This window comes from Oncorhynchus nerka, linkage group LG9b, assembly GCF_034236695.1.
Source record: "Oncorhynchus nerka isolate Pitt River linkage group LG9b, Oner_Uvic_2.0, whole genome shotgun sequence".
Taxonomy (NCBI): Eukaryota; Metazoa; Chordata; class Actinopteri; order Salmoniformes; family Salmonidae; genus Oncorhynchus; species Oncorhynchus nerka.
In genome coordinates, this window is record NC_088424.1 from 22,394,016 (window position 1) to 22,466,104 (window position 72,089).

General features: G+C 41.2%; 1 protein-coding gene across 1 annotated transcript; it reads left to right on the forward strand.

Moving 5' to 3' along the window:
• Positions 1-9,716: 9,716 nt before the first annotated feature.
• On the forward strand, positions 9,717-43,018 carry LOC115113951 (cadherin-12-like). The gene is made up of 12 exons (XM_029641886.2): positions 9,717-9,874; positions 20,356-20,769; positions 23,922-24,216; positions 27,993-28,112; positions 28,781-28,948; positions 29,320-29,507; positions 32,295-32,548; positions 35,064-35,200; positions 38,158-38,279; positions 38,474-38,588; positions 40,798-41,049; positions 41,933-43,018. Exons 2-12 carry the CDS (start codon positions 20,527-20,529, stop codon positions 42,457-42,459), a joined length of 2,421 nt encoding a protein of 806 aa, XP_029497746.1. The 5' UTR covers positions 9,717-9,874; positions 20,356-20,526; the 3' UTR covers positions 42,460-43,018.
• Positions 43,019-72,089: the final 29,071 nt, after the last annotated feature.

Consider the following 72,089-nt stretch of genomic DNA (forward strand, 5'->3'; position numbering starts at 1 on the left):
TTTCCATTTTGATGTCAGACTGGATGAGAAAATAATACATTGCATGTATAGGAAATGCTTCTAAGCCCTTAAGAATATGCGTAAATTCTTAAATATGAGAAAATTACAAGTTTACACACATTTCATTGTAATTACATTAGGGAAGATACCTTCTGCTTCATTGAGCACACCAGGGCTTGATTTGTTTCCACCCTATCATGGTAGGATTAGCCACCTTGTTAGAGAGGGTGCTACTCTACTTAGTCATGAACCTGTTGTGACTGACCTTGCCAGGGGCTAGACCCTGCTAGGTCTCCCTATCCTGTGTTAGCTGAGAACAGGCTTCGTTAGTGTGCAGCCCTAAAAAATCCACTATCCAGACTGTGATAAGGATGAATAAGGATTATACTGTCACTAACCACTTTATACAGTGAACTATAAATTATATAAATCGGGCTGGTAAACTTGACTAAAATACTTTGCATTAAAGATTAGAAATCATATTGTTTTCTGTATGAGTAAAATACAATTCTAAAATTAGAAATAGCAAAAATAATCTTGTCAAATGTAATTGTCAAATAAAGCAACCGTGTGCTTGGAGGCCAGTTAATTAGCTAGTTCATTATGCCTGTTCATAACATATATTTCAGTCATTTGCTGACCTGGTTATAGGTACTGTAGTCCGTAAAAAAAAAAACATTTTTAAGGATATTATTGTCACAATGATTAATCATTCCATGACAATGTTGCAATGGGAAGGATAACCAAATCAGTTTGTAGCCTATTCTCTGAGACCTCATTACATCATTACACTGTCTTTTTTCTCCTATGGAAGTGCGAGACGGGACAAATTAAATGTGTGTGGCTGACCATGATTTAATTTGATAGCCATTGCAGAATGCCTCTCAGTATCTGATATGTCGCCCTCATTTGTGGTCAGCCAGAGGCACAGGGACTATGAATAGAATCTGTTGGTTAGAACACGGACAGACCTGTATGAATCTAAGCCTCTGCTGTATAATATCATGCACACTCTAAAAACAGATTCTTGCGCACTATTCTCCTCTCATATTTTCAGTTGGATTCTAGGGGGACATGTTCAATCACTGTACAGAACCTCAGTAGCTCCACAGAGCACTGGAGACCCTTTGGTTTACAATGAAACACTGATGGAAGGGTCCAAGGGGACCAACATTCAAATCTTATATTCTAAGGGGTTGGAGAGAAATGAGGTCAGGAAAAATCATCTTCCCCCTCAAGGACCATCCTCTTCCCCCTCAAGGACCATCTCTAACTCATTTGACCTCAGAGGGAGGTAGTGACTAGACTACGTGTCATCTGTGCCCAAGTAATGTGTGTAAATAAAGGTTGGTAAAACCAAGAAAAAATATAAACGATTATTGGGGAATCAGCAGAACAAGCAGAATCAGCATTTTACAAGTGTATTTCCATTCAGGGATGCACTACGGTACAGCCTTCTGCTGCCTGGTAAACAATAGTGATGAGTGAAAGCTTGTATTGATCTACATTATAGCTTGTATTGATCCGTTATATTGTCCAGAAGGACAGTGTTGCCATCTTAGGTCAAGGAGAAGATGAACACGAGGAGAAAATGGTAGCAATGGGAGCAGTTACTCTCCCAGGAAAAGCATAAAGGCATACAAAAACAGAATTACTCTTCACCAGGTAGGGCTGCATAAAGCGTTTTTGGAAGCTAACAGTTAATGAGTTTGGAAACAACAGACTAATGGGCCAGTGCTCTCAGACCTCACTGTTTGCCAGAGGCATGGTAACTGTACAATTCAATTTGACCTTTCACTAAGCCCCGCCCCAGGATTTGGGGCAACCAATCGCAGTGCTCCAATTGATAGCAACTGTCCAACACCTTGGACAAGCTCACATTTCAAACACATGAAAGCCAGGGTAATGGCAAAAACTAAGAGTTTTCTTTTTTTCTTTTTTCAAAATAATATAATATAATAATTAACTTAACAGTGTACCAAGGGTACTTGCTACTGGGATTCCTGAAATGCATAGCCTGTATTTTTAGAATCCAAAATTATACTTTTGTTACATTGTTTGCTAGCTCAGCTGGTTAGCTAGCTCTGTCTCACTGACCACCAAACGTTGCTAGTGCTAGTTAGCTATGCTCTGGAACTTTGGAGACTAGTAAGTTTTTTTAAACCTACCGCTTTGAGCTGGATGTGTCAATGTGTAGTTCAAACATGCATAATCTATGAGCAGAAATACTGTTTAACCTCAATTAGCCACCAAATCCCTAGTTTGAAAGTGACTGTTTAATGGAAGTAAGGTGTCCCAGAGTGTGTGAAAGTACGCTTTGGTGATGAAGTTTCACTTGATTATGTTAGAAAATACATTTTACCAAGACAAATATGATTATTAATGTTCTGAATTGTTCTGTGGGGTCTAACATATCATTGACATTATATCCAAAAAGTCAGATTTCATAACCTTATACAACTGATAATAAGCACCAACCTCTGGTGACATAGAGGTGCAGGTTTCTTGTAACAATTTTTGAGGATTTTACATTTTGCTGTGGTCACCTTCAAAGTTTTCAGAGGGTCGCAAAAAGCTAAATTAGTATGACACGAGCTGAATTAAATATAAAAGTGCTTCGTTGACCTTTCACAGAGAGACACTTTTTTTGTGAGACATTTTCGAAAAAGAACAGGAATTTCAAATAAATATGACAAAAATATGAATTTACTACTGTACATGTCATGTCTCAAAATGGATATATATCTAACCTCTACACTGAGTATACAAAACATTAAGAATACCTGCTCTTTCCATGACAAACTGACCAGGTGAATCCAGGTGACAGCTATGATCCCTTATTGTCACTTGTTAAATCCACCTTAATCAATATAGATGAAGGGGAGGAGACAGGTTAAAGAAGGATTTTTAAGCCTTGAGACAATTGAGACATAGATTGTGTATGTGTGCCATTCAGAGATTCAATGTGCAAGACAAAAAATGGAAGTGCCTTTGTAGTAGATGCCAAGCGCACCGGTTTGTGTCAAGAACTGCAACGCTGCTAGGTTTTTAAAGCTCAACAGTGGGAAGGTGTTGCTAATGTTTGGTATACTCACTGTATATTGGTTTATGTCCTGTGGATTCGAGAAGATGACAAGCTCAACAGGAAAGTGAGCCTGTCAGGTAGCCAGTAGCCTTAATTCTTGCACAGAATCCAGACTAGTTGACCTGATGCAATGTTTCTGATTTTTGACCACTTTTTTTCTCTTGCCTCTATTGATTTATTCACCCTAACTCTGGCCATCTTACAAGGGTAAACACTCCAATAATGTTATAACAGATTATGATAGAGACATGCGGTTTGGACCATTGGTTTGTTAGAGGATTATCCACACAATTAACATATTATTTTAGTCATTGGTCAAAATATGCTATTTTTGTTTGGACACACTACTGGAAGCTGTGCAGCGCCCTTTCCCTTACATATTCCCCCACGTGGGCCAGCCTCCTAGCAATTCATGTTCTAGCCAATGACCTTCTGCCCCTTTCCATTTGAGTGAAAGCTAGCAACACAGCAGAGCGAGAAAGAGAGCAATGACATGACACACACAGCAGAGCGAGAAAGAGAGCAATGACATGACGCACACAGCAGAGCGAGAAAGAGAGCAATGACATGACACACACAGCAGAGCGAGAAAGAGAGCAATGACATGACACACACAGCAGAGCGAGAAAGAGAGCAATGACATGGCACACACAGCAGAGCGAGAAAGAGAGCAATGACATGACGCACACAGCAGAGCGAGAAAGAGAGCAATGACATGACACACACAGCAGAGCGAGAAAGAGAGCAATGACATGACGCACACAGCAGAGCGAGAAAGAGAGCAATGACATGACACACACAGCAGAGCGAGAAAGAGAGCAATGACATGACACACACAGCAGAGCGAGAAAGAGAGCAATGACATGGCACACACAGCAGAGCGAGAAAGAGAGCAATGACATGGCACACACAGCAGAGCGAGAAAGAGAGCAATGACATGGCACACACAGCAGAGCGAGAAAGAGAGCAATGACATGACACGCACAGCAGAGCGAGAAAGAGAGCAATGACATGACACACACAGTGGTGGGAAAAGTAGCCAATTGTTATACTTATGTAAAAGTAAAGAAATCTTTATAAAAAATGACTCAAGTAAAAGTGAATGCCACCCAGTACTATTTTAACAGTCTACAAGTATTTGGTTTTAAATATACTTAAATATCAAACGTAAAGGTCATTGCTAAAATATACTTAAGTATCAAAAGTACAAGTATAAATCATTCCAAATTCCTTATATTAAGCAACAATTAAGCAGATGTCACCATTTTCTTGTTTTTGAATTTACAGACAACACTCAGATATAATTTACAAGTGAAGCATTTGTGTTTAGTGAGTACACCATTTGTGTTTAGTGAGTACACCAGATCAGAGGCAGTAGGGATGACTAGGGATGTTCTCTTGATAAGTGCGTGAAATTGACCATGTTAATGTCCTGCTAAGCATTCAAAATGTATCGAGTACATTTGGGTGTCAGGGAGTAAATGGAGTAAAAACGACATCATTTTCTTTAGGAATGTAGTGACGTAAAAGTAAAAGTTATCAATAGTAATGTACACATACCCCCAAAAATGACTTAAGTAGAACTAAAAAGTTACTTATACTATTATAATCAGCCCCATTGACCCCAAAACACGTGGAGTGTTATACAGTGCTGGAAAGAGGATAATGTTAGCTTTCTAATGAGACCAAAATCATCTCTCTGCTCCAAATATCAAGTGAGTGTCACCAAACCATGTTTTCGCGAAAAACACAGTCAAACTTTGCAGTTACTTTTAAGACATGTATTTAATAATGAATAACAACCATTTATTTCATACAAAACACAATACATGAAATCCATTGACATGAGTGCGTGTTCTTCTTTCACTCACACTCACACTCACACTCAGTGTCTGTCTGCATCTTTGTCGCACACACGTACACGTATGCATACACATGCACATGTATGCGTGCACACATTTGTACACATGTTTGTACACATAAAAGTGTGCCCATTCACATGTACAGTACACACATACATGTACATTCATACTGTATGTATGAAAGACAAGCACTCTCACACTGCACATGTTCATGCCATGATACTGTATGTACGAGGACTACTGTACATGCAGTGTGCATGTGTATTCACACGTGCACATGCATACATGTGCACATACACATACACATGCACACAAACATGTCCAGAACCCATATAGTCCTTGCACATATTATGGTTGTGGCCCTTAGTTTCTCTATGTCAGATTACATTCAGCGATAAGGATAAATAATGAATAAATGTCCACGCTAAATAGCATCTCTGAGAAATACATGTCACAGAGAATGTGTATAGGCTATAGTCAAACACATCTGACATGTCCCTGGGTACAGCACACAACATATGCAGATGTGACCAAGAAACCCTCTCACAAACCCAGGACCTGCATTTTTATGACAGTCACACAGAGTAAAGGGCATCTGAAAAGAGCTAAAACAGGGAAGGGGGTGGAGGGGGTGAGAGCTAAAAGGGTCAGAGTAAGCTCTGGTCTCTCTAAGCAGCAACTCAAATTAGAAATGTTAAAGAAAATATGACCGTCCTGGGAGCGGCATTGCGTGGACATCGGTGAAGTTGTTGACATAGTGGACGATTCGCTTAATGTCCTTGTAGAACAGCACCCGTTTGCAGGCGAGACAGCCTTGGAGCCACACCATGTTCCTTGTAGAACTCTATCACTGCAGTCAGTTTATCTGTAGAAATTATGAAACCAGAAAATAAACGATTTAAAACATGCCTTTTTAATATGTGCTGAAAAGCACAATGTATACGCAGCTCTTTTATCCAAATGATGACACAGCCTACAACTCATTCTTTCTTAAATACCTCATGAACTTAAAAATGTTATTTATACTCTGAATTTGGCCATAAAACATAATACAGATTATAAAAGAAATGAGATTGTTTTGTTGAAACTGGATGAAACCCCAAAACAGCGAAAAATCTAAATTTGGCCAAAACCACAATTTTTATACAAATTAGCCATTGCGACTTCCGACTGGTTATTATAGAGCGAGTCACGTATGTGACGTAGTATGCCATTTTTGGTGAGCACTACTTTCAGAACTACTGGCTAAAAAATATACAAAAGTACCGGACAATCTCTTTAATATAACTTGTTGTCTCTAAATATATGTGAGCTAGCTAAGTTAGCCAAGTTATGAATACAACTATCATGTGCTTTTGACATCAGGATATGATTTACGAGTACTTGTTAGCTTCAAAAGTAGCTTTGACTGCTTGCTGACAGTGCATTCAGAGCCAATCAGTGCCTGGCCACATGACAAACATAATTTGACCAGGTTCCTGTGAACCAATTGTCATGACAGTCAACCACAACATACCAGAGCCTCCTGATTAGCAAGGAGTAGTCTGTGTTTAATTGAATTGCGTATTAAAAACATTTCACCACTGGTATGAGTGGTGAATTGGGCTTCCGGGGAAAATGTTGTCTGAGGATGCAACAGTAACCAAGGGGGACAGGGCTTAGCGAAGTGTCAATTCACTTGTGATTTCATAGAATCTCATAGCATCTCTGGACAATTCTTTTGTATTGCATTGGATTATCTTCACTTTGTGACAGCCAACCCCCATCAGATAGCATACAAATCCACAATGGGTAATGTAGGGGGCATACAGTATGCAGTTTCCATTTCTATCCTTTTTTGCCTCTAAGCTTCATAATTTCCATAAGGAAAAGCAAGCCTCTAGAGCTACTTTAATCTGTAATGTTATGCCACTATTCTTTGTTCGGACTGCAAAGTTTAACATGACAAAAGGGAATAGATGAGCTGCATCATATGGTCAGTGTTAAATTACAGCCTTGTTCGAAAACGGATTCAATATTTTTTCCACTTGTCAATCTACACACAATTCCCAAAGATGTCAAAGCAAAATCCGTTTTTTCAAAATTTTTGCAAATGTATAAAATAAAATAAACGCAAATATGACATTTGCATAAGTATTCAGATACTTTACTCATTACTTTGTTGAAGCACCTTTGGCAGCGATTACAGCCTCAAATATTCTGGGGTATGACGCTACAAGCTTGGATTGGGAGTTTCTCCCATTCTTCTCTGCAGATCCTCTCAAGCTCTGTGACATCAGGTTGGATGTGGAGCTATTTTCAGCTCTCTCAAGAGATCTTCAACCGAGTTCAAGTCCAGGTTATGGCTGGGCCACTTAAGGACATTCAGAGACTTGTCCCGAAGCCACTCCTGCACTGTCTTGACTGTGTGCTTAGGGTCGTTGTCCTGTTGGAAGGTGAACCTTCACCCCAGTCTGAGGTCCTGAGCGCTCTGGAGCAGGTTTTCATCAATGATCTCTGTGTACTTTGCTCCGTTCATCTTTCCCTCGATCCTGACTAGTCTCCCAGTGCGTACCTCTGAAAAACATCCCCACAGCATGATGCTGCCACCACCATGCTTCACCGTAGGGATGGTTTTGGCCAGGTGATGAGAGGTGCCTGGTTTCCTCCAGACGTGACGCTTGGCATCCAGGCCAAAGAGATCAATCTTGGTTTCATCAGACCAGAGAATCTTTTTTCTAGTGGTTTGAGAGTCCTTTAGATGCCTTTTAGAAAACTCCAAGCGGGCTGTCATGTGCCTTTTAGTGAGGAGTGATTTTCATCTGGCCACTCTACTATAAAGGCCTGATTAGGGGAGTGCTGCAGAGATGTTTGTCCTTCTGGAAGGTTCTCCCATCTCCACAGAGGAACTCTGGAGCTCTGACAGAGTGACCATCGGGTTCTCGGTCACCTCCCTGACCAAGGCCCTTCTCCCTCGATTGCTCCGTTTGCCGGACGGCCAGTTCTAGGAAGTCTTGGTGGTTCCAAACTACTTCCATTTAAGACTAATGGAGGCCACTGTGTTCTTGGGGACCTTCAATGCTGCAGACATGTTTTTGTACCCTTCTCCAGATCTGTGCCTCGACACAACCCTGTCTCGGAGCTCTACGGATAATTCCTTCAACCTCATGGCTTGGTCTTTGCTCTGACATGCACTGTCAACTGCGGGACCTTATATAGACAGGTGTGTGCCTTTCCAAATCATGTCCAATCAGTTGAATTTGCCACAGGAGAACTCCAATCAAGTTGTAGAAATATCTCAAGGATGATCTATGGAAACAACATGCACCTGAGCTTAATTTCGAGTCTCATAGCAAATTGTCTGAATACTTACGTAAATAAGGTATTTCCATTTTTTATTATTTATTTTGTATTTCTAAAAACCTGTTTTCGTGTTGTCATTATGGGTGTATTGTCTGTAAATTGATCATTAAAACATTCATTCAATACATTTTACATGTCTGAATACTTTCAGAATGCACTGTATGCATACACACACACACACACACACACACACACACACACACACACACACACACACACACACACACACACACACACACACACACATGCTTACACACAAACACACACTGAGCTTGACTCAGCACACCATGTGTTCAGAGGATTAAATAGTGTTTTTCACGGGACATGCTATGCCATCTGGACAGGGGTTGATCAGAGCAGGCAGGGGATTCACATTACTCCATGAACTACAATCAAATTAAGATCACGTTAGGAGAAAAGGCAGAGGTTCAGACTCACAGACACAAATGCTATCATGGAATGTCAACATGATAGCGTGCTACACACCACTACTACCAGGTGTTGTGGCTTAGCCTTTGGGTAGTTTTTAATTTGGCTTTGACAATGGACAAGATCGTGTATTCCACTAATGCTTCTGAGAGAGCAAAGAAAAAAAGAATACCTTAGTATATCTGCGATGACATAAAGTACACAGATACCATGCCACTGGGAAAGGCATCTTGAGCCCTTCTGGGTTCCTCCTGAGTGGCACAGTGGTCTAAGGCACTGCATCTCAGTGCTAGAGGAATCACTACAGACCCTGGTTCGATCCTGGGCTGTATCACAACCGGCCGTGGTTGGGAGTTTCATAGGGCGGCGCACAATTGGCCCAGAGTTGTTCGGGCTAGTGTTTGGCCGGGATAGGCCATCATTGTACATAAGAATTTGTTCTTAACTGACTTGCTTAGTTAAATAAAGGTTAAATAAATAAAAAATAAAACCCTATGAAACAACAATTGTATCAGTAATTGCATTAGCAATAAATCATGGTGAGGCTCTTTACAATCAAAGTCTCAGGGCACAAGTAAACTCCTCAGATGACCACATCAGAGCACATCACTGGTTCCTCCCCTCTACTTATCCAGGAATTTAGAGGTGGGAGGAGGATTCCAGACCAGCATGGGGACCTTAAGGGATCGAGACTCTCTTGACACTCACCTCAAATATATTCACAACACGGCACAGGAGCCCATCAGAGTGCTGGGCTTGCAACTTGGCTTTACGCTATGTGCACTGCTGAGCACTCCTGCATACAATACTACTACATACAGCTTATACTCTATCTCTCCTTTTTCATCTCTCCTCTGCACTCGCCTGCTGAGAGAAGAGTGAGAACAAAGTGTATTGGAGAACCTTGGAAAGAGAGGGAGAATGAAAGAGAGAGGGAAGGAGAGAGGGGTAGAGTGAAAAAGAGAGGTTGAGGGAAAGAGAGAGAGCAGGACAGAGAGAGCGGGAGAGATAGAGACAGGGAGAGAATGTGTTTGAAGGGCTGTAAGTCTGAGTGTGTTCTTTGCTCGCAAGGGAGTTTCATCGCTTTTACCATCAGATGTTGGGATTAATTTGGTCTAATTCCACCAGCCTGGGAGCCTGACGAGAGACAGTTAAGGTTTGTTTCACTGTTAAGGTCCTTAGTTGTTTTGTTTGTTTTGTGAGGATGAAATGCTACAATTACATAACAGAGATGTGGAGTAGTTATACCCACTGGGTTAATTTCACTGTTTCATTAAAATAATAATTGAACTGAATATTTTATCTTTACAAAGATAAGATAGATAATGAAAAGACAGTAAAGTGTGACAGTAACGAAATAAGAAATTACTGGTACAGTAGCAAACCAAATCTGTCTATATCACCACCCGAAAACATCCTACTAACATGACTCCAAACTCGATTAAGCCCCCATGGAGTATGCCGACATGGATTAAAAGATTGTTTTTATTGCATTCGAAGTGATAACATGCAGCAAGCAGCCCAGTCAGTCGTCTTTTGCTCAGTGATCTGTTCTGGATGATATTGATGCAAGTGGTGCAGGTATTCAAATTCCATATAAAGAATTGCACAGAATTCCATATAAAGCTCCATGGTTTTGTTTCTGTGTCTAGGTAAACACAAATACATGCAAGGAAGACAACGGCCTCGGTTTTCTTTCCTTTGACTTGCTGTTTTTATCTTTCCTTTCTAAATCCGGGTGAAGGCACCGTGTGCCCAAGTGCCGCTTTTTGCCTTCACTGCTGGTTTTTGCCTTCTGCATTAATAAAATATGAGAGTAGGCTACAATAGAATGTGTGACTCTCCACTTTCTTTAAAATCACTTAAAAACAAAACATGATTTTATTGCAAAGGCCGGGTTTTAGCACAGATATTGCTGACACGTGGTTTGTGCATTTATCTTTTACTTGCCTCAGCTCTACACATACAGTCAGGGCCGGCCCTAGCCTTTTGGGATGCGAATTTGGCTAGGGGATCCCCCCACTTTTTAGTTGACCCCATCTTTGGGGCGGAGAGAAAAAAAATATTACAGTGTTAAGTTATGTCCTGCAATTCTACACATCATGCCATGGTGATACAGAACATTTAGTTTTAAAGCAAATTTTCTGCAATTCTACACATTTGTGATCGGCCTCCTTGATCCGATCTTATGTAGAAACATAACTGTATTTTTTACATTGGATAAATGTAGAGACTCGGAGCTAGTATGGTATATCATACACTGCAGTTGAGGAACACCGGGAAAGTAATTCTGCTTTGAGACTTGTAACCCCACTTTTGAAAAAAAGGCCCTTGATTGTTTTGGGACACTTACTGGAGAGTTCTTCATTGTCTTCGTCGCCATTCAACATAGTTCACCCTTAGCCCCACCCATCTCTTTAAGGATTCACATGTAAGGCCATGTGCTAAACAGTGAGTATGGAAGTGTACAACCAAAGATCATGACTAAAGGCAGGTTTATATGACTTCCACATGTCTGTATAGAGTGGTTGCAGTGAAAACATGGAAATTCTATTGTTGTCTGAAAATCAAACTTGTCATTTTCATAATTAAGAACAAATTCTTATTTTCAATGACAGCCTAGGAACAGTGGGTTGCTCGGGGGTAGAACATCAGATTCTTACCTTGTCAGCTTGGGATTTGATCTTGCAACCTTTCAGTTACTAGTCCAACACTCTAACCACTAGGCTACCCTGCAGCCCCAGTGTAACCACAAAAACGACAGGCTGCATGACATCAGCAGACTGGGGGTCCAAAATAGCCTAACTGGTGAATTTTAACACCAATAAATCCATCTGTTTCGAAAGGAATTTAGTATATGTCAGTCTAGCAAACCAGGCAACTAAATGCAACTTTCTAGATAATGTTTTTTGTTCACTTCTAGCTTGTTGGAAGGTGGAAATGGTTCAGTGAAATGGTTACTTGCATAATGGGGTCTTTTGTTTGGACAATGAACCATAATCTGACCCTTTGGACACTGTGTTAACAAACCTCCAAACAAGCTTCAATGCCATACAACACTCCTTCCGTGGCCTCCAACTGCTCTTAAACACTAGTAAAACGAAATGCATGCTCCTCAACCGATCGCTGCCTGCACCCGCCTGCCCGACTAGCATCACTACTCTGGATGGTTCTGACTTAGAATATGTGGACAACTATAAATACCTAGGTGTCTGGCTAGACAATAAACTCTCCTTCCAGACTCATATTAAGCATCTCCAATCCAAAATTAAATCTAGAATCGGCTATTTCGCAACAAAGCATCCTTCACTCATGCTGCCAAACATACCCTCGTAAAACTGACTATCCTACCGATCCTTGATTTTGGCGATGTCATTCACAAAATAGCCTCCAACACTCTACTCAGCAAACTGGATGCAGTCTATCACAGTGCCATCCGTTTTGTCACCAAAGCCTCATATACTACCCACCACTGCGACCTGTATGCTCTCGTTGGCCGACCCTCGCTTCATATTCGTCGTCAGACCTACTGTTTCCAGGTCATCCATAAGTATTTGCTAGATAAAGCTCCACCTTATCTCAGCTCACTGGTCACCATAACAACACCCAACCATAGCACACACTCCGGGAGGTATATCTCACTGATCATCCCCGAAGCCAACACCTCCTTTAGCTGCCTTTCCTTCCAGTTCTCTGCTGCCAATGACTGGAACGAATTGCAAAAATCACTGAAGTTGGAGACTTATATCTCACTCACTAACTTTAAGCATCAGCTATCTGAGCAGCTCACCAATCGCTGCAGCTGTACACAGCCCATCTGTAAATAGCCCATACAACTACCTACCTCATCCCCATATTATTTTTATTTACTTTTTTGTTATTTTTCACACCAGTATTTGCACATCATCATCTGCACATCTATCACTCCAGTGTTAAGCTGCTAAATTGTAATTACTTCGCTACTATGGACTATTTGTTGCCTTACCTTCCTAATCTTACTCCATTTGCACACACTGTATATAGATTTTTCTCTTGTTATTAACTGTACTTTTGTTTATCCCATGTGTAACTCTGTGTTGTTCTTTTGTCTCACTGCTTTGCTTTATCTTGGCCAGGTCACAGTTGTAAATGAGAACTTGTTCTCAACTGGCCTACCTGGTTAAATAAAGTTGAAATAATTTATTTTTCTTTTTAATCCCAACTCATAACGTTACTACCCTTCATAGCTAGCTAACATTAGGCATGTTAATAGCAATGCAAATGGATCTGAGATACGACTAACATTACTACACAGATCATACACATAACGTTAGCTAGTGAGCCAGCCAGCCAGCCAGCTAGCATTAGCTAGCTAGCTAACAGTGTGCTTTAACTTGCAATGAAAATGACTTTCTGACATAATTAGAAAGATATAATATCTGAAAATGTAGCTAGCTAGACTCTCTTACCCTTATACATGGACGACCGCTTATCCCTCTCTGTCACGGATGCCATGGTTGCCCTTAGTTTGAAGATGTAATCCAGTTTTATACAACAGCCCTCTGTGTTCTCTTTTCAACTCCCCCCACATTTGCAATCAAACACCCGCATTTTCCCCTTAGGTATCATACTCTGCTCACACCAGGCATTCCACTGATTTCAAAACTCGGTCCTCCAGAAAGTGGAGAGCCACTTGTGCAGTTCTTCGTGATATCTTTCAAAAAATACGCTTTAGAAAGGATTACCTACACATAGTAAGCAGCTCATGTTATCGACAGAAGCGAGCTACATGGCAGACCAATCCGAACTCATCTCTCGGCATGTCCAGCTCTTCCATTATCTAAGCCAATCATGGCTAGCAGGAAGGTTCGTGGCTTTTTCCGTGGCTTAACCAACTAGGCTCGTAATTTAACAATTTTATTCATATTTACAGATAGCATACAAGTTTGTTTTTAAGGCACATGAAAGTTCACATGTTCCAGAAGGCATTTCTGCCCAAAAATGCATTTTGATATAAAAATATGCCTCTCATGTGAAGTAGTGATGCATGGCATATGCCTAGTTTCCTAAAACAAGTCACATTTTGTGATGGGGCAGATTTTTCTTTGCAGTTTTAAAACTAATTTCATGCGATTATACTCATTTTGCCATGGGGTGGAGATACATTTTTGCGGTTTAAAAGAACATTTCCTGCAATTCTACACATTTTGCTGTGATTATGCAATATCTGGGTGAGGGTGACTAACAAAATCAATGGGGGCCCCCTGGAGGTCAGGGCCCTTGTGCATGTGTCCTGCGTGCCCTGTTGGTAAATTGGCCAGGATTACTGCAAAGTTTAGATAGCTGGCAAGACTAATTTACCTATCAATCCAAAAAATTTGCTAATTGAGTGACTATCAGTGACCTACATAACAAGAAGAAAACTGCTGATGCACTACCAAATTTCCAAATTGCACCTTGTGTATTGTAATATGTATTGTAATATTATAACTGGTACATTGAGACCCTGACTGAGTTCCCTTGGTGGGGGGCCCCTTAGTGGCCACTTATTTTGCTTATTGGCAGGGCCGGCCCTGCATACAGTATGTAATGCAGTAAGTTGACTAACAACATTAAATAAGTTGGTCAACCCATAAAGATAACTTCAAATTCCAAATTCAAATTATAAACTGTGATTTAGCATTAAAACTGTCGGCAGTGGAGAGCCCAGTGATAAATTGTGTTGATATATTCCAAACCAGAATTCCTAAATTCTTCTACAACTGGGGCAGCAGAACTGGTTTGACGTCATGGGATGATTGATGACATTTGTGTTTGGGAGGATTTGCAAATGTTTCAGGGAGTGTGTGGTGTGTGTGAGAGAGAGTGATAATTATGTAGTAACATACAGTACAGATTGTTTAATGGTCCATAAGGGCATCTCAGACCATCCTTTCTTGGGGCTCCCGAGTTACTCTGTGATCTAAGGCAATGCATCTCAGTGCTAGAGGCGTTACTACAGACCTTGGTTCAATTCCAAGCTGTATCAAAACCAGCCGTGATTTGGAGTCCCATAGGGCCCAGTGTTGTCCGGGTTAAGGTTTGGCCGCTGTAGGCTGTCATTGTAAATAAGAATTTGTTATTAACTGACCTGCCTAGTTAAATAAAGGTTAAATAAAATAAAAAATTCTAGCCTCTGGTGATGTTTGTGCCTTTGACCATGACTTTAAAGATATAATAATTCTCTGAGGATAAATCATTACCGTACAGTATACAGGCCAGAGGGTCATATGTACGTGTTGATGCGTTAATGCCAACACTGTTTCTAGGCTTTGCTGGTTCATATTGGGTTCTATTTTATATGAAAAACGGACTCTTATGTAACACAATTTCAGTCGAACACAATACCATCTCTGAATATTGATCCAGCAACAAAAGTATTTTATGCTTTGCAATGGTCTACGTCCTTGTATGCCTTGTTCTTCGTTTCTATCTAAAAGTTGTGACACATCTCTCAATATAGAGATGGGGTGCACATGCAAAGAATACACGTTTGTTCTTGCTTGCTGTGGTCTTTTACATTTGAATTCAATATAGTACAGCCATCACAGAAGTTTCTGCCACTACCTTTCTCAAGGGATGCTGTTGAACATCTCACAACACATCTCTCAACCCAAAGGATACTACTGGTGGATTAGGGATGGCTGTCTTTTAGGGATGTGTATCTAACACTTTCAAGACAATTCGATACTTATATACACAAAATAAAAATATAAACATGCAAAAATGTCAAAGATTTTACTGAGTTACAGTTCATATAAGGAAATCAATCAATTGAAATGAATTCATTAGGCCCTAATCTATGGATTTCCCATGACTGGGAATGCATATATGAATCTGTTGGTCACAGATACCTTAAAAAAAGGTAGGGGTGTGGATCGGAAAACCAGTCAGTATCTGGTGTGACGACCATTTGCCTCATGCAGCGCGACACTGGAACACGTTGTCGCACACGTTGATCCAGAGCATCCCAAACATACTCAATGGGTGACATGTCCCAGTGAGTATGCAGGTCATGAAAGAACTGGGACATTTTCAGCTTCCAGGAATTGTGTTCAGATTCTTGCGACATGGGGCCATGCATTATCATGCTGAAACATGAGGAGATGGCAGGGGATGAATGGCACGACAATGGGCCTCAGGATCTCATCATGGTGTCTCTGTGAATTCAAACTACCATCAATAAATGAAATTGTGTTTGTTGTCCTTAACCTATGCCTGTCCATACCATAACCCCACTGCCAGCATGGGCTTCTCTGTTCACAACTGTGACATCAGCAAGGACAAAGAACATCCTGATGAGCTTCCCTGAGACTGTTTCTGACAGTTTGCGCAGACATTCTTCGGTTGTGCAAACCCACAGTTTCATCAATTGTCTGGGTGGCTGGTCTCAGACGATCCCGAAGGTGAAGAAGTCATATTTGGAGGTCCTGGTTGTGCGTGGTCTACAGTTGTGAGGCCGGTACTGCCAAATTCTCTAAAATTATAATGGAAGCTTATGATAGAGAAATTAACATTAAATTATCTGGCAACAGCTCTTGTGGATATTCCTGCAGTCAGTATGTCAATTGCACATTCCCTCAACTTGAGACATCTGTGGCATTGAGTTGTGTGACAAAACTGCACATTTTAGAGTGGCATTTTATTGTCCCCGGCACAAGGTGCACCTGTGTAATGGTTGTGCTGTTTAATCAGCTTCTGGATATGGCACTCCTGTCAGGTGGATGGATTATCTTGGCAAAGGAGAAATGCTCACTAACAGGGATGTAAACACATTTGAGCACAACATTTGGGAGAAATAATATTTTTGTGCTTATGGAACATTTATGGGATCTTTTATTTCAGCTCACGAGACCAACACTTTTATATTTTTATTCAGGATAGATAGAGTGCATTCGGGAAGTATTCAGGCCGCTTCCATTTTTCCACATTTTGTTATTCTAAAATGTATAATTTATTTGTATTTTTATCACTATACACAGTCAATATCCCATAATGACAAAGCAAAAACAGGTTTTTAGAAATGTTTGCAAATTTATAAAAATAATAAAAAATGGAAATACCTAATTTACGTAAGTATTCAGACCCTTTGCTATGAGACTCGAAATTGAGCTCATGTGCATGCTGTTTCCCTTAATCATCTTTGAGATGTTTCTTCAACTTGATTGGAGTCCACCTGTGGTAAATTCAACTGATTGGATATGATATGTAAGGCACACACCTGACTATATAAGGTCCCACAGATGACAGAGTATGTCAGAGCAAAAACCAAGCTATGAGGTCGAAGGAATTATCCGTAGAGCTCTGAGACAGGATTGTGTGAGGCACAGATCTGAGAAAGGGTATCAAAACAGCATTGAAAGTCCCCAAGAACACAGTGGCCTCAGTCATTCTTAAATGTAAGACGTTTGGAACCACCAAGATTCTTCCTAGAGATGGCCACCCGGCCAAACTGAGCAATCGGAGAGAAGGGCCTTGGCCAGGCAGGTGATCAAGAATCCGATGTTCACTCTGACAGAGCTCCAGAGTTCCTCTGTGGAGATGGGAGAAACTTCCAGAAGGACAACCATCTCTGTGGCACTCCACCAATCAGGCCTGTATGGTAAAGTGGCCAGACGAAAGCCACTCCTGAGTAAAAGGCACATGACAGCCATTTTGAAGTTTGCCAAAAGGCACCTAAAGAACTCTCAGACCATGTGAAACAAGATTCTTTGGTCTGATAAAACCAAGATAGAACTCTTTGGGTTGAATGCCAAACGTCACGTCTGGAGGGAACCTGGCATCATCCCTATGGTGAAGCATTCTGGTAGCAGCATCATGCTGTGGGGATGTTTTTCAGCGGCACGGACTGGGAGACTAGTCAGGATCGAGGGAAAGATGAATGGAGCAAAGTACACAGAGATCCTTCACGAAAACCTGCTCCAGAGCACTCAGGACCTCAGACTGGGTTGAAGGTTCACTTTCCAACAGGACAACGACCCTAAGCACACAACCAAGACAGTGCAGGTGTGCCAAGCTTGTAGCGTCATACCCAAGAGGACTCTAGGCTGTAATTGCAACCAAAGACGCTCCAACAAAGTACCGAGTAAATGTCTGACTATTTATGTACATTTGATATTTCAGTTTTACATTTTTAATACATCTGCAAAAATGTCTAAAAACCTGTTCTTGCTTTGTCATTATGGGGTATTGTATGTAGATTGATGAGGGGGACAAAAACAATGTAATCCATTTTAGAATAAGGCTGTAACGTAACGAAATGTGGTTTGAATACTTTTCGAATGTACTGTACATACAATAACGACAAGTTTCAGTTTGAAATTATTTGGTGCTATTCAGTTTCATTAGAGGAACGCATTGATGTGATTCAATAACATTTGTTGATTAAGATTTATTTCCCATGTGAATCCAAATCTGCTGCTGATGGAGCTCATGAGCTGCGGCTATGAGATGGATCGGCCTGAGCTAAATGTGTGTGTGTCCTAATGTCTATGGTGTATGTAGTCACCTGAGCTCAGCTAAGGGAGAATAGTGGGCCTCTACCACCCCACTATCAGATCAGGGGTGGCTGTCTGTTAAGTCACATGTTTGTGCAGTAAGGGGGTTGGTTGAGCACTCCTTTGCAGTATTAGTGCCATGCAGGCTCCCACTACACACACACACACACACACACACACACACACACACACACACACACACACACACACACGTCTGTTCTCATTAGGCCTTCTGCTCTGGAGGCAGAAACTACAGAAGACATCTCACATCAACTGTAAAATAACAGTGATGACTTATGATGGCCTACTCATTAAGTCAAACAATACTTTATAGGACACAACAATATAATTTGGATATGGATGCAGGTACTATAATCAACAAGATCATCCAACACGTCATCAGTCAGATGTTGTCATCATTCAGTGACCACTCAATCTCAGAAAGTGGGATATGGAATAGCCGAGTGTGGCACGATACAAGGACATTTTGTACAATCTTGGGACTTGCCTTCCAGACAGATAAGAACAGCGGGGGTTTAGCCTCCAGAGAATACATGGATGCACAATAACCTGTTAACCAAGGAATATAGCCTACCATCGCACAATGAAGGAGAGAAACTACTGTAAATTTGTATAAACCCGAAGCTAAAAATAAACAGGTCTGTTGAAGCAGATTTGAAGGGGGGAGGGATAGAAGTAAAGAGGGATGAGGGGTGGGATCAGTGGAAGTTGGCCTACAGCTGTCATTCAGTGCTATGCATACAGACGCTGCACTGTTAACAACTAACATTAGTATAGAAGAGGTGGACTGTTTAAGGAAGTTTTGACTGGTTCAGAATGCCACCATGGCACGTCGATAAGGCAGATGAAACAAAGACACAGACACAAGAGCACTTGGGGAACAGTTGCAGTATAACGTTGAGGTTTACTAGGGAAATACAAGAGGGGGATACAAACACATTTTAACATACAAGCATGACTGACAAGTGCAAAATTGATAACTGAAATGCATCTCAAAAGCTGGATTGACAGGAAATGGTACTAATTTGCATGCAGAATATACACTAACTTTAACAAGGATATTGATATGAACATGTATACATATTATTCAATAATGAAAGGTACTCACTTGTCAGTCACTCACAAAATGGAAAGGAAAACATAAGTTGGCCGCCCCATGCATTTACCAACAGGAATAAGGAAGACTGGAGGATGCTAATGAACAGAGTGGAGAGGGTTGGGGTGAGAGGCAATGGAGGGGCATGGCCAGAGGTTAAGGGTGAGGACATAAGCCTTCACAACAACTAGTGTGTAATGTCTTTGAAGGGGACTACAAAGTATCCCCTTCAAGTCAAAAGGTGACAGGAATTCTAGTTAATTATGCAATATGTAAACTATTCTCTAATCTCCAGTATGCAGTTGCTGTTAGAAATGCAGGAATGTCACATACTTTCTGCAAAGTTAATTAGAAAGTCAAAACCCTGACAGAGAACCTGGATCCTTGACATCTAGCTCTGGCACTGCCTCCTCCAGTTTCCTCCAGTCACTTCAAGTAAAATCAATGTTTGGACCAATATCCTGGATATATTGTATCTTTCATGCTCCCTTACAGTGATTTTTCTGGACGTGGAGTCTTGTCATTTTTGCTCATCTCCCTTTCCTCTGTGTGTGTGACTTTGTTTGATGTCTGCTCCTGCTCCACTAACTTCACATAGCCTGACTCGCAGAATTAAATGCACGCCAGAGGACCAATTTGCTCATGTTTCATTTTTCCGGAATCATTATCCGTAAAATCCCTCCGGTAAGATACTGTCAAGGTTGACTAGACGAACATAGAAAGTGCATTTTGACCTCAAAATGAGTAGATATAATCGGAGCAGAGTTTGTTAATAATGATGATGAGTTACTGATGTGCCAGTTATAAGATTGGGACTGTATGAAGTACTGCTGTTGATTTCAATGCAGTACTTTGTATGTAACCTCGTCCCCAGGCTATATTGCTACCACATATAGAAAGAGAGACAGGTTCAATTGGCTGGTGGATAAGATTATTTTCCATGTTGTCTTGTAACTACTTTAACTGCATTGTAAAGTAAGCCCATGTCTTCCCTCTTTCCACCAGGTAATGAGGACTAGTTAAGTGAGAAGCCAAACATCCTGGAGACCAATCTACCCATGTCACCACAACATCCTCCTGTCCCTTTCTTCATTGGATCTGCAACCCAGCTGCTATTGTCTCACTGACAGTCTCTCAGTGGAATTCAACTGAGATACTCCACTGCCCAGATTGCCAATGATTACAAGGAACGGTCTGCTGTTGGTCTTTTGGTTTCTCTTGGACAAAGGTTTCCTGGCTCCCCTCCACGCTCCGCCCCAAAGCAGGATGGGAAGAGAGCAACACCTGAGGGGTGTGGAAGGACTGGGACTGAGGAAACATGTGGCGTCAGGGGTTCAGAGGGTGAAGAGAGGATGGGTGTGGAACCAGTTCTTTGTACTGGAGGAATATATGGGATCGGAACCACAATATGTTGGAAAGGTAAGGCCACCATCATTTTAAAGCATTCATTCAGACTTATCTATATGAACTTTCCCACAGTAGGTTGGGGAAAAAAGGCAACATAAGTTCAAGGTTAAGGTTCTCTAAGACTAATCCATGTAAACCTCTGTCTTTATTCTTGTGATGACAGTTTGAGGTCAGAAATCAAACTGAGGAGTTTGAAGGCTTGTGCCTCTGTCCGTTAAGACTTAAAGAATATAGGAATGCAAGCAGCACGACACGAATCACATCTAATTGCTTGAGCTGCTTGATCGCTTCTGACTGTGATTTTGCAATTTTCTCAGCATCGGCTCTAATTATCCACACACAGAGGAAGTGAAAGGGATTTTTGGGCAGTTCCAAATCAAATTTTAAGAGGCATTAAGAACCATTCTGGAATCTGGCACTTCCAGCTCAAATGAAATAATGGCTTAGATTGACTTGTCAGCTGCTGATGCCAAAGACATCTACCACCGCCTTTCTCAGCACGCACAGTCCCGCTGGATGTGTTTCTGTTGGCTGAGAAAGGAAGGATGGGAAAGTCGCATCCACACATTGTCAAACAGATGCTACAATTACTGAGTGATTCCCTCCTCACAGTGGGTGCATCCCCCAAATGGAATGTAACCAGTGTCTGAATGTAACCAGTGTCTGTGTTGAGAATGAGGATGGCAGAAGTCGTAACCGACCAGCCCTGAGACCACTGATTCATCTGTTGCTGGTTAATAGGGTACAGTGTGAAGGATCAGGACCTTGATTATCACTGTGAGCTGCATGTTTGGAAAAGGGAACAAAAACCAAATCTGGCTTGAAAACCATCTGACTGCCAGTTCATGAATCCCCCTCCAGCTAGAGAGAGGTGTCTAATGGTTTCTGTTACTCTATTTAGAAAACCCACAGAGGCATATTACAGTATAACATGGTAACTTGCACCTGGAGACTTTCCTCAGCCATTGAATTGGTTATTGTTTCTATATCGCCTTTGTAAAGAGATTTAGCAAGACAATGCTATGATTTATAAACAGACACAAATGAGCCTTCACAACTTTGAATTTACCAACAGGTAATGGCCACAGCCTTCCTGGCTAAAACAGGAGATAAAGCATTTTCTACCATTAATCGCACACCTTTGTGTGAGCATTTTGAAGACAGAAAATGACTGCACCACTGATCCACGTTGCCGAAAGCTCCTCTGCTGGGTTTGTTCCCATGTATTATGCAACTGTAGAGGCAGACACAGACAAAGCTGACCAGCTAAGAGTGAAAGACCTACATTTAAACACCAGCTTGCCTTGTGCCCCTGGATCTGACATTCAGCAAGCCTTATGGGGAAAACAGCTATATGCAACTGTACTCTTTACAATTAAAAAGTCTGCTACTGGGCCCCGTACTAAGAAAATGCCATCTGCAAGGAAGACTGAGCTAGTGGGCTTGTCTGGTCTGAGCTAAAACACACTAAGCTTCTCTCTAGTCTAAATCACTGTGTTAAATTGTTTGTGGTACGGATGATCATTTAAGCATTCTTGTTGTGTCTCTCAAGGATAGACACTCCTCAGTTTGAACTACAACATATCACTTAGATTATCATATTATTTTGCATTGCATGTTTGCAGTTACAAAGTAGGAAACCAGTATATGTATAGCCACTAGCCCATGACTATGTATTGCAGAGAAATGCTGCATCAGATAATAAACAGATTATAATTTTCTTCCATCATGAAAAAGGCTCACCTCTCAAACCTTGGTCAAGGATATATCGACCCCTTGCCAAATATTCCTTATTGGTGAATAACCTTTTACAATGAGACGTTATTCACATACAGGGGAACCAGTAAGATCAATTATCAGACAGACAGAACCACAGGTTGTATCATAATATATGGATTCAGCTAAATATCAACACCTCATTCTTTTCTATATCTGCCTAATGCCGACAGATACCCCCATCCCAACACTGCTTTGTACTCAGGAAACAAGCGATTCCTCTACATTATAGCACTGGGTGGATACTGTTAAATATTCTATTAATGTTTATTTCCTCCCGATTTATTTTAATCCAGACATTGCTCCTGTGGAGGTTTCATTCGATTTTATTCGTGTACCACAAATTCCATTAATATCTGATTCACCTTAAAACTCATTATATCCGAACCCACTGTCAAGAGTAAAATCGTGTTCTGCCTGCTGAATGAGGTACATCAGACGGTGAGGGAATGGACATAAAACAATGTAATGAGTGAACGTGTCTTGAGATTCAGCCCTCTGATTTAATTACATTCAATTCACTGACTTTCTAAATAAACCATTAATCTCATGGATAGAAAGGGTTTTATTGTCCCCTGCATACTGAAACTGAATGGACAACCTGTGTCCCAAATGGCATCCTATTCACTATATAGTGCACTACTTTTGACCAGAACCATATAGGCCCTGGTCAAAAGTAGTCCACTACATAGGGTAGGGGTCGGCAACAGGCAGAAACAGGCGTGGCCCCCCAAAGTTTTTAGTAAAAAAATCACAAGGAATTGAGAAAAGAAATGTATTTAGGAAAGTATTCCCAATAATAAAGAAATAGACATATGTGATCATGTCTCAATGTAATCAAGGTATGAAATTATTCTTATTTTCAAATAATTGTGGTCAATTTGCAATGTGCAAATTATTATAATTGTGGTCCAGCCCCATGACCAAAAATCGTCCCGTGGCTGAATTTAGTTGCCAACCCCTGACATAGGGAATATATTGGGACTCATCCCATTTTATCGTTATTGTTGTGGCTCATGGATGATCTACTATGTAAAACTTAAGCCTTGCCATCCACCCTAAGTAATACATCCCTTTATGGGTTAACCAAGCCACAGGTCAACTAAAGGATGTCTTCATTGACTCGAGGACTGTGCTCTGCCATTATATGTATCTATCTATCAAGGGCACAGCATGTCCTCAGCATTTCCATATGGTCAGTGACGGTTGGAAGGAAGGAATGAGGAGGAGGAAATAGACACAGCTCAGCAACAAAACTCTGTCCCCTTGTCATCCATCAAACAAGCCACAGTATGCACTTATGCTCAAGTCACATAAAGATCTAGGCCAAGTACATGTGTATTCCTACTTTGATTCACTGACAAATACAACATGTTTTCTCTATGCAGCTTCACACTGATCTGGACAGGGGCGACAGTGACGTGAAGTACACTCTATCAGGAGAAGGAGTCGGAACCATCTTCACCATAGACCAGACGACAGGTGACATCCATGCCTTGATGGGTTTGGACCGAGAGGTGAAATCTTACTACACGTTACGAGCCCAGGCTGTGGACATGAACACAGGCAGGCCTCTGGAGCCTGAGTCTGAATTCATCATAAAAATTCAAGACGTCAATGACAATGAACCCAAGTTCTTGGACGGCCCATACACAGCCAGTGTCCCAGAGATGTCACCAGGGGGTAAGAAAGGCACCTGTAATCTACTTTTTGGCTCATACAAATCCATATGGAGTAAAGCTATGATGACAATTGGACATTAAGCTACACTAGAGTATTTGAAGGGAATCCTGTAGGAATACAGGCCTAGTTCTACTGTCTATGAATTTGACCTTCATAGAATCATATGATTGAGATCTGACTCCAATTGAAATGATAGGCAAAGGTTGTTGTTGCTTGGTTTAATTTCAAGTCATGGAAATCAGGTGACATTGGTGTTTTTGTGTTGGAATGTTTCTGCAGTGGAAAGGAATAAAGTCCATTATTTTCTACAAAAAACACACATTGAAAGCAGGTGACATTCATTCACAGTTTATTGTGGTGGACTGGACTCAACAAATGTTGCTAGTCTCAAACAAACCGTGCCATTTTTGTAAACGTTTGCAACGCGCACTGATCACCATGAGCAGTGGTAGAAACCTAAAGATTGCTAACAATTTGGCCTAAAGCCAAACATTTTCAGTCTTTATATGATACATTCCATGTCCATGTTTAAGTGGTACAAAATGATTAAGTGGTACAAAACACTGAATTGATATTAAATCAAAGTTAAAGCAGTTAGTTCTCCTACCTCTTTTGAGCATGGTATCCATATTAAGTCCCAATAAGAGTTGAGTCAGTCTCAGTAAGGATTTGAGTCTTTCCTACTTGCCTATCTTCATTTCCTAAATCCCTTTCCTTATTTCCTTTCCTAGATTCCTTTCCTCCTTTCCTAAACCCATTCCTTCTTTAATTTACTAGCTCTCTTTTCTCCTTTCCTTTCCTAGATTTGTTTCCCACCTTTTCTAGCTTCCTTACGTATTTTCCTTTCCTAACTCCTTTCCTCCTATAGGTTCTAGGCTTATTTTCCTCCTTTCCTAGATTCCTTTCCTAGCATCCATTCCTAGTATAATTTCCTAAAATGTTTTCCTTAATTCATTTCCTTGCCTGTATCCTTATTTCCTTTCCTATCTTTCTTTCCTATTTTCCTTTCCTAGCTCTTTTTCCTCCTTCCTAGAAAAAGGAGCTAGTAAAGGAGGAAAGGAAGCTATGAAAGGATAGGAGGAAGCGGAGCTATAAAATCAAAGGATGGGAGGAAAGGAAGCTAGAACAGGAGGAAAAGAAAAGGAGCAGGGAAACCAAAGGAGGAGAGGAAAGTAAAGCAAGGTTTCAAGGAAATTAAACTAGGAAATGAGGAAAGAAAGATAGGAAAAGGCAGAAAGGAAGCTAGCATAGGAGGAAAGGACATTTTGTTAATAAAGTAGGAGGAAAGGATTATGCAAAGAGAGTGCACATGTGGTATGTGGTAAGGATTCACCAGCTCCAGTACATGTTAATAGTATTGGCTTTAATGAGAGGCCAGTTTTTTGGTGACAGGACAGTTTTAGTGATAACCAATGGAGTCATACTGACACATTATCAGTAACCACAGGCAAGGTGGTAGCATGATCATCATATATTTATTACTCTCATTATGCTCTAAAGAAATGTACGTACATGTAACGTGTGTCACTGTGCTGCTACCGGCTTCTCTTTTGCCACTGTCCCTGTCCCCTTACTGGGCTCAAATAAGTGGTCCTCTGGTTGCAAACAAACGTGACCGCCCACCTGATAAACAGACCAGGGGTGCATTCAGCAGGATGCAATGTTTTGGTGCGTTCAGATAGAAATATGCTATGTAGAACAAACACCCCTCTCTGACATGTAGAAAAAGGAATCACTTTGTCTCTACTCGTGGCATATCCACAATGTTCAGCAATGTTTGGCTACTGAAAGAGGCTTTATTTAGCATTGGCAGCGCCATTAATGACTGAAACTATTTTTAAATAATCAACTGGATGGGACTTCCTATGGGTTAAGGAAGGATCCCATGATTCCATCCAGGTCATCGGGAGGGATCAGCCAATTAATTATACTTGTGAGCAAACATTCCATAACTGCAGGTGGCAGTAAATCGCAAACCTTGGCTTTATACCTGTTCAAACAACACACACCAGGGGGAAGTATGCACTGTTACAGTTTGTTTACCTACTCAGAAGTAATAGAAGAAGAAAATGTACCACTTCAAAATGAAGATGGCCTCAATGGCGCTGTCCGTGCTCTCACAGATGCCATAATGATACAGATACAATGATGCAATGTCTATGATACCATGTCCTAAGTCTATGCGGAAATTACTGACAATCGCGCAACTGTGGCCACAAATACTCACCCACGCTCTAGGATGCACACACAGTAGAGCACACATGAGCGGTCAGTGAAGGAACAGGAGCTTGCTGAGGGGAGCACGCCTCTTAATAATGTCCGGAACGGCGCAAATGGAAACCATGTATTTGATGTATTTGATACCATGCCACTAATTCCACTCCAATTATTACCACAAGCCTGTTCTCCCCAATTAAAGTGCCACCAACCTCCTGTGGTGAAAGCGCAGAAACACAAACAAAAGAAACAAGGATATGAATATTAAATAAGAAAACCTCTACCTCGTGCTTTGCACTAAAGACCTAGTCTATATATTAGTTATGCCTGCTTAATATGCATCATGTACTTTATTCAATAATTTTGTTGGTGACATAACTTCTCCCATCTTTTTGTCTGATAAATACAATTTCGTAAAGTTATCTTAACAATTAGGTTTTAAAACCATCATCTCTTAATTCTCATGAAGTCTAAACTCCATGTAGAGGAAGCTTCAGATTCAACCTTTATCAAAAAAGTTCAGCCAAGTTGTCAATATCTTGCTTTGAATTACATTAGATATCCTATAGCAGGGGTACTATTTGAGAAGGTCCGGTCACATACACTTCCTAGTATCAGGTATGAAGGTAAGAACCAGATGCAGACAACGTCAAATTAACAATGGTTTAATAATCCAACAGGGGCAGGAAATAGACAGGTCAAGGCAGGCAGGGGTCAGTAAACCAGAGGTTGGGCAACAGTACCAGACAGCAGGCAGGCTCAGGGTCAGGGTAGGCAGAGGTCAATAATCCAGAGGTGGGGCAACTGTACCGGACAGCAGGCAGGCTCAGGGTCAGGGCAGGCAAGGGTCAGTAACCAGAGGTTGGGCAACTGTACCGGACACCAGGCAGGCTCAGGGTCAGGGTAGGCAGAGGTCAATAATCCAGACGTGGGGCAAAGGTACAGGTTTGGCAGGCAGGCTCAGGGTCAGGGTCAGGGGTAGACAGTGTGGTCAGGCAGGCGGGCTCAGAGTCAGAACAAGCAAGGGTCAAAACCAGGAAGGTGAAAAAAAGAGAGACTGGGAAAAGCAGGAGCTGAGACACAAAAACGCTGGTTGATTTGACAAACAAGACGAACTGGCAACAGACAAACAGAGAACACAGGTATAAATACACAGGGGATAATGGAGAATCTGGGCGACACCTGGAGAGGGGTGGAGACAATCACAAAGAGAGGTGAAACAGATCAGGGTGTGATACCTACTGCAGGTGGCAGAGCATTTTTCCCCCCGCTGTTTAAAAGCTAATTTCCTGAAATTCTATGCATTCCTACATGTCTTATGTGTGTTTACATGATAGCAGTTTTTTTTTTGATCTGGTCCGCGGTCCACCAGTTCAGTATGGAGGTCCTATGGCCTATGTAGGTTACATTGCATGCCAGAATTTGTCAATTATATCATTACATTTTTAATGATTCATTCAAAATAATCATGTACTATTTTTAAGACGTAATGCTCGAAGTGATGAAAATAACACTATTTATTAACAATTTCCTTCCTTTTGTCTCTGTATGATGGACAGGTACTTTTGTAATGCAGGTGACTGCCACAGATGCTGATGACCCCTCCTATGGGAATAGTGCACGGATCGTCTACAGTATCCTACATGGACAGCCTTACTTTTCAGTCGACTCCAAAACTGGTGAGATCACAACATAGTTGAAATCAAAGCACATCCACAATGTCAAATGCAGAGATTTGAAAACCAAAGCGTTAAATGTGTAACCGGCCTTTACAATGGCAAAATGTAAAGCTGTACCCCTGCAATATGTGATTATTGTAAATACTTTGAGATTATATTGCAGCTGAAGTTGGACTGAGAGTATAGGGGAACACATTGAATCAGGATTACTCGTTGTCGGTGGCAACGACCCTTTAGTACCCGAACCATGTGACCCTTTAGTACCCGAACCATGAGACTCACTCTTGATCAAACGCTATTCATACAGGTAGAACCACTATTAGGTCAGATTAGTATTTGCACAGTGTCAAAGGTCTCCCTTTGTTACACATCTGTGTAGGATGTCATAATTCTCCCAAATGAATGCATGAGTCAAAATCCACCTCATCTCTCTTCCTTCCACGAACATCAAAGGGGATACAGTCTCTTATAATCACAACTCATCTCTCTTTCTCCACCTCACTACTCTTTACTCTTGCTTGCCTCTCTCTCACACACACACACACACACACACACACACACACACACACACACACACACACACACACACACACACACACACACACACACACACACACACACACGCACTCTCTCACATCTTCTCTGTTGGTTTTTGTGACCTTGAACAGGGGTTATTAGAACTGCGTTGCCTAACATGGACCGTGAAGTGAAGGAGCTTTACCAGGTCCTTATTCAGGCAAAGGATATGGGCGGTCAGCTGGGAGGACTAGCCGGAACCACCACCATCAACATCACCCTCAGCGACGTCAACGACAACCCACCCAGGTTTTCAAAAAGTGTGCCAATTTGCATTTTAATGACTATGGTTTTGTTTGCTATTACCCAATCAATTTAACAATATTGTGGGCACTGAAAGGGAATCTTACTGCACAAATGGGATCTCATCATATCTCTAGGCAACTAGATGTTACTTTAATAATTAGCTAGTGTAAGTGTTAATCAATTATAATTAGGTAATTCATATTTGTATGAGCTGATCACCAGTGAAGTGATACTTGTATAAATAGGCTTCACATTATTAAAAGAGGGTAAAGTGAGTCTCTGGCCCTTACATAAAACTAGAGACTTGAGACTTGACTCATACAAGAAGCAGCCAATAATAATATTTTATATGTCTACATTTGAATCTATTCTTACTGTACGGCAGGTATATTCCACCTCAGGGTCCCAGAGTCTTCGTTAGTGGGCTCAGCAGTGGGGAAGATCAGAGCTCATGACCTGGACTCTGAGAAGAATGCAGAGGTGGAATATTCTATCGTTCCTGGAGATGAAGGACACATGTTTAACATCACCTCCAACGGGCACAGTCAAGAGGGAATCATAGTCCTCAGTGAGGTAGGAATTAACAACCCTTCACCAATCACTTTATTTTACTTGATCCCTTTTACTCTATGTTGAGGAAAGGTCCACAAATGATCTCCATCGCGCTTTGTTTTGGGCCAGTTTCTCAAGTAAGAATTGCAGGTCTGTTATGATAGATCATGAGCAAAGCTGTGCTCATTTAGATAATTAAACTAACATACTACTTAGGCCTTGGAATATTAATAGATAATTGCTGCATATATCCTTTTTGTCACACCCTGATCAGTTTCACCTGTCCTTGTTATTGTCTCCAACCCCTCCAGGTGTCGCTTGTTTTCCCCAGTGTATATATCCCTGTGTTTCCTGTCTCTCTGTGCCAGCTCGTCTTGTATGTTTCCAAGTCAACCAGTGGTTTTCCCGTTCTCCTGCTTTTTGCATTCGCCTTCTTCCAGTCCTCCCGGTTTTGACCCTTGCCTGTTTCTGGACTTTGTACCCGCCTGCCTGACCTTTCTGCCTGCCTTGACCACGAGCCTGTCTGCCACTCTGTACCTCCTGGACTCTGATCTGGTTTTGACCTTTTTTCCTGTCCAGGACCATTCTCTTGCCTACCCCTTTGGATTAATAAACATTGTAAGACTCCAACCTGCCTCCTGTGTCTGCATTTGGGTCTCGCCTTGAGCCTTGATACAACCACAAACCATCATCAGAACCTAACCATGAGGAAATATGGAGAAATTGATGATCCCTATTTTCTGGCAGTCTAAAAATGTATTTTGATATTTTCTTCAGGAAAGTGCTTGGATGTGTTTTGGTTTAGCCTAAAATGAATACATTTGAGGCTATGATCAGACAACACAACTCCTGATGGGATGTGACAAGCAGGAATCCCTTTAGAAATCCCCTTTACAACGGCTTCTTCTCTCTCTCTGTGGCCCACAGACTCCCAAATACTGGTATCCTATCTTCACATAAGTGGATAGTTGCACCAAAGCATTTTGAACTGGGTTTGAGTGCATGTCTGGGCTGGGATTATATTATTATTCACAGATGGGGTGTGTATCTTGCAGCTCTGTGAGTTACCTCGATATACTGCAAGTACATCAAAGCGCTACTTGCACTTGTCTGGATGTTGACAATGAACATTCAAAACATTAGGCACTTTCTTGCAAATACATAGTGGGACTATACAAAAGCACTTTTGGCTTCTGAAATTTTAGAGCCATCTATTTGTAGCTGTTTGTATCATAGCCATCCTTGTTAGTGATCTGTTTCTTCCTGCTCTCTATCTGGTCCTGCTAAAACAGCACCTGTAAAACTGTGAAAGCCCAGGTGATGGAGGAAAGTATGCAAAATGGCTGATTTGGAGAGGGCTCAGCCAAAGTTTGCCACAGTTTGTGACAAGAGGTTTTGGAAGAGTAACCGTTTCAAGGGATAATCGACCCCGTCAATATAAAAGATTATAGTGAAACGATAGATAAACCGTCTGTGGGATTCAAATGGCCTCTAAATGTATTTATGTGTCAAGATATTGGGTCTATACTTTGTTTCTACATTGGACAGTGCTGGATTTAGTTTAGGCCTGAATGCACGCCCAATTTATGATATGCTTCAAGACTCCAGGAGTTACAACCAAAATAGCACCAAAGCGATTATATTTAAAAAACTGTAGTATGCAGGAAGTCAAGCACTTTGATATGGAAATGTCAAACCTTTATACGTTAGAATATCAACCACAGTCATCTATTTTATTGATTTTAGATAATATTATCTCTTTCCAAGCCAAACTCTGGCATATTCCAAAAACAGTTTTTACCATGTAGGTTATCAGTGAATTTTAAAAAGTGTTCCATCACACGTGAAGTGGGAGGTTGAGGTGCTATGCTTACCCATGGATCTCCTTGATGATGAGTCAGGCACCTAGGAGGGCACAGTAAAAACCGCAGGAGCTTCCTGGCACAAATACTGTAATTGACACCTCTGTGCCGTTAATAAGAAGGAATTGTCACTAGGTTGTGGGTGGGAGGTGGGAGGTAGAGTAAGAGGATATAGGCCCAAACCAAAAACGGATGGCTTCACTTTCCAGATAAGGAATATTGTCCCTGCTAATTTGCAATGTTGCAAGAATTGTGTTCCCTGCAGGTAACGCTGAGCGGTGCTTTTTGGATGGGATGGCACACATGCTGTGGTGTCTATCCTCCTGCATCTCCTGCACAGTCCTGTTGTCTGTCTGGTTGTTATGCAGTCAGCAGGGTGGCTGCCCATTCCGCAGACAACCAGGCTTTTGCATGTGTGTGTCTCAGACAGGGACTGCTGTGTGTGTGTTGACAGTGAAAACTGCTCTGCTGTCAACGCTAACTAGGGACCCAGCTGAGTTAATGTGAGACTGTAAAATAGGGTCAGAAAGCGGTTCTCAAAGTGTCTCCATGAAAATGTGTTAAAACCCCAAACATTGGGGCTTTTCAAGTCTCAAATTGCTTAAAAACTGAGACACTGAAGAACATGTGTCTGTGTTGATAAAAGAACATTGAATCCAACTATTTTTTACCCATTTAACATAAATCAATCAGTTAACGTGCATATTTCCATATCAAAGTGCTTGACTTCCGTGTCTGTTGAGCATACTAAACCTAACAGAGGTGTTAACAAACTGAACCAAGCACTATTTTTGACCATTGCACACAGTATATTCATATCACAGAACATTGACATGAAATGCATTCTGATTTTGACGATGTGAATGATTTTATAAATACTGATTCTATGTTGATTTGATTACTATGAATAATAAATGCATTTCACCTTTCATTCATTCTCTTTCAGCATCTCGACTACGAAACCAAAAGATCATACACCTTTAAAGTGGAGGCCTCCAACGCTCACCTGGATTCCCGGTTCCTGCACCGGGGCCCCTTCAAAGACACTGCCACCGTGAAGGTCAACGTGCTGGATGTGGATGAACCCCCTGTGTTCACTAAGACCTCTTACACCATAGATGTGTATGAGGACACCCCTGTGAGCACCATCATTGGATCTGTTACAGCGCAGGACCTAGATGCAAGTACCAGTGCAGTTAGGTAAGGACTCTTGAATATATTTATACATACATGTATAGTAAGTCCTATTTACCTACTGTATGGTTCATCAAAAGGTGATTCATCAAGGCTGGTGTTGAGCAATGGGACCATGATGGATTGAGGTATTTTCCAATTGGGCACCTGCATCCGGCACCTTAAATGGCAAAAAGAAAAAGCTGTCAACATAGATCAACTTTACTGTATCTATTTAGCGAGATGGGAGCATTTTGGTCTGGTGACTGGAGTGTTGGATGTTTGATTTAACCAACAGAGACACACTTTGCTCCTCAGAGTTTATGAACACTGACAACTAATATACATTTGACTTGTTGTTTTTCTTCTTCCAAATGTTTTTCAAATACAGTTGACTTCCACTCTGTTGGTGTTGAGAGACAGAGCGTGAGATGCAGGACATCTCTTGCACAAGAACATACAAATACGTTGTGGCCCAGCAGTGTTTTTTGTTATCGATGAATATTTAATGTCTTGCTAGAAATAGAGGAGGCAGTAATTCACCTTGCACAAAAAGGCCATCTTTGTGATGTCTGCTTAATATTTTAAAGCATTACATTTGTCATTGTTTTCATGGGACATGAAAAACATAAACATACTAGAATGCTGATCAGAACACAACCACATGGCATTATGTTCCCTATATAGTGCACTTCTTTTGATCAGGGTCTGGTCATAAGAAGTGCACTATATTGGGAATAAGGTGCTGTTTGGGACGCATCCCTAGTTTCTACATGAAAAGAGAGTGATTATTCTTCTGTGTAATGTTTGCGGTCATTGCCTGGATCTTTATTTGAGTAATCGTTAGGACATTTCTCCTTCGGGACCAATACATTATTTAGGCCTATCTATCTCTGTAGACCTATTACATTCAGATGTTCTATTACAGTGCCTTCAGAAAGTAGTCACACCCCTTGACTTTTTCCACATTTTGTTGTGTTACAGCCTGAATTTAAAATAGTTTAAATTGAGATTTTGTTGGTCACTGCCCTACACACAATACCCCATAATGTCAACGTTTTTTTCAAAATGTTTACAAATTAATAAAAAATGAAAAGCTGAAATATCTTCGGTCAATAAGTATTAAACCCCTTTGTTATGGCAAGACTAAATACACTTAGGAGTAAAAATGTTCTTAACAAGTCACATAATAAGTTGCATGGACTGGATGTTTTTTGAATGACTACCTCATCTCTGTACCCCACACATACAATTATCTTCAAGGTCCCTCAGTCAAGCAGTGAATTTCAAAGACATATTTAACCACAATGAGGTTTTCCAATGCCTCGCATGATAGGGCACCTTGAATATCTCTTTGAGAATGGTGAAGTTATTCATTATACTTCGGATGGTGTATCAATATACCCAGTCACTACAAAGATAAAGGCGTCCTTCCTAACTCAGTTGAGAGGAAGGAAACAGTTCATTGATTTAACCATGAGGCCAATGGTGACTTTCAAACAGTTAAAGACTTTAATGGCTGTGATAGGAGAAAAGTCGTTACACCACAACATTGTAGTTACTCCACAATACTAACCTAATTGACAGAGTGAAAAGAAGGAATCCTGTACAGATCTTTTTTAAATTTTCCAAAACATGCGTCCTGTTTGCAACAAGTCACTAAAGTAATACTGCCAAAAAGTGGCAAAGCAATGACCTTTTTGTCCTGAATAGAAAGTGTTATGTTTGGGGCAAATCCAATGCCACACATTACTGAGTACCACTCTCCATATTTTCAAGCATAGTGGTGGCTGCATCATGTTATGGGTATGCTTGCAATCGTTAACGACTGGGGAGTTTTTCAAGATAAAAAATAAATGGAATGGAGACAATCACAGACCAAATCCTAGAGGAGAACATGCTTTAGTCTGTTTTCCACCAGAGATGAATTCAACATTCAGTAGGACAATAACCTAAAACACAACGCTTACCAAGAAGACAGTTAATGTTCTTGAGTCACAGAATTACAGTTTTGACTTAAATCTGCTGAAAATCCATGGCAATGCCTGAAAATGGTTGTCTAGCAATGATCAACAACCAATTTGACAAATCTTGAAGAATTTTGAAAAGAACAATGGGCAAATGTTGCACAATCCAGGTGTTGTAAGTCTTAGAGACTTACCAGAAAGACTCACAGCTTTAATTGTTGCTAAAGGTGCTTCTACAAGTATTGTTTTCACATTGTCATTTTCACGTTGTCATTATGCCTTCAGAAAGTATTCATACCTTGACTATACCTCTTGACTTATTCCACATTTTGTTGTGTTACAGCCTGAATTGAAAATGGATTCCATTTTGAATTCAGGCTGCAACACAACAAAATGTGGAATAATTCAAGGGGTATGATTACTTTCTGAAGGCACTGTACATGCAAATACAGAATGAAGGTGTGGAAAGAATAGTTCAGATGTAAATATTGATTGAAAGATGCTGTGTGAGGTTGAAGAAATCATGTTCAGTAGTTAAAAAAAATGTATTCATGTTTTTTGTGAATGTTTTGTAGATACTCTATTGAGTGGAAGAGGCCTGTGGACGGCTGCTTTGACATTGATACTGTGGAAGGGACCATCTCCACCACCGAGATGTTGGACAGAGAGAGTAATAGGCAGCACAATATCTTTGTTGTGGCCACTAAAGTTAGTAAGTATAGGACAAAGGGTAAATATGTACAGTATATAATATGTGTTAATATACACTGAGTGTACAAAACATTAGGATATTGAATTGCACCCCCTTTAGCCCTCAGAACAGACTCAATTCATCGAGGCATGGACTCTACAAGATGTTGAAAGTGTTCCACAGGGACGCTGGTCCATGTTGACTCCAATGCTTTCAACAGTTTTGTCATGTTGGCTGGATGGTCTTTGGGTGGTGGACCATTCTTTTTTTGTAAGATGTGTTTATTATTTTATAAACAATACCAAATGTACACACACAAACAATATTTACAAACATCAACTACATCACACCTGCCCAGACCAACTAGCACACATCCCCATCTCTAGCGCCCATGGCCTGTGTAAGAATATTTTGAAGATAAATACACAACGCAGAGGACGAGAGGTCAATAGAGGACTAAAAGTCAAAGGAGTACTAACAACTAATGGAAATAGGGTTTTTCTGTAACATGGGATTAAGGATTAATGGGTCAGAGACATGGGATGAATTTCAGTCTGGGACTCATATCTACATGGCAAGTTATCATTGGTCCAAATTGTTTATACATTGAACCTGAAATAGGATACTTGTTATTTGGCCAATGGCCTAGTTTTATTACAAGGAATTCTAATTGGTCAACCACAGGCTAGGGCTGGGTTATAAAGTACACCCTGTCTCTTTGTTCTGTGGAGAGAATCACTGAAGAGAATCACTGAGGACAGGGGAGAATGAACATCTACCTCTCAGCATAACATCTATGATTCGTCCTCTTTGAATAAACCTATTTTACTCTTCCTGATTTGCTTTGGGGTCTGTGGTTTTGAACAGTAACATTAACTGCTAACACCTGAAACTGCACCATTTTGATTCTCTTAGTAACCCACATACTTTCTATATTTAAATAATAAATGATTAGATTTTTCCATTCTGTTAATAATGGTGGATTGATTGATTTCCAAGTTTTTAGTCTATATTTTTTAAACATAGATCTTCAATAATGTTCCAACCGGAGAATTCCTTTGTCTGTAGAATTGCAATGGAGCTCAAGCTAACTACCACGTGAACGTGCGTGGTCAGCTCATACCACTCTGGCAGACCTCTGACTCATTCCCCTCTCATTCGCCCCCACTTCACAGTAGAAGCATCAAAAAAGGTTCTAAAGACTGTTGACATCTAGTGGAAGCCTTAGAAAGTGCAATTTGACCCCATAGACACTGTCTATTCGATAGGCAAAGAGTTGAAAAACGACAAAGATTTCCCACTTCCTGGTTAGATTTTCTTCTCAGGTTTTTGCCTGCCATATGAGTTCTGTTATACTCACAGACATCATTCAAACAGTTTTAGAAACTTCAGAGTGTTTTCTATCAAGATCTACTAATAATATGCATATATTAGCAACTGGGCCTGAGTAGCATACAGTTTACTCTGGGCACCTTATTCATCCAAGCTACTCAATACTGCCCCCAGCTGTAACAAGTTTTTTAATATGAGTGATGAGGAGAATCATCCAAACTATCGTGTATCTCAATATACCCCCACATACCATGTCTTGAAATATGCAGACAGACAGATTGAAAGTACGTTTACATTGTAATACTTCTGACAGCCAACTTTCTAGCTCTGTCCACAACTTCCGGACTTTATAGCATTCCCAGAAAGCATGGAATATGGAATACTTATTAGATTTACACTTAAGACATGACCCTGCAGTTGTGTTGTGGAATTTCTGAATTTTGTCTCTTGTAAATTCTATATTAGCTTCTACTGGATCAAGCGTTAGTTAAACTTTTAGTTAAACTTAATTTTGTTAGTTATGCTCCAACTTCCCCTACATCTTATGCCAAAACCAGTTATTTTTAAGTTTTGGTTCAAATAGTTAATGTTTTTTTCTAAGAGATTGTCAGTTGGATATGCTCTCTGCAAGGTTTTGTATATTCTTCCTTATCAAATGAACATAATTTCCTTACTCACGTAAGATTCCCTCAAGGTTGCTCTAATGTCCAAGATATTTCCTGTTACCAAGTCATTTACAGTTTCTATGCATTTATGGTTTCTATGGTTAACCATTCTTGATATACACGGGAAAAACCCAGCAGCGTTGCAGTTCTTGACACATTCAAACTGGTGCGCCTGGCACCTACAACCATACCCCGTTTAAAGGCACTTACATCTTTTGTATTTCCCATTCACCCTCTGAATAGCACATATACACAATCCATGTCCAAATGGTCTAAACTGTCTAAATTGTCTAGAATCAGTTGTGCCTTTAAAATCATAATGAACAAGACGGGTGCCCTGATCCTAGATCAATCAGTACTTCTCTGAGACGCTTGTGAATAAGGGTCCTGGTGCAAGTAATTTGGGAAGAGATTGCACAAAGCAGGCCATACCGTAGTCTACAGACACACACAGGGTTCCATACTTGTGGCACCATCTAGTGAAATTGACTGATGCTTACAGTAAAGCAGCTCAACCGATTCAATGAACTAAATGCTATTTTTCCTCTGAAAGAGCAGTTTATTGAATGGGAATCTTTTCAATGGATTTTTACAAATTCATTAGCATTATTAGAAAATCACACAATACAATCAACACATATTATTCATTTCTTATAATTTGACTGTGCAGCCATTTGTTTTTCTATGAAAACATGTTATTATTTGTCAATGACTCTATTTTCAAGTATTCTCATGTTATTTCATTGTCAATTTCATATTACTTGTATGAGGCCTGCAGTTTAAAGCGTAAACAGACAGTGTCACTGTTACATCTTTCATCAAGCTACTGTACACATAACACTGTTTCTTTTACAAAGCAGTTCAGACATGAGAGAAAGGGCTTTTGCAATGCTCACTCATTTGTGATGCTCACTGAGGTCCACTATGTGCATGGTGTATTTATTATGTGTTGTATGATTACTGTTTTCTTTGATTCTGCAGACAACCCTCTCCTATCCAACAAGGTCACAGTCACAGTCAATGTGCTGGATGTCAACGAGTTCCCTCCGGAGCTCACCATTCTCTTTGACACGTTTGTCTGTGAAAATGCAAAAGTAGGCCAGGCAAGAACAGCTCCTTTGTGATAAAGGTTGTGTGTGTGTGTGTGTGTGTGTGTGTGTGTGTGTGTGTGTGTGTGTGTGTGTGTGTGTGTGTGTGTGTGTGTGTGTGTGTGTGAGAAATATAATAATTGTGATAATTGTCTCTCCACTTGTTTCTGGGCATATACTGTAGTTTAAAGCTCTTTGTGCTTTACCAGGTAATTCAGACCATCAATGCTACGGACAAGGATCTTCCCACTGTTGGACAGAAGTTCTTCTTCAAGTCCCCCAGGGAAATCAGAAACAGGAATTTCACTGTGCGAGACTTTGGAAGTAAGCCATATTTTTTTTTCTTCAGAGAAATAAAGGAACAGATAAAAGAGAGCAAGAGATGGAGAGAATGTGAAGGAGGGGACAGAGAAAGAGATGGAGTGAGAGAACGGAGAGAAAGAGGGAAAGAGAGAGTTGAAGAGAGAGTCTCTGAAAGTCTCTATTACGATGCCATGCCAGTGACTCGCTTCAAATCTGCTTTCTTGATACTAGCTCCCTACAATATCCACAAACAATTGGTATTGAATTAATAGATGTTCAGGGTTTTTTGTCACATGCCAGGGTGGAATTTTCTACTTTTTGCTAACCCCTACAGCCTTCCCACCTCACCATCCTCCGTTAGTATTTTTCTAACACAGTAACACATAAATACCAGAGCTGATTCAGAGAGACAGAGGCGCTCATGGCCATCGCAGCAAACAGGCACAAGGTGTGCTATAATGGCTCCTACCTTGTCAAATGAGATATTCGTCCAGCCAGGCAGAGGGAATGCTGTGTGACAGAGTCAGTTCACCACCACTATCCTGGTGCTAGAGACGAGGCAAGGCACATCGACACGTCGTCTCTGTAAAAACACAAGGCCTGTGTTTTATTTTTTTTGTACATGCTAAGTACTCACCATCACCTTATTTCAAATAAGGCACTGGAAAACTGACATTCTAGATACAGTTGAAGTCGGAAGTTTACATACACCTTAGCCAAATACATTTAAACTCAGCTTTTCACAACTCCTAACATTTAACCCTAGTAACAATTCCCTGTCTTAGGTCAGTTAGGATCACCTTATTCACTTTATCACTTTATTTTAAGAATGTGAAATGTCAGAATAATAGTAGAGAGAATGATTTATTTCAGCTTTTATTTCTTTCATCACATTCCCAGTGGGTCAGAAGTTTACATACACTCAATTAGTATTTGGTAGCATTGCCTTTAAATTGTTTAACTTGGGTCAAACATCTCGAGTAGCCTTCGACAAGCTTCCCACAATAAGCTGGTTGAATTTTGGCCTATTCCTCCTGACAGAGCTAATGTAACTGAATCAGGTTTGTAGGCCTCCTTGATCGCACACGCTTTTTCAGTTCTGACCACACACTTTTTATAGGATTGAGGTCAGGGCTTTGTGGCCACTCCAATACCTTGACTTTGTTGTCCTTAAGCCATTTTGTCACAACTTTGGAAGTATGCTTGGGGTCATTGTTCATTTGGAAGACCCATTTGTGAACAAGCTTTAACTTCCTGACTGATGTCTTGAGATGTTGCTTCAATATATCCACATAATTTTCATTTTTAATGATGCCTTCTATTATGTGATGTGCACCAGTCCCTCCTGTAGCAAAGCACCCCCACAACATGATGCTGCCACCCTCGTGCTTCACGGTTGGGATGGTGTTCTTCGGCTTGCAAGCATCCCCCTTTTTCTCCAAACATAACGATGGTCATTATGGCCAAACAGTTCTATTTTTGTTTCATCAGACCAGAGGACATTTCTCCAAAAAGTACGATCTTTGTCCCCATATGCAGTGGCAAACCGTAGTTATGGCGCTCATCCCAATCAAAGCTCTACTCTGTCCTGGCACCCCAATGGTGGAACTAGCTTCCCTCTGATGCTACGACAGCAGAGTCCCTGCCCATCTTCTGAAAACAAAACATGTGCACTTGTCTTTTCCTACTAGCACCGACTTTTCTGAAAAATGTACTTACTACAACTGTGATACCTAGCTCGGGGGGCCCAGTCTAAGGCACTGAAACTCAGTGTTGGAGACGTCACTACAGATCCTGGTTTGTTTCCAGGCTGTATCACAACCGTCCGTGATTGGGAGTGCCATAGGGCGGCGCACAATTGGCCCAGCATTGTCCAGGTTAGGGTTTGGTAGGCCGTCATTGTAAAGAAGAATTTGTTCTTAACTGACTTGCCTAGTTAAATAAAGGATAAATAAAAAATAAAAAAGCTATCTTAAGATGAATGCACTAAGTGTAAATTGCTTTGGATAAGAGCATCTGCTAAATTACTTAAATGTAAATGTGACTATGTAAATACATGTAAGTACTCTCTGTTGCATCGCGGGTGAACACTCTTTGATGATCCCTCATTTGGTTTTTAGACAACACTGCGGGGACAGTGACCACACGTATAGGGTTCCAGACTAAATTGATTGATTGATTTATTGATTTAAGACATGTAGGGTTAATGGTTGTGTCATTTTGTTTCCAGACAACACAGCAGGGATAGTGACCAAGCGTGTGGGGTTCCAGAGGCGGGTCCAGGAGTACTACGTGGTGCCTGTGGTGGTGGAGGACAGTGGCTACCCAGCCCAGAGCAGCACCGGCACCCTCACTGTCCGCGTGTGTGCCTGTGAGACCGACGGTTCCCTCCTGTCCTGCACGGCAGAAGCAGTCTTTCTACCAGTGGGTCTCAGCACCGGGGCAGTGATGGCCATTTTACTGTGCATGGTCATACTCCTGGGTAAGTCATGTCTGTCAGTCAGAGATTGTAGTGTAGAAACACAGTATTTCTGAACGTACAGTATACAGAGTATTATTTCCATTTGACACCCACCTTGGCGATGATAAATAGCAATAATGTCAATAACGGCTTCCTCCAAGTGTTAATTACCTGCTATAGACTGGAAATGTACATTATCATAATGTTAATGTGTACAATTCTACACTAGGGGGAGCTGAAGTCCTAACATACAGTAATGTTATTAAATTGACCGTTACAATTTTAAAAATGGCCCTTGAAACAATCCCATAATCATACTTGTAGGTCGATTTAGCTCACTTATCTTGGTCCATCAATTACTCCCTACTTTCTCCTACTAAAGTATAATATCTTACTATTGAATAACATAACATAGTGAGCACTAAAGTAGTGTGGAGTAAACTGCTGTGTTGTACTCTCTACTGTCTGCCACTGGGAGGGTGGAAGAGAGAGGGAGGGAGAAGGAGAGATGAAAGCATTGTGAAACAGCCTTTCATCCTGTCTGACTGCTGCCTCAGAACAATAGTGACAGATGGCATATCAGAAATGGATCACGGCTGGCCTCAGGCTGTGATTCCTTTAAGTTCTCCTGCTGAAAAAAAGAATGGCTGAAGAAAAGAGGAAATTAACTAATGGCTCCTCACACATGACATCCCACTGTCTTTCTTCCCATTGCCTCCTACAGTACCTTGAAAAGCTCTTGAAATGCACGTCACTGTATATTTTCACTGCAGTACATCTATGTATGGAGACGATAAAATGGTGGGTGTGGTGCGCCTGTTTCTTTTGTATTGTATTGATCGTGGTGCGCTTGTTTCTTTTGTATTGTATTGATCGTGGTGCGCTTGTTTCTTTTGTATTGTAGTGATCGTGGTGCTCTACGTAGGCCTGAGACGGCAGAAGAAGAGGGAGACATTGATGTCGTCCAAGGAGGACATCCGGGACAACGTGGTCCACTATGACGTCGAGGGGGGAGGCGAGGAGGACACCCACGCCTTCGACATGGGCACGCTGAGGAACACCAAGGCCATAAAGGAGAACATGCTCCGCCGGGGCACAGGGTCATGGTCAGATGTCACCACTCAAACTGAGATCAATGGGTCAACCCCTACCACAGAAGGCAGCACTAACATCATCAGGGACTATATTCACCAGCGTCTCCAGGAGAACCACCTGAGTTTCTCTGCTCCCCCGTATGACTCGCTGGCTACATACGCCTACGAGGGGGATGGGTCAGTGGCAGAGTCGCTGAGCTCCATCGAGTCATGGACGGTGGACGGCCGTGAGGACTTCAGATACCTCAGCGAGTGGGGGCCGTCCTTCAAAACTCTGGTGGGGATATTAGACAAAGACAAAGCAGCTCCTCCCACTGCGGAAGTGGAGGAGAGTTGAGAGTACTTGTAAAGACAGGAATGACAGAAAAGACTATTTGATTTGCAAAAGTTGTTTTACTTTTATAGTACTTTTATAGACAATGGGAATAAAATACAAGCCGTTCACTTAAGTTTTTATCTTTATTTTTTTTAGTTTTGTGGTGGTTGTTATTGTTGTTTGTTTTTAGGTTAAAATAAACTTGACAAGCTATCAAAGTGCCTCGGGAACTGCTCTGATGTTTATCTAACTACAGAATCTACAAGATGTCTTTATTGTAAGAATGTAATAATCTATTGAAAAGAGACACCTCATCCATGCTCACATAGGCCAGATCCACTCACCCACTTGAGCTAAACCGGGGCTTTAGACCATAATCATCACAGCCTTTCAAAAGCATGCAGCTGTGAACTACAGTATTGTACAATAATCTTTACTTAAACCCTTGTCCATGGATTCTGATGAGCTAGCCAGAATTAAAGGTGGTGCTAATCACAATAGGCAAATTGTTTCTGTCGAAATCAAGATCCAACCAATGCTCTTGTTTGTCTTGTTCATCTGCAAGGAGCTACAAGCTTTCATCCCCTTTCATTCTTGTCAAATTAAATATCAAGTGATTTTTAAATGTCAACTGCAGTGGCATATTTTATTGTAATGCGATTCTCGCATTAATTATGCTAAAGACTGTAAGGATAAGACGACTATCTTGAAAATGATAAGCTTTCTAGTTCACCATACTCCAAATGGTTTAAACACTTAGATGTTTACATTTCGTCATTTGACTTTACAGAAAAGTAAACAGGGTAGGATCAGACCGTTTCAGAGGATTATTTGATTTGTTCATCTATGTTGATCCACATTAACCTCTTCAATATATGTTGATCCACATTAACCTCTTCAATATATGTTGATCCACATTAACCTCTTCAATATATGTTGATCCACATTAACCTCTTCAATATATGTTGATCTACATAACCTCTTCAATATATGTTGATCCACATTAACCTCTTCAATATATGTTGATCCACATTAACCTCTTCAATATATGTTGATCCACATTAACCTCTTCAATATATGTTGATCCACATTAACCTCTTCAATATATGTTGATCCACATTAACCTCTTCAATATATGTTGATCCACATTAACCTCTTCAATATATGTTGATCCACATTAACCTCTTCAATATATGTTGATCTACTTGAAAGCATACATTAACATAGAACATTGTATCCCTTTGAGTTTTGCTTCATATACTGTATGTTGCGATAATACATTAACACACACTCCTTGAGTAGGCAAGTTATTTATTCTTCTCACGTGCATTAGCATGTGTGTCATTTGTCGAAGGAAGCAAATAGATTATGAACCTAAAAGTCGCACCTTGAAGGTGACGAAGGAATATATAATTCCATTTATATTGTGCATGTAAAAGCAACATAAATCATTTTTAAGTGTGAGGCTCATCAAACATCCAATATCAACACAGAGTGTTATTCTACTCCCAGAGAACAACGTTGCATGTTGACCCTAATAAACTAATGTCATCATACTAAATCAATATTATGTTATTCACATCTACAGCAGTAACCCACAGCCCCCAGGCCAGAAGCACCTCTGGAAGTGAGAACATGGATGAAGACATCATCCTCATCAGGCTGCTAAGCTACTGGTATCCCACTGCATAGTATCATGTTCCTTGCTCACATGCTGGGGCCTAAATTGGCCAATCTAATTCAGTGCAAAGACATATTAATTAATTCCCTTTCCCCCAATACTATACTACAAGCAGAGCTCTAGATTTACCCTGTTTTATTTATGCAGTTGAAATGGCATATTCTGAGCAATTCCCTTCTCTTTTATTTAACCATTAGTCTGAGACCAAGGTTTCTGTCACAGATGAGCCCTGCATCACATCAATACATATCAAAATACATTATACACATCATTATACACATCAATACATATCAATAAACATTATGCACACCATTATACACATCATTATACACATCAATACATATCAAAATACATTATACACATCATTATACATATCAATAAACATTATGCACACCATTATACACATCATTATACACGTCAATACACATCAAAGCAAAACACGATCATAGAAAACAAACACATTTTTCAGTAAATGGTCAATAAGTCTTGTTGAATTGCCCTAGAGGCAGCAATTCATCAAATTTTTGAGAGCCTTGGAGATTATTCCATAAGTCTCTCAGTGGAGTTCGAAGGGATCTCCAAATTTCGCCATCCCTGAGACTGAGTGTGGTATCTCGTACATCTGTAAGATAACAATGAAGTAAGGTACGGCGGAGGTTTACGCAGGAGGGCTTTATAAACAAAAAGAATGCAATGCCTTGATCAATGAGACCTCAGAGAGGGCCAGTGTACTTTCTAATACAGAATGCAGTGATGTGTACTGAACCTATCGCCTGTAATAAGTGTTGTGTGCTATGATAAACAGCTGCATTCATTTACAGTGGCTTGCGAAAGTATTCACCCCCCTTGGCATTTTTCATATTTTGTTTCATTACAACCTGTAATTTAAATGTATTTTTATTTGGATTTCATGTAATGGACATACACAAAATAGTCAAAATTGGTGAAGTGAAAGTAAAAATATAACTTGTTTAAAAATATTAGGACAAATAAAAAACGGGAAAGTGGTGTGTGCATATGAATTCACCCCCTTTGCTATGAAGCCCCTAAATAAGATCTGGTGCAACCAATTACCGTCAGAAGTCACATAATTAGTTAAATAAAGTCCATCTGTGTGCAATCTAAGTGTCACATGATCTGTCACATGATCTCAGTATATATACACCTGTTCTGAAAGGCCCCAGAGTCTGCAACACCACTAAGCAAGGGGCTCCACCAAGCAAGCGGCACTATGAAGACCAAGGAGCTCTCCAAACAGGGTTGGGTTACAAAAAATATCTGGAATTTTGAACATCCCACGGAGCATCATTAAATACATTATTAAAAATGGAAAGAATATGGCACCACAACAAACCTGCCAAGAGAGGGCCGCCCATCAAAACTCACAGACTATGCAAGGAGGGCATTAATCAGAGAGGCAACAAAGAGACCAAAGATAACCTTGAAGGAACTGCAATGCTCCACAGTGGAGATTGGAGTATCTCTCCATAGGACCATTTTAAGCCATACACTCCACAGAGCTGGGCTTTACAGAAGAGTGGCCAGAAAAAAGCCATTGCTTAACTTCTCTAGGGTTGGGGGTAGCATTTGGAATTTTGGATGAAAAGGGTTCCCAAATTAAACTGCCTTCTACTCAGGCCCAGAAGATAGGATATGCATATTGATTTGGATAGATTTGGTAGATTTGGATAGAAAACACTTTTCCAAAACTGTTAAAAGTGTCTGTGAGTATAACAGAACTGATTTGGCAGGCAAAAACCTGAGAAAAATACATTCAGGAAGTAGGATTTATTTTGTTGTTGTAGTTTTCTATTCAATGTCATTACAGTATCCATTGACTTAGAACAAATTGCAGTTATGCCTTCTATGCCTTCCACTAGAAGTCAACAGTGTTTAGAAATTGTTTCAGGCTTGTATTCTGAAAAAGGAGGGAGTAAGAGCAGTCTGATTGAGTGGATCCTGCCGTGTCACAGAGCTTTTTCATGCGTGCGACCGAGAGAGTGCCTTTCTTGTTTACCTTTTATATTGACGACATTATTGTCCGGTTGAAATATTATCGATTATGTAGGCTAAAAACAACCTGATGATTGAATATAAACATTGTTTGACATGTTTCTATGAACTTTACGGATACAATTTGTATTTTCTTTCTGCCTGTTTTGACTGCGTTTGAGCCTGTGGATTGCTGAAGAAAACGCGTGAACAAAACGGAGGTTTTCGGATATAAAGAGAGACTTTATCGAACAAAAGGAACATTTATTGAATAAATTAATGTCTTCTGAGTGCAACCATATGAAGATCATCAAAGGTAAGTGATTAATTTTATCTCTATTTCTGACTTGTGTAACTCTTCTACTTGTCTGGTTACTGTTTGTAATGATTTGCCTGTTGGGCTCTGTTCTCAAGTAATTGTAAGGTATGCCTTTTCCGTAAAGCATTTTTTAAATCTGACACCGTGGTTGGATTCACAAGAAGTTCATCTTTAAACCTACGTAAAATAGTTGTATCTTTTCTGAATTGTTATAATGAGTATTTCTGTATTTCTGCTCTGCAATCTCACTGGATGTTGGCCAGGTGGGACGCTGGCGTCCCACATACCCTAGAGAGGTTAAAGAAAAAAATAAGCAAACACGTTTGGTGTTCGCCAAAATGCATGGGGGAGACTCCCCAAACATATGGAAGAAGGATTCTAATCAGATGAGATTAAAATTGAGCTTTTTGGCCATCAAGGAAAACGCTATGTCTGGCGCACACCCAACACCTCTCATCACCCCAAGAACACCATCCCCACAGTGATGCATGGTGGTGGAAGCATCATGCTGTGGGGATGTTTTTCACTGGTCAGAAGTGAAGGAATGATAGATGGCACTAAATACAGGAAAATTATTAAGGGAAACCTGTTTTAGTCTTCCAGAGATCTGAGACTGGGATGGAGGTTTGCCTTCCAGCAGGACAATGACCCTTAGCATATAGCTAAAGCAACACTCAAGTGGTTTAAGGGGAAACATTTAAATGTCTTGGAATTTAAATGGCCTAGTCCATGCCAAGACCTCAATCCAATTGAAAATCTGTGATATGACATAAAAATTGCTGTACACCAGCGGAACCCATCTAACTTGAAGGAGCTGGAGCAGGTTTGCCTTGAAGGGAACACACTAAATGTGTTGGGTAAGGCATCATGAAATGTAATGTTGTGTAGTATTTTAAACTGTATGTAACTTATGTTTAGACTGTATGTCTTATGTTGCTGGACCCCAGGAAGAGTAATGAGGATCCATAATAAATACAATTCAATACAGGTGTACAGTATGTAAAAAATTGCAGATTGACTAACATTGTTTATATAGACAGTACAGGACCTAAATTCCTGTGGGACACCTTTCGTAGTATCAAGGAAACCTGATTTCTTTTTTTTAAGAAACTTGATTTAAGAAAAAGAACACATTGTGTCCTGCCTGTCAAGTCATTTTCAAACCAATTACATGACGCCTGATCCATAAAGATTACAGACAATCTTTGAATCAAAAAAGAGTGGTCAACAGTATTGAAAGTCTTCGATAAGTCAATTAAGAGGGCAGCACAGTGCATCCTCCTATCCATACCCTTTACCACGTAATTTAACACCAAGGTTGGAGCAGAGGTGGTGCTATGACCCGGCCTGAAACCAGACTGGTGAACACAGAATACAGCTCGTAGCTAGGAAGGATCTAAGCTGACAGTTGATTAGGCAAGACAATTTTGAGATAGGTCAATAATTATTTATGTTGGAAGGGTTACCAACTTTGTGGAGTGGGAGCACATGGGCTGCCTTCCAAACCCTGGGGATAGCACCCAAGATAATAGTCAGATTAAAAATATCAATATCAATGTCAATGACTCCTTAATCAGCGGAACAGAACGCTGCAGCAAGAACGGATCTGGGAAATCAGCCCCATCAAGGCATCAAGCACATCACAAGTAGAAAGTTGTTGCAATGAAAAAGGGGGAACGAGAAAAGTAGTTGAGTGTCATCCGCATAGCAATGATAGGAGAGACCATGTGAGGACATGACAGAGCCACGTGACTTGGTGTATAGAGAGAAGAGGAGGGTGACTAGAACAAAGCCCTGGGGGACACCAGTATTGAAAGTATGTGGTGCCGACACAGATCCTCGCCACGTCACCTGGTAGGAGTGACCTACCAGGTAGGATGCAATCCAAGAGTGTGCAGAGCCGGAGACGCCCAACCCTGAGAGGATGGAGAGGAGGAGCTGATGGTTCATGGTGACGAAGGTAGTGGATAGATCTAGGAGGATGAGAACAGAGGAGAGAGAATCAGCTTTGGCAGTGTGGACAGCCTTCATAACACAAAGGAGAACAGTCTTGGTTTGAGTGACATGTCTTGAAGTGGTTAGGGTCAAGAAGATCAATCTGAGAGATAGCGAGAGCGTTGGTCAGAGACAGCACGCTCAAGTGTTTTGGAAAGAAAATAAAGAAGGGATACCGGTCTGTAGTTTCTTGTGGAGGGGAGCGACTCTGGCCATTTTGAAGTCAGAGGGGATCCAGCCAGTTGTCATGGATTAGTTGATGAAGAAAGTGATGATTGATAGAAGCTCTCCAGAGATGGTCTGGAAAACGGGATGGGGTCAAGCAGGCAGGTTGTTGGGCGGTCGGACCTCACTTGTCGCAGGATTTCATCTGGAGAGAGAGGGGAGAAAGTGGCCAAGGCATAGGGTAGTTCTATGTTTGTAGGACTAATGGACTCAAAAGGCTGAGTGAATGAGGAGCGGATGTCGTCAACCTTCTTTTCAAAGTAGTATGCAAAGTCGGTTCACAGAGAGGGAGGAGGGAGGGAGGGGGATTGGTTGATTAAGGAGGGAGGAGAAGGTGGAAAATAGTTTCCTAGGGTTAGGCTTACTTTTTAAGTGATAGAAAGTGGCTTTAGCAGTGGAAGTGAAGATAGAGAGGTGGGAGTGAAAGGATGATAGTTCCTCTGGAAGTAAATTTTTCCTCAGTTTTTGCTCAGCTGCCCGCTCCTCCCTTGACTCACAATGAATCACTCAGCCATAGAGCAGGCCGGGTAGGCTGAGCTGGCTGGGAGGAAAGGGGACAGTGCGAGTCATAGGAGGCTGAAAGGGAGGAGAGTAGGGTCAAAGAGGCAGAATCAGGAGACAGGAGAGAGAAAGATTTAGCAGAAGGGAGAGATGATAGGATAGAAGGGGAGAGAGTAGTGGGAGAGAGAAAGCAAAGATAGTGATGGCGCATGACCATCTGTGTAGGGGCTGAGTGACTATGGTAGGAGGAGAAGGAGACAGAAAAGAAAACTAAGTATTGATCAGGGACCTGAACAGGGGTTGCAGTGAGATTAATAGGCAAACAGCATCTAGTAAAGATTAGGTTAAGCGTATTTCCTGCCTTGTGAGTGGGAGGGGACTATAAAAGGGTGAGGTCAAAGGAGGCAAGGAGGGGACAGAAAGAGGTGGAAATAAATTAATTGAAGGCAGACATCGGGAGGTTGACATCACCCAGTACAATGAGCGGTGAGCCATTGTCAGGAAATTAGCTTATCAAGGTGTCAAGCTCATTGAGGAACTCTCTAAGGGCACATGGTGGGCAATAGATGACAACAATGTTAAGCTTGAGTGGACAAGTAACAGTGACAGCATGGAATTCAGATGAGGAGGTGAACAGGAGAGTGAGGGAGAAAAGAGAAAATCTCCACTTAGGAGAAATAAGTAGCCCTGTGCCACCACTTCGATGACAGATGCTCTTGGACTATGAGATAACACATAGTCAGATGAAGAAAGAGCAGCTGGAGTAGCAGTGTTCTCTGGGGTGATCCATGTCCCCGCCAGGGCCAAAAATTCTAGGGACTGATCAAATCACTCCACCATTTTCTGGTTGCTAAAATTATAATAGTTTTGAGACAAAACAAGCAACTATAGTGTAGAGAATCATTGTACCATCTAAACCGCTATGAAATATATTTTCCATAAATATTATATTTTCAGCTGTTTGAGGCTGGTGTACAAAACTGAAAGTAAAAGATGCAAAATCTAAACTTCAGAACAGGAAGCATAGACACAGCGCACATGGAACAGATTTGCTTTCAATGAGAATGACCGATATATAACTCACATTTCTATATGAATTTCGTCAGGTCACCCAAAAAGTTAAATATTGCAGCTTTAAAGGGAAATTTCAAAATTGTTCAACTTCATATTCATTATCTTCAGCACCACCCCAACATCAACATATGTGAACATTGCCCATTTCTATGTTTTGCAGTAAAAAATGATAGAGGAAGATATGACATTATCGATGTGCATTGTATGATTTTAACCAATTATGAGTCGGCATTGCCTACTAATTGGTTAATGATGTCATTGGATACACTTATCTTCCTCCATCTTTTTTTTGTGGAAAACATGGAAACACGCAATTTTTATATATTCACTACTGTTCAAAAGTTTGGGGTCACTTAAAAATGTCCTTTCCATGAAAACATGAAATGAGTTGCAAAATGAATAGGAAATATAGTCAAAGACGTTGACAAGGTTATAAATCATGTTTATTTAATTTAATTTTTTTTGCTCCAATTAAGCGCCGTCCACAGGGTGTGGCATGGTGTTGCAAAATGGAGTGATGGCCTTCCTTCTTCACGATCCCATTTACCCTGTACAAATCTCCCACTTTACCACCACCAAAGCACCCGCAGACCATCACATTGCCTCCACCATGTTTGACAGATGGCATCAAGCACTCCTTCAGCATCTTTAATTAAATGTTTTCTTTGTCTCACGAATGTTCTTCTGTGTGATCCGAACACCTCAAACTTAGATTTGTCTGTCCATATCACTTTTTTCCAAACTTCTTCTGTCCAGTGTCTGCGCTCTTTTTCCCATCTTAATTTTTTATTTTTACTGGCCAGTCTGAGATATGGCTTAGATGGAATAGCCTTCATTTCTCAGAACAAGAATATACTGACGAGTTTCCGAAGAAAGGTCTTTGTTTCTGGCCATTTTGAGCCTGTAATTGAACCCGCAAATGCCGATGCTCCAACTAGTCTGAAGAAGGCCAATTTTATTGCTTCTTAAATCAGCACAGCCATTTTTAGCTGTGCTAACATAATTACAAAAGGGTTTTCTAATGATCAATTAGCCTTTTAAAATGATAAACTTGGATTACTTAACACAACGTGCCATTTGAACAGAGGAGTGATGGTTGCTGATAATTGGCCTCTGTACGCCTGTGTAGGTATTCCATTAAAATATACCGTTTCCATCTAAAATAGTAATTTACAACATTTACAACGTCTACACTGTGTTTCTGATCAGTTTTATGTTATTTTCATGGACAAAAAAATGGCTTTTACCCTGTACAAATCTCCCACTTTACCACCACCAAAGCAAGGAAATGTCTAAGTGACATCAAACGTTTGAATGTTAATGTATGTTGATGTTGAAGTGGTGCTGGAGATGATGAATATGAAGTAAAACATGTTTTTAGATTTCTCTTTAAAGACGCACTCCAGCTATTTTTTTTACTTTTCCTGTTGAGAAACAATATCCCACGTATGAATACAGTACTGTACACACACTTAAGGGGAACAAAAATATGTTTGAGAAAAGTCGATTTTTTTGCAAACTTCAAGGAGTAGGCCAAAATAATAAGGAGCAGGTCTTATGGTGCCCTCTGATGTCATCAGCCTCCCGCCTTGCTTGCAGGAACCATAGAGGAGCAATAGATAAAAGAAGAGGAAAGTCCCACCATGTCATGAGGATACCTCAACCATTTATTGAGATGTGCCTTTTGTTAAGTAAATCAGCTGATAAATGAGGTGAAAAGGAGACTGGAGTGCGACTTTAATCTTCACATGGATGATTCACCATCTGATAAAGTATCTTAAATAATGTGGCCTTATATTAACAGCTGCGTAATATCTTAGTGCTGTAAGGATTTCTAATTGTTAATGGTGGTCCATTATAAACTGAAGAACGCTTCAGTAGTCCATGATAATTCCTAGAAGAACCTATTTGTTTTCTCTGTCTCTAACATATGGCAATTTTGAATATGATAGAGCCAATTATAGAACTTTACATCTGAGGTTTTCTTTAAGATACTCGAATTTGATGAATTTGATTTATAAACTGAATGTTATTTTCAGAAATTTGAAGTATGATTACATTCAGGTCAAATCCTGTCCTCAGAATGAACAAAAATAATAACCTAGACAAGACATTTATTGAGTGCTTTTGGATGTGCATATGCTACAGTACACATACACAGTACATTATCCTACTGTACAGTGCATTCGGAATGGATTCAGACCCCTTGACTTTTTCCACATTTTGTTAAGTTACAGCCTTATTCCAAAGTTGATTAAAATGCTTTTTTCCCTCATCAATCTACACACAATACCCCATAATGACAAAGCAAAAACAGTTTTTTAGAAATTGTTGCAAATGTATTACAAATAAAAACAGAAATACTTTATTTATATAAGAAATTCAGACCCTTTGCTATGAAACTCGAAATTGAGCTCAGGTGCATCCTGTTTCCATTGATCATCCTTGAGATGTTTCTACAACTTGATTGGGGTCGACCTGTGGTAAATTCAATTAATTGGACATGATTTGAAAAGGCAAACACCTGTTTATATAAGGTCCCACAGTTGACAGTGCATGTCAGAGCAAAAACTAAGCAATGAGGTTGAAGGAATTGTCCGTAGAGCTCCAAGACAGGATTGTGTCGAGGGACAGATCTGGGGAAGGGTACCAAAACATTTCTGCAGCATTGAAGGTCGCCAAGAACACAATGGCCTCCATCCTTCTTAAATGGAAGAAGTTTGGAGACTCTTCACAGAGCTGGCCACTCAGCCAAACTGAGTAATCGGGGTAGAAGGGCCTTGGAAAGGGAGATGACCACTCTGACAGAGCTCCAGAGTTCCTCTGTGGAGATGGGAGAACCTTCCTGAAGGACAACAATCTCTGCAGCTCTCCACCAATCAGGCCTTTATGGTAGTGGCCAGAAGGCAGCCACTTCTCAGTTAAAGGCACATGACAGCCCACTTGGACTTTGCCGAAAGGCACCTAAAGGACTCTCAGACCATGAGAAACAAGATGCTCTGGTCTGATGAAACCAAAATGTAGCTCTTTCATCTGAAAGCCAAGAGTCACGTCTGGAGAAACCCTGTCACCATCCTTACGGTGAAGCATGATGGTAGCAGCATCATGCTGTAGGGATGTTTTTAAAGGCAGGGACTGGGAGACTAGTCAGGATTGAGGGAAATATGAACCGAGCAAAGTACAGAGAGATCCTTGATGAAAACCTGCTTCAGAGCGCTCAGGACCTCAGACTCAGGCTAAAGTTCCCCTTGCAACAGGACAACGTCCCTAAGCACACAGCCAAGACAATGTAGGAGTGGCTTCGGGACAAGTCTCTGAATGTCCTTGAGTGGCCCAGCCAGAGCCCGGACTTGAACCACATCGAACATCTCTGAAGAGACCAAAAAAAATCTGTGCAGCGACGCTCCCCATCCAACCTGATAGAGCTTGAGAGGATCTGCAGAGAAGAGTGAGAGAAACTCCCCAAATACATTTGTGCCAAGCTTGTAGCTTCATACCCAAGGAGACTTGAGACTGTAATCAACAAAGTACTGAGTAAAGGTTCTGAATACTCATGTAAATGAGATAATACAGTTGTTGTTTTTTTGTTGATACATTTGCAAAAAAATATCCCCAAAACAGTTTTTGCTTTGTCATTATGGGGTATTGTGTGTAGATTGATGAGGGAAAAAGCTATTTAATCAATTTTTAGAAAAAGGCTGCAACATAACAAAATGTGGAAAAAGTCAAGGGGTACTGTGCATCAATGTTAGTCTGTGTTTATTATTATACTTAGCTGCATTTCTACTTGACCAGAAGACACACACAGGGGAGTTCCATTACGTTTTCTATCAAACAGTGAAAACCCCAAGGAGTACTACAGTATTCCCTAAGGAAGGTGCCAGTCAGTCCCCTTCCACCCTTTGGATTTAAATGTATTATTCTATTAGCTCATACTTTGCATCAATTTGAGTGTTCCCTATGTTACAATGCTGCAGATGTATTTCTTTTTCTTTTGGAATATAGTGTGTCTGTTGCACTCTGCCAAATGTCTAATTGGTGTGTTGTAATCCATTCGGTACAGTAGCAGCAGCCTGGGGTAGAGTCAGGGGGATACAATACATCGTATTGATTGTCCTGTGAAATCGAGTGCCATTATTTTCTATCAGACCCAATTGATTACACAACTGTGAGTGCAAGAGCACAGAAGAGAGAGTGTGTGTGTGTGTGTGTGTGTGTGTGTGTGTGTGTGTGTGTGTGTGTGTGTGTGTGTGTGTGTGTGTGTGTGTGTGTGTGTGTGTGTGTGTGTGTGTGTGTGTGTGTGTGTGTGTGTGTGTGTGTGTGAGAGAGAGAGAGAGAGAGAGAGAGAGAGAGAGAGAGAGAGAGAGAGAGAGAGAGAGAGAAAAAAATAGAGCGATAGAGAGAGTGGAGAGAAGGGGACTGAGAAAGAGATAGAGGGATAGAGAGCAGACTGGCAGGGTATTGTGCTGGCATTCTCTCCTTTCCCCCAGCTTTTTCTCAATTTTTTTTCTTGTAATGGACATTTTTTTCCTTGGAGCTGTTCTCGACGGTGCTGAAATGAGGACAATGCACATCCCTAGGTCTCGTGGGTGACTGGATCTGGAGTTGTTCATTCTTTACGCCATCCGGAATTGAGCGTATGCATTGCATTCCCCTCTGCATGTGGTTTCTGTACCTGATCCACGTGGCTTTGAGATGGAGCCCTGAGATTTAACTGAAAGTGAAACAGGTAGGATGGAACACTTCTGAGATGTTCTAGTTGATAGAAAATGTTGTTTTCAGTTGCTTTTTAAAGAACGCTTTGCGTGTGATTTTTAAGAGAGCCATTTCCGGCTTAGGGAATCTTCACTCATAAGGGATGGATTTTGTTGTGTTGTCTAATGAGAGATTTTGAGAGAATGTTCAGAGGATGTGGTGGAGGAGACTAGAATGGACATGAACCTTCTTATGACAGTCAAAAGGTCAGCCATGTTGGTCAGGGAGTTGGTCAACCATGGTTTCCCAGTGCTGTGATAAGATAATGTTTAAAACAATGAAAAACAAAATCTGAACTGTATGTGTGTTAGCTAGCTGGCCAGACAGTTTTAGAGAAAGTATTATATTAATTATAAAAATTGTGCCAACATTCCATTCAAACAGTGCAGTCAATCCCTAGTCCCTAGTCATTCACTGGCTCAAATCAGTTGATAATAGGACTTTGACAAGTTGTAAATGCAACAATTAAGTGATAATGCCAGAGAAGCCTGTGTTTGTAGGATATATTGACATGGGTGTTATTAGGCCGGAGATAAAGTCGAGGGGCGGCAAACCTTGTCAATATATCCTACAAACACCATCTTCGAGGGCATTATCACTTTTATACTACGGGTTACCAACATATTCCAATAATGGTTTACATATTTTCATAAAAAACGTTATTTTGATGATTTTATTCATACTATGTCATCCTTCCACATGATATAGTCCCGACACAAATTTAGGGTTGCTACTCAAGCCGGCTTGTCGTTCATTCTATCGATTTGATTGCCAGAGACGCGACACAGTCGATCAGTGTTTTTGTTCTGCATCTACAGACACAACCATGTCTTTTGTTCTAAATGTTCCATTGCCATACTGGCTGGCAACGTTCCTATCCCTTGCTTGCTAGCTAGCCAACTATTGCTAACTTACTGCACATTCACGTCAAAACAGTGCAGACAGAATAAAAACAAAGTAGCTGCATTTGCATTTGTTTAAGCTGTTTTCTAGTGACATGTATTTGGATACATCCATAACAATGATGTAATGAGGCCTGACATCGCCTCACATAGAAAATGGTCTCTCTCGTCAGGACACTGTTGTTCAGAGAAGCTAGCCAACAACACAGCTAACACAATCACTTCAAACTGAAGCTGGAAATCATGCACTTTCGTTTGGCCTTTTTTCTTTGTCTATATCCATGAAATTATGCTGAATTTGAACATTGAAACCATGTTGCAAATGTAGGAGACACAGAAGGCAAGGTTTATACAAATCTCCGATGTTGAAAACTAAATGTTATTCTAAAAGAAATGTGAGATAATGTCTAGATGCTTTTTATAGTGCAGATCAAATGTATAAATTGCCTGTCTGGGCCGATGAGCTAGTGGATTGCACAGTCAGATGGGACAAAGTAAATAGCCATTTTAACATCATGGAATGCAGTTTTAACCAATCAGCATTCAGGATTAGAACCACCTGTTGTATAAGTACTGATATTGTATCATACACTAGCACGCACAGCTTTCCAAGAATCAAATCTGAGAAATCTATGGTCTGTTTACATAAAATTTTAGAGGCCATTTATACAGGAAATTGATATAAAACCTTTATAAACTGTCTGCATAACTACATAATGACAATATTTTAGGTTGACTATAATTCCATTACACATTTTCTGATACATCACATGCCTTACTTTTATTTTTCTGCATAAGTAAAGAGCAGAAAATTCATAATCTATGCCATCCATTCCAATTAGACTGGTTTTGGATTTCTCCCTGACCAAGATGTCTGCCATTTTCGCCCCATTTTGGTACTTTGACAAAGCCCCTCTAGTAATTTAATAGGATCCCTATGGAGAAAACAGAGACCGTATCAAATCCTTAACATGTAAGGGAGAAATTCAGCAGACACAGTAAAAGGTATTTTTGCAGCCCTGTGTACAATCTCTGCAAAATGAGGGACTTTTGTGATGAAGCAATTCAAGTGAAAGCAGCCATTTAGAGTATAAATCCATGAACTGACAGACTAGTGAAGCGCACATCAACAACCAAACATCAGAGGCTAAAAAGCAGACAGCTCACATTATTCAATTTCAGTTTGCATGGCTGCATAACGTCAAGGTTTTGAGGCTACCGATAGGTGTGTGTGTGTGTGTGTGTGTGTGTGTGTGTGTGTGTGTGTGTGTGAGAGAGTGTGTGTGTGTGTGCGTGTGTGTGTGTGCGTGTGTGTGTGTGTGTGTGTGTGTGTGTGTGTGTGTGTGTGTGTGTGTGTGTGTGTGTGTGTGTGTGTGTGTGTGTGTGTGTGTGTGTGTGTGTGTGTGTGTGTGTAAATGCTTGAGATCAGGCATTTGTGTATATTGTCAGGGTAGTGTACTACACACTTGTGTATTTCATTATGTTGTATGCATGTGCTTTTTAAATAGAAGGGCATCTTCATTCACAGTGTGAAAACACCAAATAATTGGTGAATATTCGTTATTGCTTACATTCATTAAATACATATTAGGGATTAACATAACCGGGGTTCACTCTCCGGGAACACTTCACATTTCCCGAAAAAATACAATGACAAGAACCGGGAAATTATGAAACATTTCCCCAATGTCCCACTAATACAATTTAACAAAATACACAACATGCGCAGCAGCAGATTTAGCAAAAAGATGTTATGCAACATTATCAAAACAGGTTGTCGCATGGAAGCCTTTTGCCTAGCTTATTTACTTCACACAAAGTCACCATCAATTCAAAGTACACACATAATTGGCACTAATACAGTTAGTAAACTCTACAGGAAACCTCTACAACAGGGTTCTTCAACCCTGTTCCTGGAGAGCAGCCATCCTTAGGTTTTCACTCCAACCCTAATTTAGCGCACCTGATTCTAATAATTAGCTGGTTGATCCACTGAATCTGGCTAGTTACTGTTATGTTTGTTCCTTATATAATGACAAACCGGGGCGTAGGTTTAAATACTTTTAATGAACATATACTTCAGCTTGAAAACTCCATGTTTAGCCATGCAAGGCATTCTTTAACCAACTTCCCCGCCCGCATAGCCTGCTGGGTAACGTAGTCTAAATGTTATTAACACATAACAACACATCTTTACTTTTCTATGTAACTACACATGTCACATCACATTTGTTTACATTTGTTTACTCAACCTGCATAACATGCAATTTTCAATAACACACATTTCTTTCCCCCAATTTTTTTCCCCTTAAAAATAAAATAGTTTTTCAACTAAACATAGTCTGTCCAACAATACTCTATTGTGGCTCTATTTCTATTCACATTAACAAAACATTCAGTCCAGGTGCCCCTTTTTTTTTTTTTTTTTTTGTGCAATTCTCAATAAGCCTTTCAGGGGCTTTGACAGTCCATTTTGGTCGTTCTGCTGAAGTGCTTCCTGAAACAGTTGGACAGCGTTCATTGTCAGTCAGGGTGTTCTGACTGAATTGTCCATTTCTAAAGGCATTTGATGCTTCAGCAGTATCCTCCCGATGATCCTCAGTCCCTTGAGTGAATGGCTACAGCCTTAGATCCCCTCTGTTTAATCTCAGTTGTGGTCCATGCTCCGTTTGGATCTCATAGGATCGCGGTGCAACTTCTCTCTGCACACACCCTTGCTGCATCCAGATTCCTGTAGTGATGTCTCGGATCCGTACACAATCTCCAGGTTTCAGTTCAGGTAAGTGTCTTGCACTTTTGTCGTGTCGCTGTTTTTGTTTGTCTTTCTGTTTTTCTTTTGCGAGTTTGACTTTGTGAGCACCTCTGGGTGTTAGCAAGTCCTCATGGATGGGTAGGTTGGTTCTGATGCGATGTCCATCAACATTGTGCAGGTGAAAGTCTGTTCTGCAGCGGTGCGCTGCGGTAGATCATCAGATTTTTTAGGAAATCCTCCTTTCCATCGTGTGCCTTTTTCATCAGACCTTTGACAATTTTGATTGAACTCTCTGCTAAGCCGTTGGACCTTGGGTAGTTGGGGCTGGAGGTGTTGTGTCGGAATCCCCAGTTGTCAGTGAACGATCGGAATTCAGAACTTGAAAACTGCGGGCCATTGTCCGAGTACAGTTCAGACACAACCCCACGTCTTGTAAAGACTGATTTCAGGTAGGTGATTACAGATTTGCTGGAGGTAGTTGGCAGTGTTGCTATTTCAGGGTAGTTTGAGTAGTAGTCGGTAACAACAATGTGACTTTTGCCATTGCAGTCAAAAAGGTCAACTCCAACTTTGTAGTAGGGTCTGTTGGGTACTGGATGAGGCATTAGCGGCTCTGCTTGCTGCTTTGGCCTATAGGTCAAACACAGTTCACATGAAGCAGTGGTCTGGCTGATTTCTTGGTTCATTCTTGGCCAGTACACTACTTCTCGTGCTTGTCGTTTGCATTTCTCCTCACCCAAGTGGCCCTCGTGTAATGTGAATGACAATCTTTTTGCCTTTGAACACTATGTCATCCACAACGGTGAGCTCTGCTCTGCACATCCAGTAATCCTGTATTCTCCTTGGACAGTTGTTTTTCTGTGTGGGCCATCCTATCAGTGTTGTTTTTTTCAACTCTGTCATTGTTTGGTCAGCTGTCGTCCCTCTTTTGATTTGCTCCATTCTCTCAGAAGACACAGGAAGTGATGCTACGATCATGTCGACGTAGGCCTGAATCTCGGTGTTTTTCTGTGTGTCTAAGCCTTCTTGTCAACTGCTCGAGAAAGAGTGTCGGCGGCGAACATGAACTTTCCCGGGGTATAGATCATCTTCACATCATACTTTTGCATTCTGATCAACATTCTCTGGATTCTCATTGGACAATCATTCAGTGGCTTAGACATGATTGACACCAATGGTTTGTGGTTGGTTTCTACTTAGAAGTCTCGTCCGTAGACGTATTGGTGAAACCTTTCGCAAGCGTATGTGCTCGCCAGTAGTTCTTTCTCTATTTGTGCATACCTTGTCTCTGCGCATGTCAAGGCTCTGGACGCATAAGCGACGGGTTGCCATGTGTCGTCATGCTTTTGCAGAAGAACTGCTCCCAGGCCAAACTGTGACGCGTCTGCAGAAATCCTTGTGCTTTTCTCTGGATCATAGAACCTGAGCACTGGCTCTTCTGTGATTGTCTTCTTTAGGTTTTTGAAGCAGTTTTCCTGTTCATGGGACCATTCCCATTCATTTTTCTGTTCCAGAAGACATCTGAGTGGAGCGGACTGTGCTGACAGTTGAGGTATGAACTTTGCAAGGTAGGTGATCATGCCCATGAAGCGTCTCACATCGTCCTTGTTCTTCGGGCGCTCCATGTTGTTGATGGCTGATGTTTTCCTCAGGTCTGGTTTGACTCCGTCCTCTGAAAGTACATCTCCCAGGAAGGTAAGTGTTTTCACAACAAACTCGCATTTGTCCTTGTTTTTAGGTTGACTTTCCGTGTCAGGTCCAGCACTTGTCTCGCTCTCGCATCGTGTTCTTATTTTGTGGACCCCCAGACGATGATGTCATCCATCATAGTTTCCACTCCTGGAATGTGCTCGAAGATCATGTGGATTGTCTTGTGGTAGACCTCTGGCGCTGAGAGAATCCCATATGGCAGACGAAGAAATATGTACCTGCCCTCAGGTGTGTTGAATGTGCATAGCCTTTAGCTTGCATCATCTAGCTTCCTTTGCCAGAATCCTGATGAGGCATCAAGCTTACTGAACGACTTTGCTCCAGCAAACTGCGACATTATCTCTTCTCTGGTTGGCAACTTGAAATGCTCTCTCTTGATTGCTTTGTTGAGATCTCTCGGGTCTAGACATATCCTGATATCGCCGTTCTTTTTCACCACAATAACCAGTGAGCTTACCCAGTCTGTAAGTTCATCCATTTTTGTGACGATGTCCATCTTTTCCATGCATCCAAGTTCCTCTTTGAGCTTTTTCCACAGTGCAAATGGAACTTTTCTGCATGCATGCACAACTGGAGTAATTTTGTCATCAGTACATATTTTGTGTTCTCCTGGTAAACATCCAAGACCCTTAAACACATCCTCATACTCAGCTAGTATTGATTCTTGGTCATTTTCAGTCTGTGATGTCACTACATACACCATTTTCAACAAATTGAGCCTTTGACATGCAATGATTCCTAGAATAGGCTGTATACTCTTTTCCACAATCAGCAGCTGTGCTCTGAACTGTTTTCCTTTGTGCTGTAAAGTTACTATGCAGCTACCTTTGACTGGTACGTTCTCCCCAGTATAACCAGTAACCTTCATTTTCGCCGGTTGTATTTTGCTCTTCACCTTCAGTGTTTTGTAGTCATCCAGCGACAACAGGTTTACCTGTGCTCCAGTATCAAGCTTGAATGGTATTACAGTTTCATTCACAGTCAATGACACAATCCATTCAGCATTTACTGCATTGCATATTTCCACAGAATCAACAAAGAATTCTTCCATCTCCTCGACTGTGTGAACCTTTTTCTTTCTAGCCTCAGCTTTGCAGCATTTTGAGAAATTATTATTTTTCCCACAGTTGTTACATGATTTGCCATATGCAAGGCATTTTTTTGGCTTGTGGATACATCCACATTTTCCACATGTAGTGTTTTGATTTCTCTCTTTTGCTTGTTAAATCTTGCTCACGCAGCAATCTCTCCTTGAGTCCATTATCAAGTATGCCACAGACTATCCTGTCTTTCACTAGTGAGTCTTTCAGATGTTCAAATTCACACGTTTTCTCAGTGTGTTCAGCTCAGTCAAATACTGGTCAAAACTGACTCGTTGTTTCTGATCATGAGAGACAAACTTGTATCTCTCAAACGTGACGTTCTGGCTTGGTACAAAGTACTCCTCAAATTTAGCCATTAGCACAGTCAATGTCAAGTTTGCCTCGTCTTGCTGAAAGCTATTGTAAATGTCCAATGCATCCTCTCCAATCACATGCAGAAAAATGGAAGCTTTCAATTTGTCATCATCTCCTCCTGCACCACTGGCTGCTAGGTAGATATTGAATCTCTGCTTGAAACGTTTCCAATTGTCAGCTAAATTGCCTGTTAACTGCATAGGAGTAGGAGGACTAAGCCTATCCATGACGAAGAACAGGAACAGTGTCAATTTCTCTTACTTCAGTATGTTGCTCATCAACTTGCTCGTCAACAGATTCCAATGCAGCCTCGCTCTCGCTGCTGTCACTCTCGCTGCTGCGGTTCGTTGTCCTCGCTCTTGCAAGCTGGCATCTTCAACTACTCACGTCACTTGACTTGAGTTGTTGAATGTTAAATTTTCGTCGCGGAAATTTGCACAGTTACTCCTTTCTCTTCTCTGTGTCGTCATAGCGACTATCAATCTGACACCATGTTATGTTTGTTCCTTATATAATGACAAACCGGGGCATAGGTTTAACTACTTTTAATGAGCATATATAGCTAGAAAACTCCATGTTTAGCCATGCAAGGCATTCTTTAACCAACTTCCCCGCCCGCATAATCTGGTGGGTAACGTAGTCTAAATGTTATTAACACATAACAACACATTTACAACTTGGGTTGGAGCAAGTCTACATGAGGGTAGCTCCCCAGGAACAGGGTTGGAGAGAAATGGATATTTTTAAAACAGAGTTGGTCCCCGTTAAGATACAGTACCTTGATATTTAAGCTATTTTCATTCTTCATCTCCCTGTTATTCATGAGCTGATCTGCTATCTGTATAATCATCAACACAATTTTGCCAAATATAGGATATATTATGTGGTTCGTTGAAGGAGATTATCTAGCAAGCTTAGCAACTTTGGTCATTTCACTTTTGTTTGACTGCCGTTTCAAAGTTTGTGTGATTTGACAACGCTATACTCGGGGTGCGCTCTGAGCACGTTCTGTGTTGGGATAGCCTACTGCTGAAATGTGCTGAATTAATTTAGGAACATGATATGACTAAATATCTGTTTAAGTTGCTCTGAAATCTTTACACAGTGGCGCATAGTTTTAAACGCTTTAAATGGGCACTTCAGATTTTTGCGGAATTTCCCAGGACTCTCATGATAAATATGACCTCCTCTCTTCTCCAGACCATTTCCGGAGACCTTCTCCCTTACCTCACCTCGCTCATCAACTCATCCCTGACCGCTGGCTACGTCCCTTCTGTCTTCAAGAGAGCGAGAGTTGCACCCCTTCTGAAAAAACCTACACTCGATCCCTCCGATGTCAACAACTACAGACCAGTATCCCTTCTTTCTTTTCTCTCCAAAACTCTTGAACGTGCCGTCCTTGGCCAGCTCTCCCGCTATCTCTCTCAGAATGACCTTCTTGATCCAAATCAGTCAGGTTTCAAGACTAGTCATTCAACTGAGACTGCTCTTCTCTGTATCACGGAGGCCCTCCGCACTGCTAAAGCTAACTCTCTCTCCTCTGCTCTCATCCTTCTAGACCTATCGACTGCCTTCGATACTGTGAACCATCAGATCCTCCTCTCCACCCTCTCCGAGTTGGGCATCTCCGGCGCGGCCCATGCTTGGATTGCGTCCTACCTGACAGGTCGCTCCTACCAGGTGGCGTGGCGAGAATCTGTCTCCTCACCACGCGCTCTCACCACTGGCGTCCCAGGGCTCTGTTCTAGGCCCTCTCCTATTCTCGCTATACACCAAGTCACTTGGCTCTGTCATAACCTCACATGGTCTCTCCTATCATTGCTATGCAGACGACACACAATTAATCTTCTCCTTTCCCCCTTCTGATGACCAGGTGGCGAATCGCATCTCTGCATGTCTGGCAGACATATCAGTGTGGATGACGGATCACCACCTCAAGCTGAACCTCGGCTAGACGGAGCTGCTCTTCCTCCCGGGGAAGGACTGCCCGTTCCATGATCTCGCCATCACGGTTGACAACTCCATTGTGTCCTCCTCCCAGAGCGCTAAGAACCTTGGCGTGATCCTGGACAACACCCTGTCGTTCTCAACTAACATCAAGGCGGTGGCCCGTTCTTGTAGGTTCATGCTCTACAACATCCGCAGAGTACGACCCTGCCTCACACAGGAAGCGGCGCAGGTCCTAATCCAGGCACTTGTCATCTCCCGTCTGGATTACTGCAACTAGCTGTTGGCTGGGCTCCCTGCCTGTGCCATTAAACCCCTACAACTCATCCAGAACGCCGCAGCCCGTCTGGTGTTCAACCTTCCCAAGTTCTCTCACGTCACCCCGCTCCTCCGCTCTCTCCACTGGCTTCCAGTTGAAGCTCGCATCCGCTACAAGACCATGGTGCTTGCCTACGGAGCTGTGAGGGGAACGGCACCTCAGTACCTCCAGGCTCTGATCAGGCCCTACACCCAAACAAGGGCACTGCGTTCATCCACCTCTGGCCTGCTCGCCTCCCTACCACTGAGGAAGTACAGTTCCCGCGCAGCCCAGTCAAAACTGTTCGCTGCTCTGGCCCCCCAATGGTGGAACAAACTCCCTCACGACGCCAGGACAGCGGAGTCAATCATCACCTTCCGGAGACACCTGAAACCCCACCTCTTTCAGGAATACCTAGGATAGGATAAAGTAATCCTTCTCACCCCCCTTGAAAGATTTAGATGCACTATTGTAAAGTGGCTGTTCCACTGGATGTCTTAAGGTGAACGCACCAATTTGTAAGTCGCTCTGGATAAGAGCGTCTGCTAAATGACTTAAATGTAAATGTAAATATGAATTATGCCCGGTATTGAGACCTGGCATATTTTCGGGAAAATATTCGCCCCTAGTACATATTGCACTAACCATTGGGAATAGGCAAAGTTTAATTATGCAGGCTTAGTTTCTCAGCAATATCTTGCTGGTGTTATACCTTGTCTACTGTAAAAAATAAAAAATAAAAAATAAATACCTCAGCTACTGTGGAATATACCTCAGCCACTGTGGACTAAAGTGTAGCCTAAGTGGTAATGGTGTAGCCAGGTATGACTCATTGGGACATCAATAACCTCTATTCCAAACAGGTATGGAGTGCTCCTCTGTCTGTTGATGTTGTTGAATTGAATGCACCAGCACTGACAGTGGGCTTGCCTCAGGCAGTATACCTCAGACAGACAACAGAATCTCAAATGACATGTGAATGTCGAGGATGTGCAGTGATATCACTTCATCTGTAATGTTCTTACTCGGTCCTGGTATAGGTAGAAGGTGAGAGATTGGTAGCGTCCAAAATGGCACCCGATTAGCTATATAGTGCACTACTTGTGCCATTTTGGATGCAGATATGGAACAGTCCAACACCTCACTCAAACCAGCCTCGAGTGATGATTCTCTGGCCTGACATTAATGAAGTCACCCACTGGGCACAAACTGGTTGAATCCATCTTTTTCCCCACATGATTTCTATTCACTTACATTGAACCAACGTGGAACAGACATTGGAATGACATCTGTGCCCAATGGGTAGCATCCATTATAAGCACTGTGGGTTTGATCTTGTGTTTATTTGACTTCAGTTGCAGAATTTCAGCATGCCGGTTTTGTGTAAATCTCTGACATCTGATGAGGAATGCAACCAACTGACTGACAGAGCAGAGAAATACCCACCATTAAGTACTTTTGCAGATTAGAAACTTTTTATGTAGGTTAGGTATAATCTTACCTTTCCTCTCAAACAGTCCCTTCTATCCAGAGCCCATCAAGCAGCCATCTTGTTATACATCTATTTTAAATGTTTATAGTTTCACCGTCATTTAACCCACAATGTAGCTCAGAAGCTGTCATTCAGCAGAGGGCAGTCTAAAGCCCTTCCACAAAATAGGAAATCTTAATATTACAGTATGTTGATATGCATTCATGCACCCTTACAGTACTGTCATCAGGGTCTACAGTTGAGTACTGACTGTGTGACATGGCTCAGACTGGCAATGCACTCAAGCCCTAAACCCTAATGACCAAAGGAAGTTGGGATAATTGCTAGACTCTTTCATAATGTCAACATCATGACCTGTGGTTAATTGACAGACAGTCTTTATTAGTTGGTTGGGTTTGACAACATTTAAAACACAACACAGTCCCCAGACTTAAGTCCTAGCTACTGATGAGCAAGATGGCCACCACCCCAGTAGGATGCCCAACAGTATGTTTCCATCCGGCCGCTTATAGGTCCGTTGTTGGCACATGTTGCCTCGCCAGTGGCACAGGGGGAAGAACAGCGCAAGTGTCAGCATTCTCAGATACAAGCACTCACTCAGTGAGTGACTGCCCCTAATCTGGTCAATAGCAGACGTTGTATATCGAAGCATTCATCGTTCGGCTCGGTCCAGGTGGCAACAAGGTTCGGTTGTGGATACATACCATGTTCTCACCAGCAGCAGAAAGGAGATATTCTTCTATGATAATGGAATTTCGCTAACCAACGTTAAAGGTGCAATGCCACCAGCTACTGTGCTGGAGCGTGGGGTAATCACAGTTTACAACATCTCTAACATCTCTTCTCTTCTGAGAAGAAAAAAAAAGAGCCCTACTAACTTCTAATAGACCCTCCCCAATATCCCTTTCAACCCCCCAACCAACCAACCTCAATGACCCTACATTTCAAACTTTTCTTCGTCAACATATTTAAAAACAATGTTACACATGCTCCACCGTGTCATTGACCAAACACAAACCATTCACATGCTTGCCAACCAGATCTAATGACGAGTTCAATGTACAATGTCCTAAGCGCAATCACCCCCTCTCCCTTCCTAATCTGACCTTTTAATTTGGTCCACCAACCTTCCTGTGGAGGGCATATAAATACCAGCCCTTGGGCTCAGAGTCCCATCTCTTCTGCCACACATCTACCAAAATGGCCCTGATCTTACATGTTGCCTCACCTCTACCCAGTGGAACATTAATATCAATATCTCATTTCAAAGCTCTTTTGGCTACCTGGTCTATAATTTCCTTCAGAATCTAAGCATACTATAATTCTAACAGGTTGTACAAACAGTTCAACTGAGTATACTGACAGTTCATCTGTTAATCTTCTACGTATCTGCACATCACATTCAGGGTCCCTGGATCCATCTGTGAGAAGCATAAAATCTTCTACCAATGTAATTGTCAAACAGTTTCCCTATATTACTGACTTCTGACCAATCTTTCCTTTTCTCTACCAAGGCTAGATCAACAACAGGATCTGTGAGTAACCAGAATGGAGGAATTGAGCTGGGCGCTCCTTTTTAAACGTTGCCAATGGCTCTTTAAGCTCATCAGGCTCAGGTGTGGAAGCTCCCAAGTGTGCTGGTTGCCATGGTGAGCAACAAGGGGGAGGGAACAACAACGAAACAATAAAGGAGACAAAAAAGAGACAGCAAACCAAAATAAGTTTAAAGAACAACACTAACATACAGGCTATGGCAACACATCAGACACAACATGAGAGGTATACCATACAGTGGATAACTATAATGTGCTGTTATGGAATATGTTAACAAAAATGTTAGACCATCTTGATATTGACAGATATGTACAATTCCGTCCTCTGAATAAGGTATTGTACTGCTGTAGTTGGTATATGACCACTTACTGTGGCCCCCTCTTTTGTCCAGTTTTGGCAGCTCCACTGGCATTTCTATAGTAAGGGATGCACTCCAGAGTATTCCAGGCAATTATGGCCTACCAGTAGTGTGCTCAGCAAAATATAGAATTCACACAGGTAACATTTATAAAAAGCCAATCCCAAATCAATCTAGTCACTTCAGCAACAATTCAAATGGTGTTTGCGTCACACACCTTTCCCATTCCCAAGGAGAAACACACAGTGGTGTGGTCTAAGAAGAAATACTGTGCCATATGCACCTTGGCTGCTTCAAGAGATAAATAACTCAAGGACAGATTCATTGTCAAGTTGTGTGTCGGTCACTTGCATGGAAATGCAGGTGTGTAGAGGTATGCATGATTATATTCCATTCACATAGTCCCAAAACTACTCATCTCGCTATGGCACATCTTGACACATCTACTAGAATTATTTTCTACTAGAATGATGTTGATCAGCGCTCATGTTTTAGACATGTCTAACAAAACTTACACAGCTACCGATCAAATTCAAAAACAAACTGTAAAAAAAAAAAAACAGACATCATGTCATTCTGTGAGAACATATTGAGAATATTAGAGCATCAAGAAAACCAACCTTCTCTTGCTTCAGCACCTCCACTACACCCCCAGCTTCCCCAGCAACCAGTCAGAATAACTAGAGATTGATGCTGATGACACTTGCCAGTTATCTGCTCTTTAGCCACTCTATCACTTACTCAGAAAGGCGCCCTGTCACTGAGAATGTCCACAGGAATATTTGATGGACCTATACCGGTGATCCCAGACAGTGATTAAACTTTGGCCACAGAAATAACACGCTCATGAGATAAAGACTGTCCAGTCTCTGTAAGGGTCCATTTTTTCATTTCTAATTCATCTGACACCCCAGTGTTAGAGAATGAGCGAAGTAGGGTGTCAGGAAATTGGAAATACTTTAACAGTCCCCAAATGTTGAGAGCAGTTTGGAGGAAAATGGAAAAGGGGGATTTGGAAGGTGTCAGAAGGGTTATATGTGGGTAGCCAGCTCCTGAGGAGAAACCTAGAGCGAGTACACTTTTATGTGTAGAGAAGTACAAAGCATATGAAGTTGAGTGAAGAAGAAAGAGAGGGACGTTACGATGGGAACTCTATGTGATGTAAGAGGCACACTCAAGTGCTCTGAGCCAGGGGAGGTGAAGAAAGAAAGACAAAAACTTAAAAAGAAGTTTCCATCAAATGGCTGATACCGTTTCCTAGTTTAGCTTGAAAGAGACAGAGAGAGAGAGAGTACGGCAGGAAATTATCTTGGATTTGAACCTACTTCATGGGAAGGGTAAATTGGAACATTTAGACCAATTCTTACACTACAATGACATCTAAGGTATGTTGGGTTCTAAGATAGTGTATCCAGAGCTGTTTTTGTGTCTTCACACAGGAAGAGGAAAATAAATTGAACTCCTTTAAACTTTGTAGAGAATAAAATGGACAGTTCCAAGATTGACTTCAATAATGCATGTATTGCCCTGCACAACCTTGCCATTCAAATGAAGATTATCAGTGCTATGCTATAAAGTCAACACAGATATGATTTCTTATCACATCGTTTCTTCCTTGTTGGACCTTATATCAGGCCCCAGCTTGTGCTTCTGACACCCCTTTTGTCATCTCAGTCACACACCACCACTGCCTCAACCATGACAATAAATTACCAGTAGCAGTGCCCATCCGTTATCTTTGGCTAATGCCCAACTGTGGAATTTCAATATGACATTTATACACAATTTCAAAAGATAAGAGAAGGCTCCACCATGTGCATGCCCCCCTCTTCTAAATTGCCAGCTGACTAGCAGACTGGAAGGAAAGCATGGGAAATGCACATGGTGAAATGCTTTCATCACTAAACCCATTGCAATCGATTCATTTAAATTACTAAAGACATTTTCAAAGAATCATAACTTGGATATTGCATATAATAACAAAGGCCAGGAGTTTTGCTGACTATGTGACCAGGTAAAACTATGTGACCAGGTAAAACTATGTGACCAGGTAAAACTATGTGACCAGGTAAAACTGGAGCCCTACAGTGCTAATATCACATAATATACTGTAGTTCCAATTTCCCACTTTGAAGATATTACATATCCTCTCTCTTCATCATATCTTGATTTATCATACTTAAATGATATGTACTTGTGATTGGTCCTACCTATTTAAGTCAGGTCATGTAATTCTTCCTTTTAGGCTAAATACTCCCTGACAGCATGTAACACTGATGCCGAACTAAGCTGATAGGGGATAATGGGACCTTGTCAGGTCCACTCATTGTTAAGGAATTACTATGTCTCAAGGGTTTGGTTAAACACATTTGCATTAAAGGTTGATTTATTTGATGAGCGATCATTCTATGTGACATGTTGATGTAGTTGCCATACATTGGAAAAATGCTTTTAAAGGGCCTCCCATTAGTACATTCTAACCCTCTCGTTCAATTATATGTTGCAGTTATATCTTAAAGCCTCGTCATTGTCTTTCTAATATCAACTAGCATGACAGGCACAGTACAACAGGTGCTCTTTGATATTATTTTTTGAATGATGTGTAGGGAAGACCAGGATTGATTGTCTCACGGGTTGCTTGTTATTACTCCCAATCTAAATGGCACTGTGTAATATTTTTCAAGTTAAAATGTGTGACTTCTTTCGTAGAACTCATCCACCTGGTCAATTCATGTCAGTATGACAAAACATTGAGGTGAGGAGAATTGATGTGTTTTTCACAAGTGAAAGAACACATATGTTGTTATTTTCTTTGTAAATGTTTGAATTATGGGAGTATCCATGACCAATTATGTCCGTTGAAAAGAGGATAAGGACAGCTATATTCCAAACCTATTTCTAAGTTCCTACTGTAGGTCAAGCCATGTGGTAACTAGCATCTTAATTAGCTTTGGGGGGGGTTGTCCCTATCACCCAGTGGCCTCATTAGTCCTGGGCGATTAGCCCTGAACATTTAGATGTTAAAACATTTTATAAATAATTATAATGATTTCAGTTATGAGTTTCCATAACCACACATAACCTACGCTAGGCAGTATAAAATTATTGACAAAAACAAACAATGCAATATACTGTGCTAGGCAGTAGCAGGCACTGCAGGTTCCTTGCTATCCAGAATCCTTGGGACGTCCCTACCCCATTGAAGTTGAAATTTATAATGGTTTAGGTAAGGGTTAAGGTTAGGTAGGGGTTATGGTTATGGTTAAGGTTTGGGCAAGGGTATGGTTAGAGGTAGGGTTTAGGGAAGGGACGTCCCAAGGATCGACACAGTGCCTGCTGTGATTGGGCGAGATTTCACAATGCAGTGGACTGCCAGAGAGGAAGAGGCGAAGCTAAAGGTTTTACTCGGGCCAAAGTCTCTTCACGAAAATAAACCCACGAGTGAGGAATTTTTGTATGGAGGTCAATGAGAGAGTGTTCAATTTGGTCAACAAAAATGTAATTTCTAATTTGCTACGTGAGGCTTATTTGATCGAATAGAAATTGGGTTGGGTTGTTTGGAATGCACTAATATAAGTGAACGCACGTGGCATTTAATCAAAATCAAGATAAAATGACTTTATATCAGAGTTGTGTCTGTTGTCATAGAGATAGATAGAGGACTCATCATGGATATAACTTGTTTTAGCATGTACATTCCCCATGCTGTCACAGACATGATAATGGCACAGATACAGAATTTAGTTCTCTATCTATCTCTGTTGTTCACACGCGTCTCATCCCTCTCATTGGCTAGAAAGGTCCGACCTGATCTCGCCTCTTCCCGACTGACTTCCATCTTTGAGGACAAGTATTGTTAGAGCGGTCACTTGACTATCTTGTCAATATCTTGTCAATATAATAGACAATCTTTGGGACCACTCACGTCCATTGACCCCACCCCTACAGCACCTGTTAGATGTCAATGTCATCACTCAGCAAAATCCCTGTCACTCAAGTCTGGAGCATAGCACAGAGCAAATGAAAATTCAGAACTTCTCCCGAAAGAGAGGCAAAAAAAGCAAGCAGGTTGAGCTGGCAGCAGTGAATGAGGTGCAGAGGGAAGAACAGCCAGAAAGTAAAAGTGCAGCATCAGTGGCGTTAGCCACAGGTTTGTACAGGGTTGGTGGTAGCTAACTAACTACTCTCGCTCAGCATAAGGGTTGGCTAAAGATAATAAGCCAGTGTTAGCGCTCTGAATCCTTAATTAAAGCTGCAATTGGTAACTTTGTGTTTTATAGATCTGTCATTCACATTGAAAGCTAAACTAAGAAGCAGTAGATCGGTTCTATGTGGACTACTTCTATGCTTCCTGTTCTTAAGTTTAGTTTTTGCATCTTTTACTTTCATTTTGGAAAACGAATTTAACTAAATAATGCAGATGAGCCAAGGGTGATGACAGATGTAACAGCAGGCTATATAGTGGAGCACTTAAGACATCTTGGTAACCAGATTCCCGCTATTCAACCCTAGTATGCCCCTGCCATCAACTCCATTATAATGAATCCCAAGCTCTTTTGTGCTTGTGCTATATAAAGCTCCCTTCAAATCAAATAACATTTTATTAGTCACATGCGCCGAATACAACAAGTGTAGACCT

Coding starts and splice junctions, on each gene's coding strand:
- LOC115113951 (XM_029641886.2), top strand. CDS start 20,527: ATGATTACAAGGAACGGTCTGCTGTTGGTCTTTTGGTTTCTCTTGGAC. Junction 29,508..32,294: donor GAATCATAGTCCTCAGTGAG/GTAGGAATTAAC, acceptor ATTCTCTTTCAG/CATCTCGACTACGAAACCAA. Junction 38,589..40,797: donor CACTGTGCGAGACTTTGGAA/GTAAGCCATATT, acceptor TTTTGTTTCCAG/ACAACACAGCAGGGATAGTG.